At 34.3% G+C, this 61,172-nt stretch overlaps 2 protein-coding genes across 2 annotated transcripts in view; both read left to right on the top strand.

The window, feature by feature from the left end:
• Positions 1 to 20,837: 20,837 nt before the first annotated feature.
• On the top strand, positions 20,838 to 55,768 carry fuss (fussel). The gene is made up of 9 exons (XM_068766683.1): positions 20,838 to 20,930; positions 22,092 to 22,317; positions 22,997 to 23,138; positions 24,186 to 24,440; positions 25,576 to 25,742; positions 26,708 to 26,831; positions 27,296 to 27,467; positions 53,102 to 53,258; positions 55,698 to 55,768. The coding sequence occupies exons 1-9, from the start codon at positions 20,838 to 20,840 to the stop codon at positions 55,766 to 55,768; spliced, it is 1,407 nt and encodes a 468-aa protein (XP_068622784.1).
• A 2,039-nt stretch (positions 55,769 to 57,807) lies between these two features.
• Positions 57,808 to 61,172, top strand: part of RpL17 (ribosomal protein L17) — a 3,571-nt gene continuing 206 nt past the window's right edge. The window contains exons 1-4 of the mRNA XM_068766466.1: positions 57,808 to 57,907; positions 58,109 to 58,197; positions 58,944 to 59,216; positions 61,134 to 61,172. The exon at positions 61,134 to 61,172 is cut by the window's right edge and continues 206 nt beyond it. Of these exons, the coding sequence (XP_068622567.1) occupies positions 58,117 to 58,197; positions 58,944 to 59,216; positions 61,134 to 61,172 (393 nt within the window). The 5' untranslated portion in view covers positions 57,808 to 57,907; positions 58,109 to 58,116. The remainder of the gene's footprint in view (positions 57,908 to 58,108; positions 58,198 to 58,943; positions 59,217 to 61,133) is intronic.

Raw genomic sequence — 61,172 nt, forward strand, 5'->3', positions numbered from 1 at the left:
CTCGCCCCAGTCTGCCCTACGGGTAGTGTACTGCCGTGTGGTCCGCTTGACGTCCGTGCCTTGGGACCTCTCAAACTTCAGATTGAACACAATTGCCCTGTGGTCCGACGAGGATATGTCGTCCACGAGGCTCCAGCCCACCGCTCGGTCGAGCAGGGTGGTCGAGCAAGCAGTAATGTCGACGCGACTGGAGTAATGCTTACCGCCCCGATACGTATCAAACGTCGGCTCAGACCCCTGGTTCAACACGTGCACTCCCAGTTGGTCGAGGGCGGCTGCGACCTCCTCCCCCCTTCGGTCCGTGGACCGGCTACCCCACCAGGTGTTATGCGCATTGACGTCGCCACCCAGTACCACGTTGGCAGTCCCCAAGCCCTCCACGGCCGAGTCGATCCGGTCCAGGTATGGTCCGACGGGCGTATTAGGCTCCAGGTAGACGGACACCACCCCTATCTCCCAAGCCCCAGTCCTCAGCCTGGCCACAGCAACGTTGCCAGACGTGAGTTGGGGACATTGAGTGATATCGATAGTGTCGTCGAATAGCACAATGGCCGCCTTGACAACCTCCCCGTTGCCTCGCGCGACACATTGTACCACCCTTGTCCCTGGGTAGTGCCTCATCTCGCCAATAGCGCCGATATACGGCTCCTGGACCAATGCGAACGCCCAGCCTCTCTTCGGCGCTTCGCATATCAGCTCGGCAGTAGCGAGCTTGGACCTTTGCAGGTTTAGCTGCGCCACGCGGTACTGGTGGTGCCCTGCGCGGAGAGTGCGGTGGGTCACCTGGGCGCCCTTAGCAATAGGCTACGGACGCCCGTGCTATGGTGTCCCACTTTCTCCGCACAGGACAGTCTTCGTCAAATGCGCCGTGGTCCCACCGGTCTGCCTTAGCTAGTCGGCAGTTCCGGCAGGCGGGAGGTTTCCCGGCTTGCCGATCCGGACACTCGGCGCGTAGGTGCCGGCCACCACAATGGCTGCAGCGGTCTTCGCTCTCCGCGCAATGCCGTTTGGTGTGGCCGTAACCTAGGCACCGAGTGCACTGGACTAGCGGGGAGTGATCATGCACCCGCACTCGCTGGAGGTCCACGTGCATGTAGCCCGCAGCCGTCAGCCGTCCCCAGAGCGCAGGCGACACGCGCATGACCACATGGATCGTCTGCACATTTCGCGCCCTCCTCCTGAACCTTACCTCCGCCCTCTGATCCTCCTCAGAGACGTCGACCAGCAGGTGTTTATTTTGGGTCTTAATGGCCTTTACTATTTCTTCGTTAGTATTATAGGCCATTACGTCTCTGAGCAGCACCAGTGGGTCAACGTTATGGTTTAAAGTAATTATTACTCGCTTAATTTGAGGTATTTTAACATTACAGATTTTTATGCGTATTATTGTAAAGTTTATACATGGGGTTAAATAAATAAAATTATGTTTATTTTAATAGTCTATCGATATATAGCTGCACATCACTATCGGTTGAACCGTCGCAACGGGCGCCCGTAACCCTTCGACGCGGCTTAATTTTATAATTGAAGGCTAAACCTCGCAAGCAGACGGTACGGCTATTTATTATGACACTAGCATTCTTGTTAACTATTGCGATAACGCAGTCGGGGCTCCGATCTATTGCGATAATATTTTTATATTTATTGCTTTTTTAATGTATATCTTTTGATATGGCAACCAAAAATAATCTTTTGTCTATTAGATAATTCTTATTGTTTGTTTACCGTGTTCTTTTTTTCGTTATTATTATCTTATTATCTTCATGTTTATATTAGGATGGTAGGTAACAAATTAAGGTGAAGATCTTATGCACTTTTGTTATTAACGTAACAACTAATTTTTACGTTGTAGACGCGTCTTGAATATAAAATTAAAAAATATCCAGATTCTCGGCGCTAATTTCATTTGTCAATCACTGTAAAATTGCTTTTAAATTTGAAATTAGAATACAGATAATCATAAGTTTTATCATGACATAGGATATTAATTTTTTTTTGACTAAAATATTTTAATTAAAATTTATTTACACGAAAAGATATACCGCTCGAGCTATTATAAAAATAGGAGTTCTAATAAAAGAGCGCAATGTATTGTTTTTTTTTCTAATAATCATATATCTATATAATTCAGTTGTAACGTGTATATTGCAAAGTGCAAAATTAACCTATTATCAGAATGTAACGGTGTATGTTTATTATTATTACATTCAAATTAAAAAAAAATACAATAAATATAGACGAGTTGTAATCCATATGCTCACCCGTGCAAATGAAACAGTTCGTCCGATGCGACATCGGTTAATCTGTGACCGCATTAAAACAAACATGGCGACAATACACAAAACATCCCATCGACCGCACAATCGCCGCTCGTTTTAATCGAATGATTCGGGCGCGAACAACTTAATACAATAATGCTTGTAATTTCAATCACAAAATTAATTCAGCAGCTCGCCCGGTTTAAATAAGTCCCCGGGTTCGTCCAATCGATAAGTTGGGAGGAAGAGGGAGGGCGGTTGTTACCGGTAAATAAGGTTTTGGCGGGAATACGATTGGGTGCATACGGTTTTCGTAGGCGGGTGCACGGAGTTAGGGCGTGGCTGCGATTGGCGGACGGATATAACCGGTTTATAGACTTCAGTGACGATCCGACTTTCGAGGGAGTGCTTCGTTACCGGTTTAAGCATGTCCCCATTGCTATTTTGATTTCGTTGTGATTAATTTGTTGGTGAATAGAAAATACAAAAGGTAAATATTACATTTTATCCGTGTTCTTAAATAACTACGTAAACATATTTTTTATATTGAAAATAAAATTACGATATCGGTTTATAGAAAATCATATTTAACAATTACGTAAATAAAAAAATCTGTGATTGTACATTTTTTTAAATAATAATAATAATAAATATAAATCAAATAGTATATGTAATAAATTTCTTTTCATAATGGTTTAAAAATAAAAGAAATAGTGTCAGTGTATTTAAAAAAAAAACAACGTTTTCTGGTAAATAGAAAACAATAATGTGTGCTTTTTTTTTAAAAAATTACATTGTAAGTAGCAATAAAACTACCGCTACACCGCTAAAATAATGCGAAAATCATTTTCAATAAAAGAATAAACGTGAAACACGTTTATTCTTATAGGTTTCATAATCAGAAATTTATTAATGATAAATAACAAGATTAAAAACAAGTTTGCAGCAGAACAAGTAAAAATCATTGGCTCAACTGTCACATGGTCTACGTTTTTCTTTATTTTCAGTAATATTCTTAATTTAAACATGGATTTAAAATAGAATATATTTCTTTCGACTATTCCGTTTCTATATATGACATACATTTGAACAGAAAAAAATATATGCTAACGAACTTAACTTTAACTATCATTTTGATAATTTCATGTTTATACCGATTTTCAAATTTTAATAAATGTAATCCTTGTCAAATAGGTTTTAATAAAAACATTGAACGATATAACATGAATGCGGATTTAATTTTTTAAAGAGTAAGTCATCTAAATGTTTTTTGTCGAATTTTACATACAGTTCAAAGCGAAGTCTTGTGTTCTGCGTCGCTCGCTGCAATAAACTTATTATTTTTTTTTAGTCGCCATACATACTCTAAAAAGGCAAAGACCTTGTTCTATCTCATTTACAGTATTTTTTTTTATTTTTAATTTTCTATCCAACATTCCATTTTCCAACTTACTATGTTAAATCAATTAACACTAGTTCTTATCATTGTTTTATGTGAATCTATTTAATTCATTTAAGATTATTTTTCGGAAATAATTTTCTTCTAAATTTGCACGAGTTCAGATTTTGTTGTTGTAAATTCTATTTTCGAGATAGCCCCATAAATAAACATTGGAGTTAAATTGGGTGACTTCAATGGTCAGATCATATTCCCAACGCGACTGATCGGTTTTTAGAGAAATGCTCCCCGAAAGAAATTCATCGAAGCTTTGGTGTGTGCAATAGCACCGCCCTATTGGAACCACGTGTGTAGAGTACGATGGATAAGCTTGTCGATTGGGCAAAAAGAAATCTGTTAACATGTGTCGATAATTCTCACTACTTACGTTCGTCGCTTGGTCACAAGAATTTTCAAACAAAGTGGTCCAATTACCTCTCTCATAGATAAAAGCACTTCCCTTGATCAATTCAAAGGTTTCGGATATATTTCGGGTTCTTGAAGATACCGGTGACAGTTTTGCTAGTTTACGTGGTTCTTTAAGTGATAACGAGACTCAAAAAGTGTGATTTTCCGTGCGAAAACACTCCATCATCGGTTGATAAAATTTTCTACGTGAAACAAAATCATTATTTTTTAGTTTTTGAACAATTTTAATTTAATAGGATAAAACTTCAGACCCTTTTTTAAAATTTCACCAATAATCGCTCTTGAAGGTCCCAGCGAGGCAGTACTTTCCGTATTGAAAGTCATGGATTTTCACGTAAACTGCTTTTAATCAGTTCAATAATTTTCGTAGTTCCTGAAGATCGATTGAGGCCTAGCCGTAGTGTGTTCATAGTCGAAGCAATTGTACAGATCTATGCGACGAGGAAGAAATTTTGCCGCAACATTTGTGAAAATTTGAAATAGACCTCTTTGATACAAGTGTTAGTACGATACAACGAATGCAAAGCCACTCTTTCTTTACAAAGTAACTTAATTAGTTTACGATATGATAATAATAATACACTTACATATTAAATTTTAAATTAATATTACTTATAATTATTATATGGCATAAATTTGAAAAAATACAAATATTTGCTGGCGCTATAAGGCCACGTCTACACACACATAAGGTGGAAAGACGGCCTAGTTAAGGTGGTTGTAAGACACCGGATCTTTGTCGCTACCAACCGAGGTCCAATTGGAATTGGAAATGTATGGACAAGGCCTGTGTTCAATTGTGGACCTTCTACAACTATGATGGTAATGATGAATTATTAAGATGTGATTGATCATTGTACATTCAAAGCGAAGGTCCGATATCGGTTCCCTGACAAGCTGACGGAATCATCACGATAATTGGACTTTATAATTTATTAAATTTATGTAAATATTACATGTAAATATTGAAATATATGTATCATATCAACTGTGATCAAAAAGTAAGGTGAAATTGCCATTTAAAACAACCGGGCATTAGGAAGGCAGGTAATTTTTTTTCCTAGTACGACTGTCAAAGACATTTGCCATTTGCGTGTTTGTCAAAAGTTGAAATACAGTTTGCCTCATCCCAAACCATTTGGATGTTTTATGTCTCAAACGTTTCAAGTCTCGATAGGTCGATGTCATACTGCATTGCGACTTATTTGCCAAAAACTCGACTGTTACCGTTCCGCAACCACAGTATTCGCCTGATTTGACTCCGTGAGACTTCTGGCTATTCAGTAAACTCAAAAAGCTAGTGCGGAGACGCAGTTTTAACATGTTTGAGGAGATAATAACCTAATCGAAGAAAGACTTAAAGGCTATACCGTTAAAAGACTATTCCGACTGTTCCGAGGAGTAGAAAATGAGATGGCATAAGTGCGTTTTCGGACGGGGATCACTTTGAAGGGGATGAAACGAATTTACATTTTTGATAGTTAGATTATAGTATAATTTATGTAACATTATAGTTAGTAGTAGTTTTTAGTTTTATATTTAAATTGTTTTTTCTTATTATGGTTGTGTTTTATTTTTCTTTATTATGTTTCTTTATTTACTTACCTATACTAATTTATCTCTGCATCTACCACATTTAACTGGTAGAAAATGGCGCTTTACGTCACACTTTGAAAAAGAAATGTTTAAATAGATAAATAAAAATAGGTATATGCTAAATGCTGTTGTTTTTCCAATAGTTAATTAAATAAGTCGGAATCTGTAACAAATTTGGATTTTAAAGTGTTCAGATTACCACATCTCCACTTACAAAGTGCTATCACGAATAACACGCATCATTAATAGGAATTCTTTCAATTTAAAATCGAATGCAAAATTTGTTCACATTTAAATACTTCAGCTTAAGCCAAAACAGAAGAAAAGTTTGTAACTTGAAAACGTTTCGTTTTTAAGTATCCGACTTTGACATATCGACTCTGAATAAATATAGTGTAATCAAAACTGTTACTTATTTTTTTATTAATAAGTAGGGTGGACACATTAGGATACTGCCAAAGTTTAATATCAAACCTTTTTTTTAACAATTAATCAATGACAAATCTAGGATGATTCTGTCTACACAATCATAAAACATGTCGACATGAAGGCGAAAAAACACAACTTTATATTATTTAGTACATTATATTTCATTGGAATTGTTGGAGAGCGTGTGGACTGTCTAATCGGATTGAACTAGGTAACAGTAAAATAATAAGTAAGAATAGACTGACAGAACAAACGAACATTCACTACTGCTTCACAAACTGCCAATATGAAAATTAAAAGAGGTTCTAAATGTCCCAGTCAGTAGCCAACATTCCGGGCTCCTAGTGTAACACTATGCCCTGCTAGCAACTGGCTGGGGTTCAGCTACTAGCGGTAAGAGCTTACGGACTGGTCGACGCAAGTTCCCCTCATTCTCTTAGTCCTAAGTCTATATATATAGACCTAATTTAGAAATATGACCAACTATTAAATCTGTCATATATGCTGGCATATCAAATGCAGATTGGCATTTTCTTTGAGCCGTACGGTCCCTCAAAAGTCTGGCAGGATCCTGAGTAATCCTCCAAAGCACGTTGCAGGTATATCGCATATAATAGTCACGACGTCGGCAGCTTGATGAAACTCAATAGCTTGTTGCGGCTCAACTATATTATATGTTGCGTCCTATGGTGAGAAATGTTATAAAAAGGCTTTATTTTTATCGTCGTGCACTGCATTGTCAGTATTACATTAGACTAGTATCATAGTCTGATCTTATAATTAACATTTTATTATAAATGTATTATATTAGAAAATCTAGTGAAATATGTTGTAAAATTATTATCTCATACGTCTTTTAAAATCTTGACGCAATATTTACGATTTCCTTTAAACTCTACACGCACTATCTCAAAGGACATTACGTAACACTTAAATGTCATTGTGAATCTCCGTCAAATATAATGATTAAATGTAGATTATTGATAAATGTCGAGACACACAGATCAGCAAGAAGCTTTAAGGCTTCTTCTTTTCGAATTTCCAATCACCTTGAACACAGTGATCACTTTATAACTCTATTGGAATGAGACACATTGTACTTAAAAAGGTCGTCGGAAGACGCTAGATGCAGTCCGTTTCCAACCAGTCTTGTTAGATATGGAAGGCCCAGGTTAGGTGGACATCTTTTCTTTAAATTACGATCGCATCAATTTAAAATAATAATGTATCGTAGACATTAATGAATATAGTTATATTTCTCATTTATTTACTTAATTTAGGTGCTAAAATTGCGTCTTTTGTATTTTTAATGAAATTACCGGAGTATGTTTATTTTAATATTGAATATGTTAGATAAATCAAAGTTCAATTTGTAATACATTATAAGTGAAAGTCGTTACATTAATTCGTCTGTAAAGCATGATGTGAAAGTTGATTTCTTAAAAAACAAATGATTGCACCTGAAATTTAAATCCCCGGAGCATAGATGGCAAGATTTAATTTCTGTCCCTATTTAAATATAAATACGTCTTTTGTTAGGTTGTGTTTAAATAGGAGTGGGGCGTAGGGGGCCCGGAACCCCTAATTGAAAGACAAACAAGGGACGGACGATTCACAGCGAATTCATTATTTTCACATTAAGTTTATTCCGCTCTGAAGCTTTACGTTATCTGTCGTGTTTAAGTTAACAAGTCACTCTGGCATGACGTTTAAATATATACGCATTAAAAACTTCACGTGTATGTCTGGCCAGTTAAAAGACGCAGATGCATTCGGCTCCAGAAACGAAACTAGATGAGAAAATCTTTATTCATTACTTTATTCTTTTTCTCCATCATAATTTCCGCCATAGGATGTCAACTGCTGAACATATGCCATTTCCATAGATTTAAAATGGAACCGGGTGGCAGCGGCCTGCGTCTTCCAATGACCTTAACAAGGTCATCTGACCATCTCATAGGCGGACGTCTTACGATGCACTTGTCAGTCTGTACTGTCCTCTCTAGAATCTAAAAGCTCCAGTAGCTGTCGATTCTGCGCGCTATTTGACCTGTCCACCAATACAACTTGCCAATCCGCTGGTATATATCGGTTACTTATAGCGATCTTATTGTATTCTTCTATTCTTCTTCTTTTAAGCTGACAGACGACCACTACAAGGTATAAGCCTTCCACAAAGATGTCCATAGGGATACCTATATACCATAATCGCTACGCCTTAGCAGGCGGGTTGGCAATCGCATTGTATTTTGGTACGTAGAGGGCTCTGCTGTGCATCCTCTGGAAACTTCTTTGTGAGCAGTGGCAATACCATATAATTGAAGCACAAAGTGTGAATTATATAAGATTGTACCTTGGGAATCGAACCAACAGCCTACGATAAAACAGCAAGTCTTAGTTTTCTACCGCTGGGTTACCACGGCTCAATAACAAAAAAATATGAAATGTGTTATATTCCTGCGTTGCCCGCTTCTGTGACTTTAACTATATCGTCGCTCTAGCTAGTACTATTAATTACAGACAACCTTTGGATAGATTGGAAAAGTTTTGTATTTTAATAGAGGAAGGTTATTTTATACGAAAAAAGGAGGTAAGTAATACTCCATTTTCTTAAATTCACATATTTAGACTATCGTAGAGGTTGCCGCCTTCTTACATTTCTATTAACATCACAGTTTGTGATATATATGTGTTGATACAAACCTCTTACGTATCCTATATTTATTGTCTATCTAATAAAAATATTATAATATCATGCAACATTAACGTTTTAAATCGATGTTGATATGTATATTTAAAAATAGAATCGGTAACATATCAACACTTTATTTAGTAAAAAAATGTTACGTTTTGCACGAAAGTTTACTTTATCTTTAATTAACATTAGCTTGTTTTAAGTAAAATATAAATTATTGTAAAAATTGTTTCGTTAGTCTTTAATTTTATAGATGTTTGAGTGGTACTTACTTTGTTTTAAGCGTCCTCGAAATCGCCATTCCGTTCTCGAGAAATTATTTCGTAACAGTATATTTACTGACTCTCATTATAATTATTTAACGAAAGATAATTAATATTTTCTATCATTAACAGCAAAAATGTAACAGTAAATTATTTTATTATTTATCGACAAAAACGAAACTCCAAAAAAATAACAGATTAATAAGCGATGTGCTCTTTTCATCGAGTTCACCCCAAGTTAATTTTTGGAGGGAAAGTTAATAAAAGATGGCGCGCGTGCGAAGCAATTTTCATCGAATCAACATGGCAGATGTCATTTCGTAGATGCGGCCTATTCAATTACTTTTATAAGTAAATTCGGAGACAATTTGCATGTTTATGTTTATTTTTTATACGAAAAATCTCTTCATTTAGTTAAACTTCTTTGCGCTCAGATTCTGCTAAGAAATTGGTTTTTTCAAATACTTTTTTTTTAACTTTTTTAATTTTTTTTCTACTTTATTGTGATTATTACTATTAAATTATTGATGAACATAATGATTTACTCTTCCTTTAATAACATTTATTTATGTCAATTAGTACCTATTATAAAAAGACATTAAAAGTCAATTGTAAAGGTTTAAATTGATGGATTGTTTAAAATTCAAAGCGAATTAATTCTAAAACTAACAATAGGGAGGGATTAGTTACAAATTCAATTGTGCGAAAAGTCCATGAAGCGAGGCCGTGTGTCAACATGGCCGCCGCGACAAAGAACAGCCAGTTGAAGTTTTTTCTTTTTTTTTTATATTCGTTACCTAATTTCAATTTATAATATTGTATGAAATTTTTATTTCTTAACTGAAATAAATAAAGAAATAATATTGATAATAAATATATATAATATATAATAAATAATAAATGATAATTCACACATCTGAAAAAACAATTATTACGGGTGTGTGTGATCGGGTCCACGGGTCATAGTAAATATATACATAAGATCTACTTATCATGTACGAATATACATATACGTACACATTTCTAAGCACCATTTCGAAGTGCATTTTAATCGTATTTATAAAATGTATCTCAGAAAGACTAAAAGGCAGGTCTAGAAGAAGATAATAAAGTTGGTATATTGGATATACTGGTAGACGCGGCGTGGGTACGCCCAGCACTGGGTCGCGCAAACCCTTATAGTCTACTAGCTGTCGTTGCCCGATCATATTAGATAGAAGCGTTGCTGCAGTTACTTCCGCCACTTCTCCCAGTGCATTTTCCGAAGTGGTAGTAGTGATATTAGCCAGATAACAGCAACGGACCAAGCTGTAGTTCAGCCCTCATGGGCGCCTTTGTGTCGGAATTATAAGCGAGTATTAACGGCAAGTGACAGCCCATGTCAAGGTTCCGTCGTTGAGGCCCCTGAACCAAATCACTCCATCGTCCACTGAAACGATCTAGGAGCTCATCTAGGAGTGGCCCGATTCAAAGCTCTTCCGGAAACCCTCAATTTTTTTAAAAAATGTCTTGCCTAAGCATCTTCTGCGTCCTGCCACCTCAAACCAGTGGAATCTGCAAATGCTACTTGGGCAGCAGTGATAGTCCGGCCCAAAAGAAAAAGCTAACATTATGTTTTGATTATAGGATGAATATCTTACAATATTTATATTAATGCAAACCTAAGAAGGCTTAAAACAAGTGTTTAACCTATTTCTCTAGCTATGTCTTAATTGAAGAAGGTTAATAGTACAACGCCCTTAAAAACCTATTATAATTTTTGGATATTTTTTTATTTAGTTTGAAGGTCATGTCTGCCGTCTGGAATAATATAAATTTACAATATGAATTTATTTATATAATAGTTACATATTTATAATGCGTAAGTAAGTAATTCCGTCACTTGTATCACATATAGTTTTGTATTAATTGTTGTATTGATGAGTTAGAATCCACATAACTTTGTTTACATTTTCGAACACAAAAGAGTTTAAAACAATAAGTAATAACAACAAAAGGAATTAGATTAAAGGAAAACACGAAGAGGTGTTTATTCTAGAGAGTTCTACGCGAGCGCAGTGAGAGCGCTTTTCCCGCGCTCCGTCCGGGCATTCAAAATGGCGATTAAATATTAATCGACGAATTAACTCCATGTCTTCGCCCGTCGACACCAATTAAGCGCACAAAGTAACAAAGTAAATAACGGCTGACGTCGCAAATTAATTTTGTAGAGACGGGACCGCTTTAAGGATCATTTTGCTTAAAGGTCGCAGGCTTTGCTCGAGCTAAGCTGAATTAATTATTACCTTATTACGTTGCAGGTTTGTTTAAGTAATATTCTTTTAGATTATCAATTCTTTAAACTAAAAACGAATTGTTTATTCACAAATATGAATGTATTAAACGAAATAAATTGTTAAAGTATGTAAATGGGAATATAATTTTTGAACTTGAATTAAATTTTTTTATCGGTTAGTATATTAGAATGTATTATTTAATAATTTCGTATTTAAGAAGACAGACGCCACCGTCTGCAAACTGTTATAATTATTATAGCTGCCAATGACAATCTAGAATTAAATATCGTAAAATTTAAATAATTAAATATATTTTATTTCGATATCGTTTTTTAATCTATTCTCCTTGAGTTAATTTTTTGGTAAAAATGGTAGAACATATATATATAGAGATTTGCGATCGTAAATCGCAGCTTTGATTCCTAGCATACATAGTCTTCCACATAATTAACACTTTCTACAATAATTATATTGGAATGCTATAGCTCACCCACAAGTTTCCGGAGGATACTCAGCAGCATCCTCCGCGTACCATAATACCAACTCGCCAGTAAAGCGTGGCGATTATGGTATAACCTCCATAGATATCTTTGGGTGAGGTGGCCTGGCAGTGGACGTCTATGGACACGAACGAGTGGACGTCCATCAACGAGATGGACATTGGACATTGTTAAGATCAAAGACGCTGGATGCGCGGTGCTTCTGGAAAGCCTTTTTGAAAATTTATGGAACGTGGGGGGGAAGGGCTATGTCCAGCTGTGGTTCTACGGCTAAAATGATAACATTAAACAAATACTTTTACCTGAATAAAATAGTCTGCCTTGTTTCTATCGGCTTCTTCCGTGATTTGACTGTGATATTAGCATTCCTATGTGGTAACATTATTTTCTATCCCTGTAGTCTTGACTCTCAAATGCACTAGACAATTTTATAGGCAATATGTCAATTTACGTAGTAGAGTACACAATTCTTAATAAATTACCTTTACCTGTGCGTTTTTATGAGAAGCTACTCAAAAATATTGACCCTTGTGCGTCAACATCTCTAAAAAAAATATTGTCTGTTTATCTATCACTTGTAACATTCCTATTTTGCTATTAAAATGTCATCTATACTTCGATAAAATAATATTCTATAAGGTAAAAAAATAGGATATATAACACATAAAAAATCGAAAAAAAATCTAAATTTAAATGTAAAAATTGTGATTATAATACTAAATGTAAATTTATGACCACAGAATAAAAATGTTCCACCCCAAAACATTTTAAGATACAGCCAAGCATAACAATCGCATATAAGCGCCCGCCAACTGGTACCTTGCACAGATTAAATAGTATTCTATAACCCTGCGCGGTCCTCAAAGGAACACTTGGTATTGAATGCTCGAGAACGGATCAGATATAGTTGGGGCGACAACGTATTTATCGAGACAGTATTTTTTTTAAATCCATTTGTCCTGATAAAAGTAAACTAACCGAAATGCTTATGAATATTTCATTTACTGTAAATAGGGTGACAAACAATTAATCTAACTGGTGATATACAAGGAGGCAAATAAATCAAAGAAGATGAATAAACAGAATTGTTGTATGCACTCCCTTTTTAACCTTTTCTTTAATTTTGCTTTTGTTGAAGTTTAAGAAATGACTAAGATTATCCTAGCTTATAAAAACCTATGGTCACTCTATCCTACCCTAAGCTTGACCCAAACAGCTTCAAGTCCCCTCTAGTTACGGATTATCCGGTATAGTGCACAACATGCTGTCAATGCGATGTTATATTGGTGTTACAACGATTTAGAAAGTTGAAGAGACAAACCTTTTCGGATAATTCCGGTTCCGTATAATTTGATTTTATTGTGAATCCATTGTCTCCTTTAAAAATAAGAAAAGAAATATTGATATTTTTTTGTTTATTTATAGCATAGCGGTAGAGGACTGAGACTTGCGATCGTTTGTCGCGGGTTCGACCCTCGGGATACTATCTTGTATAATTAACACTTTGTGCATTAATTATATATGATTGCGTACTATAACACTACACCGCGATCACCAACCCGCCTGCCAATCGTGGTGATTATAGTATATTCCCCAGTTGACTTTTTTTTGGGGAGGACTATGCCCTGTAGTGGGTGTCTGTGCGCTGAAAAGACAAGACCAGACTATAGAATTATTTATAACAATCTTATGTATTAAATAAGATAAGAAATTAATTAAATCAGTGTACTTCTGCCACTGTCGACGCTGACGGCGGGCCGACGGAACGGAACTGCTAATACTCCCCTTCGACTCCCCACCCGTATACCCTGATCCGTTGCAGCGGCTTCAGTAGCACTATATTACATATATAGATATTTTTATTATAATTTATAATAATAAAAATAAGCTTTGATGATATTTTATGGTATAGATTAAAACTATTATAGGAGCAACGTTACGTTATTGTCAATGCATCAAAAACGGGAATTCCATAGAAAAATAACTCTTTATTAACAGCAGAATTATGGAAGCAACACTACGTGATCGTCATCGGCGCATCGAAAAGTGGAATTCCACAGAAATAAAATTGTTCATTAACGTCGGTATAGTACGGGCAACGTAACACTTCAACTTCGAACTTCATGCTGTTACTACCTCAAAACCTACCGGCCCAAGGAAGAATCCCACACTATAAAGGCTATGCTGTATTCAGCAAACATTTAATGCCATAACACGTTTTATCTTCCTGGTTAGCGATAGTGAGATAATATGTCAACTTGACTTGCTATAGACCACAAATCTTTACAAAAATTATGTAGAGTATTATGTGACAAAATTAAGTAGCACAATGATATAGCGGGGAATTCAGGTCGGCAAACGTTTTTATATTTCGCCGGCTAATGAGACGCTATGATATAATTACGAATTGTTGACACTTTTGTGTTTTATAAATTTCGTTAAGTTTTCTATTCAATTTCTCCAAAGTTTTTCTATCTATTTGATTCTTTTAATAATTGTTAAAAAGCCCGGCGGTTTTTTCATGAAAACAAGTGATCCTATGCCTGGCACGAGCTTATGGTTCATTGATATCTTTTCGATTAATAAAGAAAACACGAACAACGAAAAAGCCCTTGACTTACTGAGAGAAATAAATATTAATAAACGTATTTAAATATAACTATTATTATAATTTCTGCCGTAGAAGGTTCGCCGCTAGATATATACCTTCACCATAGATTTTCAGTAGAACTTGTCGGAAACTGCCTGCATCCAGCTTTTGGGACGACCGTAACAAGATCATATATCATGTATATATCTATATGTATGCATATGAAGTAGAGGAAAACCCTGCCTTTCATAAACAATGCAGTAAGATCTTGAATAAAATTGATATAAAAATATGATGTTTAGTACGCCTTTATAAATCAAGTTTGACATTTTGAATGCCAAACTCGATGGTTGAAAGTATATTGTGAAGTAAAAGACTTGTTTTTTGTGCAACTTTTTTTGTGTGTATAAATTTTATTGAAATTGGAACATATTGATTAACATATCAATAAATGAAATAGAAAGTTAAATCGATTATTTAGTTTTTCCGTTATAAATATGAACATTATTAATAATATTGCTTACGCGGGTCTTGTAACTTCCTCAAGATGTTTTTTTTTTAATTTAAGTTCACGGACCCTTCCGCTCCGTGAACTCAGTTCCAATGAAGTTGTAAATGCTCCCGGACTTACAGCACCAACTTCAACCGAAACCAAGTAGTAAGTAGTAAGATGGTTTTTAGCTAATGATATTATTGCGTACTAATTTCGTATCTGTTGTTAGTTTTTTAAAGGTAGAAGAAGAAGTTAACTTGAAATGAGCAATGAGTTGTTTTTTATTATCCGATTCTGATCTCCGCAATTGACAAGTCGATAAGATTTTGAGCTATTTTCTATACGAGTTATTTTCCTTCTACATTTTTTATATCCAATCGAAAAGTTTTCTTGCAATATTTTTATGTTTTTTGTTTTACGCGGTACATATCAACCGTACAAAAACAGGTTTAAATATTTACATATTTTTGATCAAGTAAAAATGATGTTTGTTATTAGGAAAGCGTTCGTGTATCGTACAGACAGCGTCCAAAAACGATTAGTTCCATAACAAGTGCCGCATATGCGCCCATGCGTCCCTGTGGAGCATCCCGCCCGGCTACACCATATGGCACTTGTAAGGGACTTATAATTACCAGTGAACACTGTATCATACGCAAAATTCAACTGATAGCAGACGGACCGTGAAATCAATTATTAATTGCAAAATATGATAGTTTTTTTCTTTACATAAAGGATTATAGCATCGCAGCCATAGATATCGGCTTTTAAATATTAATTGCTGCTTTTTTGTTATTGAAGTTATACTTCTTTAGGCGCCGGTTTAAAAAAATGATGAAACTTGAATTTTAGCACTCTCGCGCATCTCTGTAATACAAAAGTAAAAGGTCACGTATTTTAATTTCATATAAACGCGAATTTTATATATGGCAATAAGTTATATTACTCTCTCTATTCGTAAAAAATAGTAATAAAAATTATCTATACACGTTTTCAAGCTATTATATCCTCTATCTATTGTATCTTCCTATTTATTGATATAAATAGTTATATTATTATTTAACATAATTAATATATTATTGGTTATTTAATATTTACAATATAATAAAATAAATTTATTAAACATTGAATAAAAATATTACTCTTTAATATTTATTCATAAATGAAATAGATAATAAATATAAAAACTAATGTACAAATTTAATCACAGTTTTTTAATTAAAATAAAAAAATTGTTATTAAATAGAGAAAATAATAAATATGTAAAAACTTAAATTATTTTTTTATTTATTTCTTTACTTTTAAATGTTAAATAATCAACGATGAATATTTAATATTATTTTTTAAACACGCCACTTGTTCGATTCAGTCATTACTGAAAGATGCTATGGTAGTGGAAATAATTTAAAAATAACATTCGAATAGTTAGAGAAGTATTTATTCCTTCATTTTTTTAAAAAAAAAACAACTTTATTGCCTGTGCTGACTATCCTTTTTCAGTTTAGTATTATTTTATTTTAATTAATTAATTACATGCAATTAAAAACTATTTTTAATTACGCCAAAGAAATATAACTTCTCACGCGCGTAAAAAAATACGCATATTTATTTTTAAATGACACAGGCGTAGTGTATTATGGTTTTTTAACAAAATTATTTGTGGTTAAAACGAGATGAAATTAGAAATTAGATCCACTGCTAATTTAAGGTCACCGGTACCTCGAAGAATTGCTCGTGTCAAGTGACAATGAGCGGAGCACATCGCTCCGGCACTGACAGCTATTGTGGTCGGAAGATCCTTGAATGGCGGCCGCGTGCCGATAGACGCAGCGTGGGTAGGCGTAAGACTAATGATGATGATTTTACATCAACTAAGTTCAATAATTCACTGATGATGCTTTAAGTAGTAAAAAACTAACTGATGATTATATTCCCCATTACTGTCACTGGTAGTCAACTTAGACCGGCTTAAGTAGACTCATATACTTCGAGACACTTACGCGATGATTATTCCGAATGATGTCTTTTAAGAAAACTTGTCAAATCGTACTGTATGGTTGATTCCTAGGACCGGAAGTATTTTGCATCGATTATAAGCATCGCAGAGAGAAATCTGTTAATTGGGAATATATGATTGCACGGTGCAAAATGCGTGTAAACGCATTTTTACCTCATTATTACTACAATGAGATATCGAGTAGTCTGTATGGCAAATGTAAATGGGTTTCTTCTGGGCAAGCATGTACTATTGCAGGCTTCGTCATCACTTAAAATCACGTGAGACAGAAGTTAAATATTTCGCCTATAAAAAGATATGTTCACCATTTTGTGGCCAATTATTTAGCTCTGTCCTGCGAATGTGTGCATTAATATTAACATAAAACTTGTCACCATTCACAACTCAGTGATAAATAAGCCAAAAGACAACCCTAAGAGACGTGACATATGCAATCATTACGATAATGTTACATCATTTAACGTAATCAATTTGAAGGCGCGCCCCGCTTGGGGTCGGTTTGACCGATCGCGCCCTTAGCTAATCGCTAGTGACGTACCATAGCTAACGAATTTAGATACGGTTATTCAAAAAAATAATGTATTTAAATTTATGCATGAATATTAAGAAAAATTTGAGATCAGTGTCTTTCCTATTATCTGGTACAGTGTTTATTATTTGGTATATTTAAGCGATTATCTAAATGTAAAAAATATCAAATATTGTAGGAAACGTAGACGGTAAAAGTCCACGTGGACGATCACCTACCCGTTAGTCTGATCATTTTATTAATAACGAGATCATCTTTTACCCTGAGAAAAGCAGAAGACAGAAAGGCATGAAAATAGTTAGTCCTCGAATCCAACAAGGCGTTTAAAGAAGAAACATAACCTTCAATACCTTCAGTATAACTTGAATATGAGAGTCGTTTTACAAAGATGGCTTGATTCATTATATGTGAGTGATAGTGGGGCGGGTTCGATACCCAGGATACAGTCTTATTTAATTCACATTTCGTGCATTTATTATAATGATACCACTCACAAATAAATTTCCAGAGGATGGGAAACAGCGTCCTCGTATAAAGATTTCAGAGTAGCAGCTACGTTGACAGTTTGATTGTCAATAATATATTAGATAATAAGTCACTAGCTTAGTGGTTCCACTAGCAGCCGCGCAATATGAATGAAATATTGTGATGCTAAAGAAAAATATCGATAATATCCATAAGGTACATCACTAATGATCTGAATGAAATGTCACCGCGAATTTAGTGGAGACCCTATGTTGTTTTTAAACATTATAGGCTATGACTTTTCAAGTGTTGATTTATTAGTTAAATGTACTTTTGACTACGTTTACCAGTTTAAGAATTTTAAAATATATCTCGATGTCGTTTTTCATTGTACGTTTTCCGTTAAAAACTCTAGTAAACTTAGTTGTTATTGATATCAAATTAAGATCAAGGTCACGTGTTCTTCATAGAAGAAAGCATACCTAGTGTAAATTATACATTTGATTAGCTGTAGGTGTAAAAGCTTTAAAGGGGTAAATTTAAAGCTCGTTTTCTGTTAATAAATGGTAAACATCCTATCTAAATCAATGGTTCCAGAAATAATAAATAATTAAATAATAATACAGCTAGAGAAGGTGTTTTTAATGTGTGTTAAATAGTTAATTATTTATTACCTGCCTGACCTTGCAGGCTTAAAAATTATTATATGATGTGTATTTGCCTGACGCATTCAAAGTGATTACGATATACAGGTGATTGTTATACATTTAAACTTTTACAGCTTTTACACGTATAACCTAAAACTGTATTATTTTTCACAAAATATGCAATCTTTTGTGAAAGGACTCGTGACTTTAACCGTAATTTGCAATAATAATAATTATCGTTTTTAACAGAAACCATATATTAAAAAAAACGATATCGTCTTATATCGATAACATTGCTAAAAAAAAGACAACTCCAGGAAACTAGTATGTTTTACAATGTACCAAAAATTAAGATATGGAGACATGTGTCATTATAAGCAAGTCGATAAAGCTATGAAACTAAATAAGTTCTGTTTTGCAGTCATATAAAAACGAAAAATTGCGAAAAAACATTTATGTTCTTTGGAAGTATGTTTTTGCCTTCAGGGCATTTCATTCTAAATATATAATGTTAATATCCCGCCGAGTTTCTTACGCTGGTGAGTTTTACACCTGTAGTGCTAGACTGATGTCGATGTCTATAAGAGATTATTATTGGTCTTATGTTGAATAAAGAATTTATTTACAATACGAATTCTGAAAATACCTCTTTCATTTATTCATATATTATCGTAGGAACATTTACAGTAACTAAAAATGCCAGAGGAGTTCAAATTGATAGAAATTACAATCAGATTGAACTACCTTATAACGGACACCCTAGATTAGTAGAGCATTTTCATCAATATTATTAAAAAAATTCTATTTAAAATTTTACGGTCTTCATCACACAAGGCTACATAGAGCAGCCGATAGATGCAGCGTGGGTAGCCCCCCACCGGGTGGAGTAGCGACTTAGTTAAGGTCGCGGAAAGTCGCTAGATGAGGGCAGAGCAGGACCGGTCAGGGTGGCAATCTTTGAGTTAGGCTTATGCCTTGTAGTGAGCGTCCATCGGCTCAAAAAGAGAAGAAGATGGACCGAGAACATAGTGAAGGGCAAGGGATGATGAAGCGCAAGACCAAGTCTTATATCGTGACGACGCCGGTCAAACAAAACTGATGAAAAATATTAAGCGACTTATATATACGTGTATATTTCTCGACCCTTCTTGATACTTGTCGAATAGCTTATAAGAAAATATAGTGCACATCTCTTTTTAGTGTTGTCGATGTAATACGTCGCCAACCTGCCATCCCTAACAGGGGTCCATACGAACACCCTTCATTCCCAATTCGCCCAATTGATATTCGATACACCAAATTCACACGCAACGCCATTTGTACACAAATTTTCGCTTTGTTCTCTCTCGCTTCGTGATTTTATTGCCACAAGGCAATGATGCTGTTTTATTATAATTGCCTATTTTATTCACTTATTACATAATTCAATGAATTGGCAAATGTGTGGCGTGTGGTTTATTATCGTAATGTGATAATTCGAAATATAAATATAACAAAAATTATTTTTGCTGCAAAAGAATACGTGTATTTTGACTTCCATAATTTGAATAATATAAATTAATATAACAGAAAAGTACTTAACTGTATGCGCTGCATATTTTATAAGCCAAGTAGATTTAATATTCGAAAATGCAGAATTTATTTCATTGTTTAGTAGAAACTAATGACAATGGGTTTATACTAGAATAAAGTCAATATCTGTCTTTTGAAATAGAGGGATAAGGATTAGATTCTTTAATTTAATCTGAAGAACGAGTAGGTTACAAGTTACCTGATAAAAACTTTCCACATCTTTATCAGGTCAGATACGCATTGAACTCTATAGTTTTTTTAGACAAATTTCAACAGGCTTTTCAGAAAATTTTCCCAATGTTATATAAGAAATTAGGCTCTGTCCTCGTCCATGGCTTTCCATAAATGGCGGCCTTGAGCAATGAAGATAAACGACCAAGAAGAACTTAACCCTTAGTAGCCTGATTTACGAAAGTGATTTTTTTTAATATTACTGTATTTGCTTGAGGGTCTAGATGAAGCGAAAAATATTTTTTTTTATTTCGTTGGAAAGAATATACAACAGTAAAATACGTACAGCCAACCTATAAAAAAAACTAATAGTAATGTGAACATTTGGCTTAAAAGATTGGTATCAAAATTGAAACTCTAGGTTATTAAGGGTTAAGAAAATGACAGTATGTTTTTTTTTTGTTACAGCATGGAGGCCACAAATCTAGCACTTCCGCCGCGTGACTCCATGAAATCTCGTTCAGAAAATAAAACTCTCCAATTAAACGCTAAACCTAATCAAGTATGTATAAATTCATTTAAGATCAAACGTAAGGCAAACTTTTTAAACATAAATGAAGAGAATATTATGTAATAACATTCTCAGTTCAGTAATTATGTACAGTTTATTCGAAGACTTAAAAATTAAAATGTGTTAAAAGACACTTAGTTCTAATATATTACCGCAATGGCATAAACTGTCTAATACATATGATCAAATGAAAATAATTAAATTGAACTGGATGCTTGAGATTTATTTACGTATATTTATTGTCTTTTCTTTGCTTTAATGCTGGGTAGGTTACATTATCTATCTATTATACAGTTAAGATCATTCACACTAGTGTGTCTTGACGCGTGGTCCACGCTCAGGAGGGCAATATGATTGTTAAAGAGGACAATTCTAAAGTTAACGTCACACGAGTTTAACTCTATCGTTTTAATATGAAAATTTTGTACGTTACATTGGGGGGGATAAAATTTTACAAAAGCTAAGATGGGGCATGGTACAAAAAAAATAGGAAATAGAGATTTACATTAATTACTTGTACATGAGACGTATTTCAAAAGTGATCACTTTGATTCAAACTATAATCAGATTGAGCTCCCGTATACATACTCCCGTAGACATCCTTCAATTTAAAGCTACGAGGTATACAAACGCGCCCTGATCTGAAAAGCTCTTGCAATCAAATTCAGATTTGTTTGTTGTGTAGTCACTTTCATAATTAACCTAACACTAAAGATAAGCAATTCATGCCATCACTTAAAAATCTTTTATACTATAATATGATATTTTTACAAGTTTAAATAATAAACTTCTTATATTTATTACAAAATAATTTACAGACATTAAGAGAGAGTCGGTGTTACAACGTAACACCGTTTACAGTGGCTATTTTTTAACCCTAGAGAAAGGTATACGCATCTAATAACGACACATTTCCAAGCTTTATTATTACTTAAAAATACTTCATAATATAATAGTATTTTTATATAATAAACTTTTTAAATTAATTTCACGAAATACGTAAGATAACGTAATTAACAAATATTAAGATATATATAAACCAATGTGCTAGCCGAGTGAATTACGGCCAGTTGAAAGCTTACCGTAAATAAGTTACATTTTTACATGTTGTTTCGATAGATCGATGTTCTGACACAGACGGTGTTCCAACAGGTAGGCACAGTGTTACTATACGGCGTACCGATCGTGTCTCTGGTCATCGAGAGTGTGGAGCGGCTGTGCCTTGCGCAGATCTCGAACACTCTGCTCAAGCAGTTCTCTTATAACGAGATCCATAACCGACGGGTGGCGCTGGGCATCACGTGTGTGCAGTGCACTCCTGTACAGCTGGAGATACTGCGGCGGGCGGGCGCCATGCCTGTGTCATCGCGGCGCTGCGGTATGATCAGACATTACCATCTACCCACTTACTTCCACTATTTGATACACATCTTCCTTCATCCTCTTGCAGCTATCCTCATACTTCTAATAAATTACACAGCTAGTAACTTAAACTCTGATACGATTAAAGCTTGAGGTTTGATAGAGCCATATTTACATGTATATTTACTTTTACATGTAAACACGGTACAGATATATCTTTACAAGTGCATTTCATCTTTATCACTTCAGCTTCTGGACGTCCACGGCTGGATCTATGTCCTATAATAGAAAGATGTGAGGCATAGGAACACTGTACTCGTATTTATAATAAAAATAATATTTGAAATTGATCATAAGTTCAACTTACTCCTTTATTTAAGTATTTCGAATCCATGAGCTTTGTGTTTAAACCCAGCGAATTGGCAGGTTTAGTGACCGTGTGGGGCCTTAAGGTTTTGGAGTGGAGACCATGCAACTTATCAAAAAATTCTGAGAAAGTCCTATATCCTGTAACTTACGGCTGAAATGTTGATAACAAAGCGAATCTCTATCCATCATATGAATACTTCGTATATACAATTACAATTATACTATAAATGCCTACCTATATTTCATTGATTCAACCGTCTTATATTTTTATACCTAAACGAAACGTCTTGTACAAGGGTTATTTAGTAGAGTCAATTTGATAATAGGTATGATAACGAGACGAGAGGCAGAGCGGTTGTGCAAGTCGTTTCTAGGAGACAACGCACCGCCAAGACTTCCTGATGACTTCGCGTTCGCTGTACACCACGAGTGCGCTTGGGGCTGTCGTGGCGCATTCCTACCAGCCAGGTTTGTTTTGTTTCTTTCGCAAATAATTACTATTATAGTATATATCATGTAATCCAGTGTTTTTATATAAATCTCTGGGTTTATGAGCATTATTTCGAGAAAAAAAGCCTTAAAATGACTTTTTACCTCTTGTAGGTTACAAACTTAACATACGGACGTTTATATATCTATGAATATGTATAAAAATAATCAAAAAAATCGAGTGTAAAAATAATAAATTATATTACCTAAAATTAAAAATAAAATATAATATTGTTAAATATACAAATAAAAGTTTATTATTAAATAAATAAATCTTATTTTTGCATTCAGTTGATCGAAATATTTGGAACTTAGTTTGCTGATTTATACGGTGTAATATTGATATAAATGTATACATCAGATTGTTAAATTTCATTTAAAGAGATCAACTTTTGAGTTTGAGGCCTGCTCATTTCAGCATATCACTATTCCGAGCTGGCGGTGACTTAACTTATAATGTTAAAATAATTAACTAATAAGGAGCAATCGTAAATATATATTTAAGAGAATCTGAGTACAAAGTATGTTCTGGCCAAAGGTATTATACATTCGGAAGTGCTATCCACCTCTTAAGGTACTTTAGAGGTGTGACAAAACGCACATGAGGTATTTAAGAAAAGACGGTTTGACGTTTGTACTACTTCCCCCGTCTTACCACTCGCATACATCTGGAGGTAAATAGCACTTGCATACACACTACAGTAAAGCGTCTGGTATAATGAAACAAATCAATTTATGTGTCAAGGTTTTTTAATAATACGACACGAGATATTTTCTTTTGCTCCTGACACGTTTTTTTTTGCTTTGAATGACGTCAGATATGTGTCAGCCAGTGACAGGTTATTTCATTTTAACTATACGTATTTTAATTTATTAACTTTCCACATACCTTAACATATAAATAGCCGAATTGGTTAAGCCGTTCTTGAACTTTTAGCAACACATTTGGCGATTAATTTATATTTATATACATAACGTTTTACGTTTTATGTGAGGCTATTTGTTTTCTGATTCATATTCTACCAGGTACAACTCATCGCGAGCAAAGTGCATCAAGTGCGCCTACTGTGGTCTGTTCTTCTCGCCCAACAAGTTCATCTTCCACTCGCACCGAGTGGGCCCTGGCGACAAGTACGTTCAGCCTGATGCCGCCAACTTCAACTCTTGGCGACGGCACATGAAGCTGAGCGGCAGCCCTCCGGATGAAGTCGTTCATGCGTGGGAAGATGTTAAAGCCATGTTTAATGGAGGGACTAGGAAAAGAATGCTCTCAGCTGCTAGGTAATATAAACACGGATTTTGTTATATATTTTGAAAATAGAAAAACTCGTTCAAAATTAAAAAAATGTGTATACCAAACGTTGGAAGAAGTAAATCTCTTCGTTGGTCATTGTAATCCACCACAAAAGATACTAGAAACTCGACCACGAGTCGATAAGCGCGACGAGGGTATGTCTTCCACTAAGTGAACTGACAACAAAGTAAAGGTTGCGAAAGGTTGGTAGATGCGGGTAGCATAAAACCGGTCATCCATCTTTGGTGGAAGCCTATACCTTGCGGTTTGCGTCTATGTGTTGACATGATGTTAACGAATTAATTTTATACCACGAGGAAGATGTCAAATTAAACATGTAACGGAACATAGTGTGACACTATGTTCCCCTACATGACATAAAATAGAAGCTATTACGGATAAGTTTCTTTTGCAATCAGACCTCTTTGTAGGATTACCACTAACGCTCTTAATTTTACCCCTAAACCGAAGTACTCTGTTAGGATATTGTTCATTGGTTCATGTACAAATTTATGTGTAATGTTATAAATTGTGCCTGCTTGATTTTTTTTTCTCTAAGACGTTTTTTCTAAAAAAAGGAGCCTTAGTTACTCCTTATTACATCAGCTACCTGCCGGTATACGTCCTGTCAAAATCGTTACAACCATTTCAGAGGTGAGCCGGAACAAACAGGCAGACGAAAATTGAAAAAAAAAATTTTTCGGTACACATTCCAATTTTATTTATATATATGGATAAAACCCTTAAAGAAAATCAATGGAGAATGTTACGTGATAAAATTAAGCAGCATGTAGTACAGTGGTGAATTGAGGTCGACAATTTTTTTTTTATATTTCGTTGACTAATCAAAACGCATTAAATCTTTTCGCGTAATTTTTTTACCTAGATGATTCTTTTCCTTTTTAAGCATTTGAAGTATAGGAAGGATTTTGTTAAGGTTATTCTTCTAGACAACGGAATTAGTATCAATAGCAGGCATCTAATTATAAAGAATTTATGTTGTTAAAAAACTCGCCTCGAAGTAAAACATTAGTTTTAATGTCATTAAAATGTTTATAAAAGTTTCAACATATGAAAAAATGTACAATCGCATCAAAAAGTTCAGCTTTAATCGTGCTTCAGAAGGGTTCCACTTCGCAGACCGGAACCAGAAGTTGCTGAAGTGAAGCGGTCGGCAGCTAGCCCGCCAGACGCGCACACGCCAGTGCCAAGACTGGCAGACTATGTATGGGGAGCACGGCTGCCGCTACCTTATATACCTTGGCTAAAACCTACCTTATGGACTTCCGGTAAGCTTCTAACTTATTTGATTTTACAGGAAAGTGGCTATTTGTAATGTGTTCAAAGTAAAACCCTAGTGCAGAGAAAAGACTGAATTTTATTTGCGAAAACCCTATATTTATATCTAAACTTACATACAACCAATCGCAATCCTTACTTTACAACCAATCACACGTGTCGTTCGTGTGAGAGCGACGGAAGATATATGCGACAGAGAAGGGTGTTTTCTACGCAGCCAGTTGTAGTCGCTACAAAATTAATCCTTATCCTTCAGAATCACTTCGTAACAAAGTAACTATTATTTTATCTGTAAAGTTATGACTTAAGCCGTTGCTACTAAAGGTTTTTTTAATCATCAGCTAGACATAGACCAGCGTCATAGATTTCCTATGCATCCGGCATCAATGATCTTAAAAAGATTATTTATCCACCTTGTGGGAAGTCGTCCTAGGCTACTCTTGCCGAGTTGTGGTTTCCGCTTCATAACTTTAAGGTCCCAGCGACCATCTGTGCTATGTGGTCTGCCCACTATCACTTTTGAATCCGCTCGGCTGTCGGTTGCTTTCGTTACTCTACGGATCTTCTCATTCCTGATGGAGTCCTATGTTCAATAGTCGATGTCCTATAGCTGAAATGATGATAATGAAACACATTTTTTATCCTCCTAATTGCTGAAAGTTAGTAGTGGCTGACTGTACACGAATATTCTTGCCTTGGTGGGTTTAAACAAGGACACACCGATGACATATAAAAGGAAAGAACTTATAAGCTATGGCAGTCTATTTTACTAGCTATGTGGCCTTCCCACTCCAACTTCAATGTACCAATCCGTTGAGTTATATCAGTTACTTTGATTCCTTTATGGAACTCCACATACCTGATTCGATCGCGTAGAAATGGTTCATTGAGCGACGGAGAGGTCTGTGCTGCAGAAAGTATAATATAAGTCTAATGCAATATATTGTGAAATCAGGTGCGTTGACAGCTTTAAGTGGTGTGAGTGCCTTAGAGGAGCCGCGTGCGTTTCGGCCCGTGCGCTCGCATCGCCTGGAGTCACCGCAGCTGTCGCCTGCTTCGCCCCAGCATTCGCCTGCACGGTATTACTGGCTGTTTTCTTTTAATTACGGAAACTTCTTTATATTCTACTAATTGGATAAACATATAAATTGACAAATTAGCTATGCATTTGTATTATATTATAGCGTTTATCATGGCCTCGGGATCTGCAAATGCCATTTGGGCTGCAGGGAGAGTCCGTTAAAAAAAATATATAGCCTGTAAAGATTTTACACCTATAATCAATCACCCTGTATACGCCTAGCAGTAGTGGACGATTTTCAACTTACCATAATTACAAAACTTTGGTCTTTCTAATACAAAAAAATGACGGTTTTTCATAAAAATATTGTTAGTTTTATTGTTATAATTTGACTCGTAAAACAACATTCTTGATGAAAAACCACTTAACATACCCTTCTAATTATTGCCTGAATCAAACTTTGTGTAACTATACCGATCAGTATCCTACTTCACGTAATCTAGATTAATTTAACTTGTATAGATCCCCATTAACGTCGTCGCCGAGACGAAGCCGCTCCCCGCTCCGCTCACCGCTCCGCTCACCGCTCCGCTCGCCACTGCGCCCATCGCCCGCTTGCTCGCCTAAGAGCGACCGAGACAGCGACGAAAGTGTAGACATCGAGACTACCGAAGAGGACCAAACGAAAGACGCGGTAAGTAGCGACTGTCTTCCTCTCGCATTTAGATATTACGCAGGGAGGTACTTAAGCATTGATAGGGTTGTGAAATATCTCGTAGGTAAAATTTTAATATGATAAGAATGCAATAAAAATATATTCAATGAATACTCTCTCAATACTTAATTAGGTCATATAGGAGGTGCTCAGATAATCTGAAGAAGCTAATGGTTTTACTTTACTCGCTCGACCGACGCAATTTTACAAGCATGTACAATACCCGACGATAATATTGCACATCGAACTTTGGAAAGAGATAATCGGCTAAATTCGGCTTCGCAGAGCGATATCTTTGTCGCACGACTGACAAAACATTACATAGGTAGTGTGGGACGGGGTTAATGCTCTACATAGAAATTAGCCAATTGTCTCTTTCCAAAGGTCGATGTGCAATATTTATCGCTGGGTTCTGTAACACCACTATGCACGGCTCCGTTAAACTTTCACAAAACAGTCTTGAAAAAATAGCAACGGAGACTAACGTGACGTAACTAACTTAAAAGTAGTTGGTTCGCTTTATTAACATATAGGTATAACCTAGCTTAATTACAACCAAGAATATGTACGCTTACAAACAAACAAACCTATTTAAATTATAGTACATATACGGAACTATGTTATGTTTTTCTGTCGCAGTGTCTATTTAAAGTAAATAAATATAACTATGTAGTTAGAATACATAACATATTTAAAAAAAAACTTTTCCGAAAATACGTAATTTAAGGTGATTAAAAAAATTAGGGGTTATATTGTTGTCTTTATACATGGCATGGTTATTTGCAAATAGTTTCGAAAGCGTTTAACCTTTTTGCTGACCAATCGCCCCGTGTTTTAAAATCACTTTGTTCAGTACAGAACATAAAATAATTAAATTATTTAGGTTTTAATTGTAATTTATTCGGATAAATATTATGTAATTCTGGCAACATATAAATTAGTAGCAACACTGACAACTGTCACTTCTTTAATTTTGCTTGTTAGGTTACCAACAGGTTTATTAAACATACTTTGTTCACAATACTCATGGTGTACGTCATAAAGAGAATTCTTTGGTTATTTAATGTTTTTGTAATATTTTTGTGTCATAAAATAAAAAAAATTATACAATCAACCGACAACAATCATAAGAAATTTATTCCTAAAATTAAATTAAAAACAAATTGAAAGAAATCCGTCTCAATAATTACGTAAACGATTTCCAAATGCAACTTAAAACGTTAGTATTGAATCGATCGCATTATCTACTGGCGGTGTTGAGTCCGCATTCGGAGCAAACGATGCTCACTTCAATCCAATTTAAAAAGTTGGAAGCGGAAAAATTTTCCAATCACAATCCCCGTAGAGCGTAAACGTCGGTCCTTTTTTTACTATTACTCATTTTTAAATGACGCTCAATCATGATTTAATTTGCAGTAGTAATACTGACATATTTTCTCATCCTATACGTGGCTTTCGAATAATGCAAGTATTCTAAATAATATTAAAAAAAAATTAAAATCAAGATTCTTAGTCGTATATTTTCTTTGCTTAAGATCGTGCACTTCCTGGAAAATCTGGTGGAGACGAATTGCCTCCCCAGGTTTCTTTGATCCGCTTTTATGAGCGCTTTCATTACTGTGAGACCCGTCCGGACAGAGTTCACCCACCGGATCGGTGATCGTCTTTACTTTACTTTATTGGAGATAACATTAACAAGACGCAGTAAGAAAGTACTAACTTAGAAACTTAGAAACTTAGAAATATAAAATTAGTTACAATTGTTACTTTATAACTATCTCACTAAGAACTATTAATGATTTAAAGTCAAACAATGACAAAACAAAGAAAAACATTACTAAACAGGGATCAAAGATCCAGCGCATTCTGTAAGAGTCACAGCAAGCCGTCACGTTTCAATGAGGTTAAAATTGTATTGTATGTATTCAATAATTTCGAAGGAAATTGTCTTTTAAAAAATACGAGAGAGCACGAGAATATATCAATATCACTAATATATGAATTGTCGAGGTCGCACATCCTGTATAAGGATGCACGATTACCGATATTTGTCTTAGCCGTTGATAAAAAGAAGAGAGATCTAGAACGTGTTCTTGCTGCAGGAATTCGAAAGTTTACCTCGGACAACAGTTCCGAACAATTAACATGGCCACCACAAATATTTTTAAGTGTAGTGGCGTCCATTAGAGTAGGTCGATCCTTTGATGATAACATTCGGTATCTGTTTTATCTTGTATCTTGGTCCAAAGTAGTCCAGAATCCACTTGTATCAGAAGTTGAAGAGCCTGATCTTTATATGGAGTTGATCGACATCTGTTGATTCTCCTAGCTGTTCTCGGTATGCGTAACATCCTTCGCCAACACCACATTTTAAAAGCGTCGATTTACCTTTGGTCTACCGTGCGAATTGCCCAGGATTAAAAACAAGACATCTTTATTCAAGTAGGTTCAGAATGCTGATTTGCTTAGAAGAGCCGGTCAGAACATCAAAACTTGCTTTAAAACTTTTAAAGTGAATCAACGGAACCAAGCTCTACACCTTTCAATCAATTAAAAATTCTTCATTCTTAATATTCCGCTATGCTTTTGAGAATATACTTTAAATTTTACATTTAAACAAACAAAAGAGGGATCTAAGATATCTTGTGGAAGTGAGTGTGGAAGTGAATGTGAGACCCGAGAACGATTTAGTACTTCAACAATATATGCATTTCAGTATTTCATTTAAAAATAAGTTAATAATTGTCGTTAAAATGCCGGACTGCTTCCTGCACTCCCGCGGTCATCTTTTGCATCTGTTATCAAAACTACAGAAACGCTTTCGCATACAACCTTAAAAGTATAATCAAAGGTGATCTATATAAATGTTTTCGCTACTTATCTCCATTTTATAATACATTACTGCTACAAAAACTACACTTGACATAAGTTCTGATAAAATGTCAGTGATGTAAACGTAACAAAAATATATTCGCTAAAAAGATCAATCCACTTGTTTGTCGTATGTTATTTCCATGACTTATTCGGCGACCAAATGTCCATCGGCTAAATGACTTTCAATACTATGTCCTGATGCAACAACCATGATCACGGATGGTTTCATTTTCCAGAAAATGCTGTTATCCTTTTAAACCAAAACAGAGCAAAGCCTGACGTGCAAACTTGTTCATGACACGGTTGCTTTATCGTGACGAGACAATAGCTAAGTGCCGTTAAGTTAGGATTTTCCTGCGCTAAGCTACAAACATGTTCACCCATATAAGAAAAAGATTATTTTACATACTAGGTATATATAAAACTAAAAAACAAAGAAAAAAAAAAGACTCGAACCGTCGCAGCATAATCCGAGCCTCCACCACCAGTTATTTTAACAAACTTTCACAATAATCCATACAATATTGGTAACCGCGTATGGGCCACCTTTTTGCGGCAAAAACACTTGAGTCTACAATAAGCCTGATGCTGATTGAGAGATACCACTGTAGTATCCAAGTAGACCACCTCTGACTGAACAGATCATAAAATAGTTTATCTTCGATTTTACTAATACAAAAAATAATAATGATATCACGATGGTACAGGCTTTCCACAAAGATTCACGATGATCGACTTAACGCTGCCAGCATTCAGTATAATTTATTATTGTGGTAATAACAGGTTGTCAAATATCTCCCTTCCGCTTTTTTGCTCTTTATTCAATGCTTTATAAAAAGTGTTACAGTGATCGGATTTAGTTCAAATATACGCCGTTTTGTTCGATAATCTGTTTCCATCTAGACGGCAACTTCATAATACCTCCCTCGTAGAAGCCCCCCTCCTTATTTGCGAAGAACTCGGACAGCCACTTTTCACAAACCTCTTTTGAGTTTAACTTTACACCACCAAGGGCGTTCGCCATGGACAGGAACAGGTGGTAATCACTTGGCGCTATGTCCGGGCTATATGGTGGATGTGATAAAACCTCCCATCCGAGCTCCCGTAGCTTCTGACGAGTCATCAACGAAGTGTGTGGTCTGGCGTTGTCCTGGTGGAACACTACACCCTTCCTGTTGGCCAATTCTGGACGCTTCTGGTCGATCGCCTGCTTCAAGCGGTCCAGTTGTTCGCAGTAGATGGTAGAATTAAGCGTCTGGCCATATGGGAGCAGCTCATAGTGGATGATTCCCTTCCAATCCCACCAAACACACAGCAAAACCTTTCTGGCCGTCAATCCCGGCTTGGCCACTGTTTGGGACGATTCACCGGCCTTCGACCACGACCGTTTTCGCTTGATATTGTCGTATGTGATCCATTTTTCGTCGCCAGTCACCATCCGCTTCAAGAATGAGTCGAGTTCGTTCCGTTTCAGCAGCATATCGCAGGCGTTGATTCGGTCCAGAAGGTTTTTTTGTGACAAATCATGCCGCACCCAAACATCAAGCTTTTTTTTGTATCCAGCCTTCTGCAGATGGTTTAAAATGGTTTGGTGACTAACTCCCATCTCCTGGGCGATGTCACGAGATGCCACATGCCGGTCTAACTCGATGTAGTCCATGATTTGATCGGTATTTGTCGTCACAAGTCTTCCGCCGGCTGGCTTATCCATAGTGTCGTTTTCGCCGGCTCTGAATCGTCGAAACCATTCCTCCGCGGTACGAAGTGATAGAGTACCATCCCCCAAAATACCATTAATTCCACGGAACGTTTCTCTAGCGGATTTGGCTTTAACGAAGGAAAACTTTAAAATAGCGCGAATTTCGGCGTTAGTGAACTCCATGTTTACACGTCTATAACTGTTGAACGCAATATCCAAACTAATCATGCATAGCGTCGTTTTGTAGGTTATGTCAAGACCTTTCAAATTATGAATAGTATTGCCAGATACGAGCTCTGTAGCGCTTTGTACATAGCCGCGAAATTCAAAAGACAAAAAGGCGGAAGGGAGATATTTGACAACCTTTTATTTGCTATACGAACTATTTAATTACATATAAAAGAAAGTTTGTAACATTCTTAATAGAGAAACAAATTAGTTTTAAAAAAAAGTTTATATTTAACTTCCTCTGTTGTGAGCATGAAGATATCCTCTGGAGACTAGGCGACGCCATTTTGTGAGCAACATTTGGCGAACGCTTCGTCACGTCGTAAACTCTGTAATTACTACCGGGCGAATTCAAATGGACTTTATTCCGATTTTAAATAAGAGATAATGTTTAATTTACTACCGATCCGATTTCTGGGGACCAATTAATTGGGGATTTTCAATTCGTATACGTATCGGGTACAGTCGCGTCGAATTTTGTTTGTGACCATTCGTACGTGAATATTTTTCTTTGCATGGTATTAAATTCTCTTTTGACGTGGCATTAAGCTGTTCTTATGTATCGTTAGATATTATTAACGAAATAAAATCGTCAAAAAGTAATTCTATGAGAGTTACCGTAGCAATTTTTTCTTAGATCTCTGTACTGTGCTGTACTATCTGGAAGAAATCAATTCTGCTAGGCTTTTACAGCTTCATCTGACATGAGTTTACGGAGCGGAAGAGTCCATGAACTATATAGATCTCCGTTAAATTAATATTTCGATAGAGATAATAAAATAACAAATGAAAATGACAAAAATTTTAAAATTAATGCTAGTTTGATTCTTTTGTCTTATTTTATTTACATTTGTCGGAAAAAAATAGTTATACAGAGTGATTGAGTATATGTGTAAATACTTTAAAATGGTAAATTCATTTGCTGTCAATAAATATATTCCCATCCAAAAATAAAAAAATTGTTAAAGTTAAAACTTGGGTTTAATACATATTACAATTAATTAAAATAAATCAAACTTTCTATCTGTTCCTGCAAGCAGAAGTTATTAAGCCGTCGCAGCCGTCATTCATTTGACACGGATAAAATAATAAAAGAATCGTTACAACATAGTGTATTCGTTATATAAATAATAACTTCAACGTATTTGTCGATATGATTTCAGCTTAGTATTTCTTTATTAATTAATTTTCATATTTGATATTCTTTATCGTACACATAACAGAAATAAATACATAGAGATATAAGAACTAAAAAGGTACGATAGACGGTCTTATCACTACGGGTTATTTCTTATACAACTATAATATGAAAACACGTGTATATTTCACTTACACACATAAATGTACATATATTTATTTATAAGTTATTTATTAATTGAGCAGTGGTAGCCTAGTGATAGAGGTCTGAGATTTGTGATCGAAGGTTGCAAGTTCGATTCCGGGGAAACATTAGTATATAATTCACACTTTATGCATTAATTTCATAGGATTGCTACTGCACGTAAATAAGTTTCCAGAGGATTAACATTATTTTCTCTGTATAGTAATACCACATTGCGATCGCCAACCCGCCTACCAATCGTGGCAATTATGGTATATACTCTCATAGATATCTTTGGGGTGGCCTTTGCCTTGCAGTGGACGTCTATAGGCTAAAACGACGATTTTACTTATTTCGACGCTTTATAGCACACCAAAACTATATTAAATATACAATTAAAAAGAAATGTAAAAATAAAATGGATTTTAACTAAAAATTAAACAATTTATGCATAATTGGTTCAACAGACGTTTAAATCGCTTCTAGAAAACCTTTTGAAGTAGATAATACATGAAGGGAAGGTCAATTTAGAGTGTACATAATAAAAAAATGAAATATACACATTTCAAAGTATTACACACTTGTACAAATGCATACAAACAAACATACATAAAAATACATTACAATTAGCACACATTTAACGAGTCTCATTGCTTCTCGCAATACATTTCTTGAAACTGAAAGCGACAACAGTGAAAGATTTTCAAGTACTCCGATGATTTGAGCAACTTATCAAGTAAATCTTACAAAAGATATCCAGATATAAGATAAGAGTTAGTGGTTTAAACAAAATATTATACAGAAGATAAAGAATGCGGACAATCTGGAAAAGTCGAATCCGCAACCACTTGAGGTTATTAGGAAACTCAGAAAAACTACTTACATAAATATGCATACATTTATTTAGATATACTAATAATAAATATAACAATAAATTAAATTGCTTTGTTATTATAAATCTCATCTGAAAATAAGAAGAAATATATAAAATTATATTGCATAATAATCAATTATGTTCAGAGTAAATACTTCAAAAATACAAGGACTACGTACAACAGCAAATCATTAGTTGCAAGCATTTTCACAATGTGCCACTTGAACTAATGAGCTCATAGAGAAAACATATATACGTTCGTAAAGATGTTTTTACTCAGATTAAAACATATTTAAAAGGGTTTTTTAGAGAGAAGAGATATTAAGAGATATTTATTTTAAAAAGGAGCGCCGTGGCGCTCCTATCGCTAATTGTGAAAAAAGCGTCGCGATAGCGCTTCTTTTGACAGATCACTTTTGGCACGCGCAGGTGTGTAAAAAAGAACTTCACGGTTTTTGCATAGGAAAGCACTTTTGTCAATAAATCTTTTTCATTTTCAATATACTTTTTTATTATTTTCTTGTTAATAAATACGTAGTAATATTCACTTTTTGTGTTTTTGTTATCATTGTATAAAATCTTCCAAAGAGAACGTTAAAAAAATTATAAATATTGAGTATTGTAACGGAAATTGTAATTATTTTTCTTCTTCATATAAATGATCTATAAAAATGCACTTTTTATTGATAATTTTATATATAATAATAAAACATGTTTGACACTAAAAGGGCTAAGGAGTATTAAAAGTTTATGCATTTGACAGTTCGCAATGAACTTAGCGCGTTTACTTCACGCTTTTAAATTTAAAATATCGTTCAAAGCTGCATCGGTCAACATTTATAATTGACTAAATTAATTTATAAATTTCACATTTATTTAATAAATTAAGTCATCTTTACATTAATTTATGTTTTCTATTGGACTGCGATGGACAAAGAATTTCTGTCAGTACGAGGTCAACCTGGACAGCGAGTAGTAAAACAGATGAAAAGCCGCACAATTAACTTTTGAGAAGAAACGAAAGTGGATTGATATGTAAAATTTTAAGGACAGAAAAGGATAACAGAAACGTTAGTTATAGCGCTACCAAAACCGCTGTACCACGTCATAGGTATGCGCGAGTCGAGACGGGGAGGGGGGCAGTATCGGCTGGTCCGTTGTATCTGTTCGCCAACGCTCGAAGCAGCGACGGTCATGAACTTTTTTCCTCTTCCCCCACCGCACCGTGCTTTACTAAGACGCGGTATAGCAGTTTCAGTAACAATATTAAGATAAAATATGACAATTGTAAATCATTGTAGAAATAAAAACAATTTCCCTTGAGAAATGATTGTAAAAGAATTGAGACAATATGTTCTTTAAAATAATAGTTTGTAACAAAGAGGACATTTCTGGCATTCTTATGATAACTTACGGATAAGTCATCATCATCATAAATGCCGACTACAAGGCATATGCCTCCCCCAAACACCGCCACGATGACAGATCTTACGTTGCCCGCATCCAGAAACTTTCCTCGACCTTGACTTTGTTTTCGGTCCATCTAATGGCTTGACCACAAAAATACCCCCACGTACAAAAAATGGTCATTGTAAATGATCGTTTTTCGATAAGAATATATATTAAGAAATATATCGTAATGGTATATTGAAACAATGAGATACGTAATATAACACCATCTCTGTTATTCGCACTATATATTGTTGCGACGTCATGTCTGATGTAGTCTAAAGCTATTTAAACTTGCCTTTATGAGGCAATACTAAAGGGGTATTAGGCTGTAAATACAGAGGTGGCAGAGCCTCTCTAATGATTGACGCAGCCGGTAGTAATTAACGCGCCTCTAGGGTTTTCCGTTTAATCCCTTCAAAGGAACCAGCTAGGGTTGTCACTATTGCTTTTAATTTAACTTCGAAAAACTGTAAACAATATTTTTTATCAGTTTGTTTCAATGTTTAATTTGAATTTTAAAATACATTCCTATTGAAAACCATTTTTTTTATTGGAATATAAGCCAGCATCTCTTGAACGTAAACTAACAATAATATTTTGTAAATATTCAACGAATAAATTTATTTTAAATACATATGGCGACATGTAGTAAATCCTTCCAAGAAAGCCAGCAACGAACATTTAGTAAAAAAAACCTCCTGTAAAATATATTTAAAACGAAGGTTCGAAAGCTGTTGCCTGAAAATCTGACGGAATTTATGTGAATAGTATTTGAAAATATTTAAATATATGTATATACCATATATTTATATGAAATTATAGTAAGTAGTATCTATTAATATATTTATAAAGGGTATTTTTTATCTTAGTGATTATTTTCCTTCTCCATTTGGTTTACTTTTTTATTTTATTTTTTGTCTTTTATAGTATTATCTTATTCCACCTACCTTCATTAATTTATCTCTGCACTGCCTTAACGGTAACTTGAAGAGAAAGCTTTCGGCATTAAGTTCGTCTTTGTACATAAATTGTATATGAAGTAATAATAAATAAATAACATTTATGAAGATAAAACTAAAATGCGATATAGTCCAAGAGTCTTAATTTTGTTTGAGCCATATACATTTCTCTTCTACATGTGTTTAAATATTTTGTAGTCATTTACATTTTGTGTCTTGTAAGTATTCCTCTGTTTTATCTATTTCATTATAAAAAAGAAATAAAGAGATCAGAAATATAATATTAGAGAAGAAGCCGAGTTATTGAAACCGCGTTTAGATCAGATGACATCGCATGTTTTATGCTAAAAGTATTTAAATAGGTTATATTCTCAATTTTAGTCTTTTGTTATTTAAACTAGATATATCACGCGAAGGACTTTCTTTTATTGTCATCACTTCAGCTGCGGGACCTTCACATAGGACATAGGCCTTTCCCGTATATTTCCAAAAAGACCTACCTGTATACTGCGTTTCCATCTAGGCTTCTCGGTCTCTGGTCTCCGGTCTAGATCATTGGATCATTGGCCCGACGGTCATCACTTCTGTGTTCTATGTGGCCGGCCCACTGGCACTACAACTTACCAATCTGCTGGACTATGTCATTTACTTTCGTACGTTTGACTTGCTTGGTTTCGGTTGAAGTTGATGCTGTTAGCACGGGGATTTTTACTGCTTCATCGGAACTGATTTCACGGAGCAGAAGGGTCCGTGAACTTAAAAATAAAACAGAAACTGGACAGACGCATTCCAGTTATACGACGACTTTCGACACATAGTAAACCGCTCTACCCGAGTAGAGCTGTGTAGTGTTGATGTTGTATATATGTGACTTGGGATGGCAGCGTGGACCACTGGCGAGCCAAGGATGAATCCAGATCCAACCTCTGTTCGCCCACGCCGCCCGCGGTTAAAGAGCGGGCGGCCGCTCCCTAAGAACAGGTGTTGTGGTGAGTTTGAAAACCTCCACATTCTCAATTCGATCTCAAGGAAACTCCGAACAAAGTCCCAAATGTAATTAGATATTTATAGTGATAAAAAAAATCATTTAAATCGCAAGCAAATTTCGTTTAGTTTAAAAAACACCACAATTTGCAAATCGATTCGATAAGACCATTTTGACTTTGTAAAATTTAATTTAATTATTCTGTACGTCCAGTCTAAATCGATCACAAGAGCTTAGACTTAATTCGGAACAATATTGAATCGGAGATTAAAATTGCATTCTACAAATCGGATAGAGTAGCGTCACCGGCCTACGCGGAAAGCCGCTTAGCACGCCCGAGGCTCCATCACGAAATTGTATCGGAGCTTTGTTTTTGTCGCCTCATTAGGTATATTTGATAAGCGAGCAAGGCTTATGTTTTATCTTAATTCTTTTTAATTACATCTATACTAGAATTATCACATACGTAGTACATAGAAATCAACGTGTTTCTATTTGACGCTACGAGTACTTAGTTTTATTATTATAAAAGTTGGCATCGAAGTTTAGTCAGTCCCGTTGTAATATTCATTGTTGAGGGTCGTGATCTCCTTTACGGATCCCTTTCTGCTTGACAAACCAGCGCAATCGGATACAATTATCAGCTATGTGTATAACATTGTTAACTTATCTGTCTGTGGATTTGATCAGTCCCACATATTTGGCTTCTTCCGCGTGGTTTTTTACCTGTGATCTTACATGTAACGATAGGCTTCTCGAGGATACCACTATCATTGAGATGATGTGATCAAAATGCTTAAGGAGGCTTTATAGGTAAATAGATGAGTGTAGATCACTTTGAGTGACATCAAAGTGTCGCGGAGGATACGCAGTAATTTCCTTCAGCGCCACATTTCAATTAATAATAGATATAGTAGTCTATTAGTATAATACAATTTATTTTATATGAATAAAAGGTTAATAATTAACAGACAAAATAAAACAAATTACAATTTAACTTTGTGATTACTACCTCTATAGGTTCTGGAAAGAACGAACCATGCTTTGTTTTTTTTTAATAAGCCTTTGTTCTTATATCGCCAAGAAAAGTGATCGCACACTTTTTATAATTATTAATTTTAACGCCCTAATTAAGAGGTACAATTTACTAGATGTTAAATAACACATTATATATGTCTATGATATTAATTATCTATAACGGGTCAAAGGTTATAGATGTAACAAGTTGGTGGCGAAAATCCAAATGGTCAAGTAAATATTATTTAATATTTATAGCGGCAACATTTAATTAAGTTAGGAAGTGGGTGTGGCAACCCAAAGAGAGAAGGCAATGACAGATGATTATGAAACAATGTCTAACGTGTAAAACTATACAACAAAACATGAAATAAATAACGATAATAAAATAAAATTAATGTATGGTACACTTGATCCAAAAATCAATTGTTTTAGAAATAATAAATAACGAAATGATAATATAGTAAGGAAAAACTAATGATTGTTAGCTGTCTGTCGCATTGTTATATAACAGATAGAATTATATTAAAATTTGTTACAATTCCAGAATGAACACTCTAATTAATCACCTTATGTTAAGGTCACGTCTATTTTATTGTTTATAATATAGTATAAATTATTCTTGAAACAGCCTTCAGCCGGTGTCATTTTTCACTAAACTTTTTAAATGATTACGTGGATGCACTCAACAAGCACGTGTCAACCGGCACGCTTGTTGACCCGACACTCGATCCTTTACCGCCGCAAAGTAAATCTTATTTACTAAATTAAAACTTCGCTTCAATATTGTACGGTCAACATGACGTGCCTATTTTTAATCTGTATTATATCCGTCAATAAAAACTAGTAAGTGGGTAGCGGAAAGAGTAAATAGATATTAAAATAACTAGGAACCGTAGCACATTCAATGTGGAGGTTCGAATATTGTTGCGTTACAAGCTAACGCAAATGTATGTGTGTATATATATAAAATTCTCGTATAAACATATATGTGTGTGTGTGTGTGTGTATGTGGGAGAAAATGGCAACATTGAAGTAGAAAGATTGATGGATTGGCTCATGATTGTTGTCGTATTGTTAAGAGAAGAACTTTTAAGAAGTTGTATTAATTAAAATTTTGAAGTAAATTCGAGTGTTTTTCCTTTGAGCATCCCACTTTAATGATTATAATTATAGGGGCTCGTCCGGGATTTGAAACCAGGACCTCTCGCAGAATTAAGAATGCTATGTCCTCTGTCCCACACTACCTGTGTGACGTTTTGTCAATCGTTGTATTTCGTGCGACAGTGATAACGCTCTACGAATTTGAAATTAGCCGATTGTCTCTTTCAAAAGGTCGATGTGCAATAATTATCGCCGGGTATAGTAAATTATTTGTACAATCGTATAAAAATAAGCGCAGCGAAAACCAAAATTCCATTATATTTAACATAAAAACGATTTTTTATATTTCGTAGAACTTGTCGATGATGCAATATATAGCTCATTTATTGATAATGAAGAAAAAAAAATTAAATTCGAAATACTACATATTAAAATTAATTATTGTATTATATCTGTACTTACAGACATTGTACGGCAAGAAGTTATTGGCCAATCGCATGCCAATAGAGTATAAGAGTGATCACTTTATAAAGAGTGAATGGAAAAGGGTTTAAAAACTTTAAAGCTTTTTGCTACACACACACTCCATCAAAACTTTTACACCTATAATCAATAATTCTGTATATGTATAAAAAATATTTTAACTATCACATATACGTTGTCTTTTATATATGATTTTTCTTTTGTATTAGCCGAAAAATTAAAAATGTTGAAATCTTTTCTGCACTAAGATAGCCTAATTGATATACAAACATTTTTGTAATACAAAATTACCCTAATACGTATAAAAAAACCAAGTAGCGGCTTCTGTAAACACAGCGTGCGACAAAAGCTCAGAGGAATTTCGGAATGGCTTAGCGCCTGCCCAATCACTAAGACGAATCGGTGTAATCCTCTGCACGAACATTAAAGAAATACACGCCGCAACGACACGTCGTAAATACTTCTCTACTCTTACGAAGCTACAGTGACAACGCTTCTGCAAAATACCGGACAAAAATTTTATCTCGTTTTTAATTTAATTAATTATTAAAATGTTAACCAGATTAATAAATTTTATCATATACTAGTATATAATTCTTCAGTTGTTTGTGATGTTTGAATAAAATGTTTAAGATGAGTAAATTATATTTTAAATATCCGTTCCCTGCTATCTAGTTAGTTGGAGTACGAAATAGAATACAATGAATACATGAATCGTATTTGATACGTTTTGTTGTTTTATAGACAACGTTATTCTAAATTCAAAAAAAAAATTCTAATATTTTCATTCTAAATATTTATATATCTTATATATCTTATTATATCTTGATGTTAAGTGATCACGAGTTCTACAATTGTACATGCATCCTAGAATATACATATATATATATATGTATATATTCTAGGATATATATATATACATATATATATAAATATATTTGTGTGTGTGTGTGTTTTTTTTTTTTTATAGAGGTTTAAAAATACGTTTACGTATCATAGGGCCTGATGTTGGTGCCCCGTATGTCGGACTCGATCTAGATCAATACCGACTAAAAACAATCCTCTCTCTTCGGTATCCCTGGTCCCCACGGCATGGCCGTTAGGCATTACTTCGCGGGGGGGATTTAGCCGCAGCTTTCTCTGATAGAGTGGCTGTTCAGGCCAACTTCCTCCGCTCTTGCTCTATTTTACGCAACTCCTTTAGCACCGTCGTACAGTACGCGCTCGTAAGTTCCCAGGCCGAAGGCGAGGATAGCATTGTAGCTATCAGAGTTTCAGGATAGATTTTGCATCCTACACCTTCTTCCCAAGACCTCCTGGCTTCGTTAAATCGGGGGCAGACGAAAAAGACATGCTCTGCATCTTCAATCATTCCGACACAATTAGGACAGTCAGGGGAATCTTCGTATTTGAACCTATGGAGATACGCTCGATAACAGCCGTGGCCGGATATCATCTGAGTCAGGTAGTAGTTCAACTCTCCATGATCTCGGTTCACCCATGACTCTAGGTTTGGTATAAGCTTACGCGTCCATTTTCCTTTCGTCGACTTATCCCAGGACGATTGCCACTGTTGCAAGCTTTTCAGTCTTCCCCGAATTCTAAGTTCAGCTGAAGTTGGGTCTGATTTGCTTTTTTTGCTACGGTACAGATCAGTTCTTTCGTTTGAAGAAGCGCAACAGGAACCATACCTGCTATCACGCATGCTGCATCCTCCGATACTGTACGAAAGGCGCTAGCTACCCGTAGAGTGCTGACTCTATAAACAGAGGCGATTTTCCGTCGGGACTCCTGTTTGCTCAGTGCGTCGGACCATATGGGTACTCCGTACATAAGCACTGACGTAGTCACCGACGATAATAACTTCCTTCTGTTTTGCTTGGGACCTCCGACATTAGGCATGAGTCGGCAGAGTTTAGCTGTCACCAGAGACGCTTTCGCTGCTGCTCTCTCAGCCTGATCTTTAAAGTTTAGCCTATGGTCGATCATTACTCCTAGGTACCGTATAGCTGGTTGAGTTGCGATTTCACAGCTGCCGACATTGAGTGTGATGGTCTCCGCAACTCTCCTGCCAGTAATGAGCACTGCTTCCGTCTTCTGCTCAGCCAGTTCTAGTCCGACTGACCTCATCCACAGGGTGATTACTTGGAAGGATCTTTCAAATGCCCACTTCACTTCCTCCACGTGTTTCGCTACTATAACGACTGCTAGATCATCAGCGAATGCGACGAGTTTAGTTTCGCTGGGTAGATGTTTCTTTAGGAGTCCATCGTACATAGCGTTCCACAAAAGTGGCCCCAGTACTGACCCCTGTGGGACGCCTCCGGTGACTTTGTACTCCTCCGTCCCGATTTCCGTAGTGTATATGAGGACCCTATCAGAGAAGTAACTAGCGACTATTTTACGTAGGTATAGAGGTACATTCAGTGAGCTAAGTGCCCCCATGATGACCTCCCATTTTGCTGAGTTAAAGGCGTTTTTAATGTCCAAGGTGGCAACCAGGCAGTATTTTATCGAGCCTCTCTTCCATCTTTTCCCAGACACTGCTAGTTTTGCTATATTGACTACTTGCTCTATAGCGTCCAGCGTAGACCGGCCTTTTCTGAACCCATACTGTGAGTTAGCTAGGTGGGGTTCAACTGCTGCTTCGATCCTGCTGTGGATAATACGTTCTAGTATTTTCCCCGCAGTATCCAGCATACAGAGGGGCCGGTATGACGATGGCTCGTCTGGTGGCTTCTTACCTTTAGGGAGAAGTACCAGTCTCTGTCGTTTCCACGCGGTAGGAAAGGTGCCTTCCAGTAAGCAGCTATTGTAGGCCTCCAAGAAGACTCCTGGTGTTGCTACAATAGCTTGCTTAAGAGCTACGTTGGGGATCCCATCCGGTCCCGGAGCTTTGTTGTTTCCAACCCTACCGCATGCTACCATTAGCTCCTTCTCGGTAATAGGGGGGATTTCATTCGGATCCACAATCCCTAGTTGAAAGGAGGATTTTGGTTGCGTGGGGAACAGAGCTCTGACAATTCTTCCTAGTAGAATAGGACAAGTGGGCGTTGTATTCTCATGTCTCAGTTGTTTAACTACAACCTGGTACGGCTTGCCCCATGGATTCTTTTCAACCTCTTCCAACAATATTTTCCACGCGTTTCTCTTGCTCTCTTTAATGGATTTATTTAATTTTAATCGCGCTTCCTTATATTTGTCGTAGAGCTGCTCGAATTGTGGTGTTTTCCGAGCCCGTTGGGAGGTTCTACGCGCCTTAACACATATTTTCCTAAGCTCAGCAATGTTATCATTCCACCAGTACACCGGTGGGGTTCGGTTGTTGTTGCGTCGCCTTGACATTGTTGCATCGCAGGCCTCGGTCAGCCTCCTTATGATTTCAGCCGCCTTTTCACTGGCACTTTTGGAAAGCAGTGGTCGATCCTCGAGTGTTATCTTGAACAGGCCGGGATCATACATGCTAGTCCTCCAACCCACTGAGCCAGTTCTTGTGTGTGGTACTCTATTTGTATTTGGCTTACATGATATGTAAGCCAAATACAAATAGAGTGTGTGTGTGTGTGTGTGTGTGTGTGTGTGTGTGTGTGTATATATTTACTCTTGACTTGAAGACTCCCTAGTTATAGCTAGGGAGAAACAACGACACCGGTAGGTGGTTTCATTACTTGACTATTCGCACAATAAAAGTATTAGCAAAAGTGCTTAGTGCAAGTAGAAGTTTTAACGATTATGGATGTCGTGAATCCATGCGTCTTGATATCCGATGGAAGAAAGGAGATGGGGGAATTAATTCACGTAACTCCGGCGCACACTTTTCAAAATACAGTCTATAGAACACCAATAAATAGGCAACTTTTTGCCAATATTTAAAACTATGAAGTTTAGGGCTTACTAAAGCATCTTTACCAATTAGCCTCATGGTTTGTCTCTGTATCGAGTCCAAAGCTTCGAGCTGGTATTTCTACAGTACTCTACATATGACCGGACTTGTGCAACATACAGACTCTGGACTCCTACGAGGCGAAAGCTACAGTATCTCATTTCAATAAAACTACATATTTAGTTGTTTTGTAGGTCCGTAAAGCGCGACATTGATTTTCCCACTTGCAGTAACACGGTGTCAATATTCCAGATAACGTTTTGGTATTCTTAATTATATGGACAATACATAGACGCGGCGTAATTATTAAATTTACTTCATAAAATTAAAGTAGGATAAATAAATTATTAAATATAGTCAAAGGTCCAACTAGTCAAGTTAAAAGCAAAACGTACTAAAAACATAACCAATAATTTTTTTTTACTAACACATCAACACTATTATATTCAACTTGTAGTTTTATTTGGATGGAATAGAGAAAGGTAAAAATATCGGTACAGTTAGTATCATAGGTGGTATTGTACAAACGACATGTTTTTTGTTAATAAAAATGTTCATTTCAAGTTTATTAGAAATCTTCTAGGGTAGGCTATATCTGGCAGTAGAATCCTTACGGCTAAAATGATGAAATCGATGACGATGATGACCTATGTGGAAAACTTTATCCATGCACTTAGAAGAGGATAAAAAAATTATAAAATATTGAAAAGGAGAGTCTAGTTCATTCCCAGTAATTTATATGAAAACGTAAGCTTGTAGCTATATTTTGTTTATCTATAGATAACATTATTTATTTATGTACATAGAGATACTTTTATTAGCATTTTAAGTAAAAAATATAAACAATATAGGATTGTCCGTATCAATAAAACTCACCTAGTCACCCTGGCTCCGAGCTAACTGCGAACCCACGTCACGTACTTAATAGATACTTTCGGCGTATCCCAAGCAAGCGATTCAATTGTACGTCTTGATGTTGGTATAAATCAGTGGCCATTGCTTTGAGCTTCCAGTGTTCTTTAGTCACGTAACAGATTACCGTTTATGGGGCTTGTTTAAAAAGTTTACAGTTTCTATTGCTATTAGGCGACATGTAATCGATCCATTTGTTCTTTTTGAGTACAGTCAATAACAGTAGCTGTTCAGGAAAAAAAATATTGTAATATAAATACAATGGTTTGAAGTTTTAAATATGTTTTTTATATTTCATTTTATATATTGTGTGGTTCACAGGTTGTTTGGTTACTGGTGTAAAGATTTTGAACGAGGAATGTATATTTGATTTTTTACATTAGCTTTTATGCTTTACACCCATTTCCAATAACTCTGTATATACGTATTTAATGGATTCAGGCGTTACATTGCGGAAGTCCATCCTAAATAATAAAGGACCAATATCTAGCCACCTCCGCACATGCAGTGGTTGTCGTGCATGAAAGTGCACCGCCCGCCAGCCCGCTCGTAAATGCGCATGCGACAGACAATGCAAACTACACAACCGCCACCGTAAATTCACTCAACACGTGTTTCACCCCTACACGGGGCATCTTCAGAAGAATTTTTTTTAAAAATATCATTAGTATAACGAATATATATTTGAATTTCGAATAACCATTTTAAAAATTAATTAATAATTCTTTATGGCCTATTCTTCATTTATATAACGAACTATTCGCATAAATGACATGTGGATGCACTTCGCCCCCGGGATTTTAGTCTCCTGGGGTTAGTTTCGCCGCGCAGTTAATTACACGCTCCACATACGGACAATACAACAAATTGTATCTTAATGTTAAACATTCTATATATATAATAATATCAGGCTACTAATTATAATTCTTGAACATAATTGATTGCTTCCAAAGCAAGTGATTTGGGTCAAAAATACGACGAAACTCAGCATTATTATAACTTTTTATCTTATCTGCGACGAAAGTCTACAACCGATATGTGTTGCCAATAATGACTACAGTCACTCATTTCCAACCTCATTAGCAAGTCTACACATGTAATTTACAATATATACAATATACTTTTGTATAAAGCGTGAACTTTCTTTTTTAATTATATGATATAAATTGTATTAATATAATTGAAATTTCGATGTCTATTATTTAAATGTATATTATAAATTTTATTTCAGAACGCTGAGTCTGTTGATTATTTATTAGGGTCTTAAAATTTTTACTCAGAGGCTGCGTAAAGAATGAGTTAAATGTAATTTAGATATAAAACATAAAACTAATTATTAATTTATTATAAAAAGTTCATAAGTTTGTATTGTTTAGATCATTTTAAAATCGGAAAAAGTAAAATGTTTTCCCCATTTAGCTGTCCGGTGACCATATGGCAACACTGTATTTTTTCCGTATTGTGCTGTTGAACGTTCGTTATGAATTACACAAAAGAATAAAAAATTCAAAACTCTATTGCGTTTTGTTTTCAGTTAGCCGCCATGTTTCTGGATACATTTTTTTTTAATAAACAATTGACGAATGAATGCGATTGTATTTTTTTCCAAATCATTAAATTTTATACAAATTGTCTATTGCAGATGTTGCAATACAACGTCTTAACGTAATTTTATTACAGTGAAACAATGAAACATACAGATGAAAATTTTTTAATCGTTTCAAATACACTTTTCTTCCGAAATGTCGAAACATTGACAAGCCATACATTGAAAAATGTATTTGTACGTAGACTACAAGGTTATGTTGATTTTGCGAGAAGATCGTAACAAGAAACTTCTAGATAAATACTCTTATAAATCATTAATATGTATTTTTATATGTAATAAATATTGACGAATATCATATTTTAATACTATATTTATATTACAATACATACCCATCCCTTTAATGTCTCAAATTTATCTTGGTATAAATTAAAAAAGGTTTCCTAACCAAACAAGCTTTTAATAACTTTCTATTATAATTAAAAGGATTTTCATGTGATAATAGTGAATTTAAATGAATTTCTCTACTACTCTATTCATATATTGCAAAGGTGACCACGAAAAACTACGACTGTTTGTTATGGGCTCTTCTGAGATTAGGGTGCGTTTGGTACCCACGTAGCTGTAACAACACCCGCTTTTAACCTGAACCGCCTGAACCCCAAACAGCGTGGGCGAACCGAGATCCGTTGGATCCGGATCCCTCTTTGGCTCGCCCTTGGACCACTCTGCTGCTCCAAGCCGCATACACAGCATAAACACTACACAGCTCTAGTTGGGTAGAGCGCTTTACTACTTGACTTCATGCAACTAGCCCGTCCAGCCTTTTTTTTAAGTTCACGGACCCTTCTGCTCCATGAACTCAGCTCCGATGAAGCTGTAAAAGCCTTCGGGCTACCAGCAACAACATCAACCGAGAATAAGTACTTAGTTACTCATAGAGGAGTTCAAATTAATTGTATTTTCTGATTAATAGGACTATACTGGCAATCTTGTCATGACGTACAAAAGTGGTACTTTTTATGATTCTATGTGGATGATTATATAAATATATGTTACATATTATCTTATTTCGGACTTGGACAAATTAAAAAACACAAAAATTATTAAAACTGGTCCTTAAATGACTGTCATTTTTATAGGTTATTTGTGGCCAGTAGATGCTCTATGAAACGTGTGTTCATTTGCAATCTTAATTCAAAATAAAAAAATTACGTGAAAATTTTTATGAAAAACAAACAAAGTCAAACAAATTACACTATTCCGTCACTAGTAAGCATTATAAAAAAGAAACAATTGTTATACCCTTCTCATTGATTATTCATTCACTTTCAAACAAAACTTCAATCGAATTATCAACAGTGGGGTATTAGTAAATACGAAGATGTTATCGTCAAATATTAAATGTACAGAACGTAATAAAACAGTGTCCAAATAAATGTAATCAATTTTAATAGCATTATATTTTTGTTTATCGTAATGTTACGGATATAACAAAATTATGAATGATTTTGTAGGAACATTTAATAATAACATTTTTAATTGTAAATTATGGTATATTATTCATTTTTGTATGTATGTTTTGTCCATACGTACACATTAATTACCCATTATTTATCCCTCTGCAGTCTCCATGCTGTGGTTGTCTTGGAGAAATTACTTAATATTAATAGTGTAATTTTTTCTAAACTTTTATGCAACTATGTATAAATATTCTAGCGTGCACAATAAAGAATATTACCACGTTTACTGCTGCATGCGGTCATATTGACCTACGCATAGCTTGCATCGTGCATGGAGAGAAAATTAGCGTTCTCTTCCTCACTCTGGCAGCGATATCTCAGTGATTACTTTAAACTATTTAGAAAGAGATGACTATTCCCTTTAATTATGAATTAAAAATAGTAATCTTTAAATTCGTTATTGGTTCATAGTTAATATAAAACAACAGTGCCTGTGGGCAAATATGACCTAACGTCGCACTATTATTTATATTATTATCTACATAGTATTATTTATAACTCAATTCTACAGAAATTAGAATCAGACATAGCTCTTATATAAATTGATTCGGATTTTTACTTTTATGACATCCTTAAAACAGTAGAATAATACACAATTGCTAAGTTTTATTATTACTTTATTGTTACAAAATAATGTACACTGTAATAGTATTTATTAACAAGTGTTCAATGAAATTCTTAAATTTACAAGATCGTTTAGACATTTCATAGGAATGTATTGTACTATCACAGTTGCCTAGAAAAGTGTTACTAATTTAATGAAGCCTAGAAAGACAGAGAAAGGTATAACAAGATTATTATTTTATTATTATTAATAAATAATAATCATAAATAAAATAAGTTTATGTTACCAGTTAAGACAAAAGTATAAAATATTAAATGAAATCTTTATTCCTTATTTCTATACTTACAAATGTGATTTACATCGGCCCATAGAGAAACTTTGGTTACTCAAATGTCATAGTGACATTTACTTTTTTTTTATTTACCTCATTTGGGAGATGGCATTTCGGCCGGCGTTTTTATTGGGAGCAGCGTGTGCGGAACATTAATTTTGCTATTCGAAATAATGGTGTCGCTTCGTAACAATAGACGTTATGTTACTTGCATTGTTAGAATAATATTTACGATTGGTATCGTCCCTACACTATACACAGTGGTGAAACCTTAATAATGTTCTTGAAAGTAAGGATAGATTAATGATTTAGTTTTTGTGTCTTATATTCAAATATAATTTCTCATTGCATGAATAAATTACATAAAAAATATATAGATATAATTTTAAGAAAAAAGACAAAGTTCTTTAATAAGTGTGTATTGCCGGTGATGGTTTATGGATCCAAGACGTGGTAGTTTATGGCGGACCTTGTGAAAAGACTAGATCGTCCAGAGAACAATGGAGATAGCTATATGCTGGATTCGCTGCGAGTTTTAATCAGAAATGAGATCTTCAAAAGAACCAACCACCAGGTGACCATACGTCGCTAGGCGCTCCACTTTTTTTATGGCTCCGTTTTAAGATCTCTTGTACTTCCATACCAAGTGTGAGCAGGTATCTTTTTCTAAATATTTTTTCACGTCTTATCTCTTCATCTTTTATTTTCTTTCTCATCTTACATCCTTCTTAATAAGGAGCTTTACTAGGTGGAGTAATAACATAAGCAAGCGTTGCGGTATTTGGATGCCGGCAGCTTAAAACTGGCTAACTTTGGCGAAGATCTATGCCTAACAGTGGGCGTCTAGCAGGTGATACGATGATAAATAAATCTTAATTACATCTGTTTTCATTCACGCGTGAAATTTTAAAAAAATATAACTAAAAATTAGAAATTATCTGTTATCACAAACATTCGATTTGGAGTTGTGAAATGATTTGTTAATCGTACAACACGAACCATTTGTGGTTGAATAGATGATGGCTGGCATTATGTGTCCGACCATGTCGCGTTACGAAAATAATTATTATTCGCCGTGAACGCGACGGTAAATTGTTTATGACCGCTGCGGAATCGCATGAAACCGCATTTCAGAGGGCAAAAGTGTCGGACCAACTGATAAACATCTTTGATTATTCCGTAAACGTTTTTTTTTTTACTATTTATGTAATATTATTATACGATATAGTATTTTTGTTTGTTTTAAAATATTTCTTAATGAAAATCTTATATTTAAAATTTACTTCGTGAATGTATGCAAGGTAGACTAGACTATAAAAGCTTTAAAGGAGTCAATACTTAATGCTTAAAACCTTTTACACCTATAACAAATCAATCTGTATAATAATCTTAAAGTACTCCACAAACAATTAATCTTTATATGTATCTAATAAAAATAATTGATAATTTAATGTGTTAACATATAGAAATATAATTAAGTTTGTTCGAGAACCAAATAAATAAAACTAGCTTTATTAAAATTTCTATAACTAAAATCATAAATTAGTCCCTTGCATTTATTCAGTCAATTTGAAAAAGAAATCTTATTACATGAATTTTTTTTTTGTAATTTAATGGATAATATTGGTCTCATAAAATTTTATAATTATTATTATAATATATTGAGGTACTCACGAAAGCTAATTAATGTTCATTATTAGAACAATAACAAAATATTACATCACGAAACTACTGTACATTGTAACAACAAATAAACTCTTTTATAAATTTTATAAATACCAAAAATGCACTAAAATATTTATCAAATTAGTTAATGTCTAGAATTTTGCATGTTAATCTTAATATAACCTTTATAATGAAAAAACATACTAAAATGTGTGCTAGGTGTGTAGTGCTGGGCGCTTTAAGCTTTTTATAGCTATTTTGCAAGCTATATATATAATACCATGTGAATATATACAAAACGATGTCTGTTGTTTTTGATTATAATAGACTTATGTACTAGGACCATGAAGTGAAGGTATATATATGGTTTGTAACTACGAAATATTTTTTGTAATAAAGACGATAGCTTTAAAGACAATGTTACTAAAAAGCTATATGCTAAATCAAAATACTATATTCTAAATCAAAATGCTACACGTTAAATCAAAATTCTACATACTTAATCAAAATGCTACATGCTTAATCAAAATGCTACATGCTAAATCAAAATGTTACATGCTAAATTAAAATGATACATGCTAACTCAAAATACTACATGCTAAATCAAAATGCTACATACTAAATCAAAATGCTACATGCTAAATCAAAACGCTACATGCTAAATCAAAACACTTTACGCTAAATCAAAATGCTACATGCTAAATCAAATATCTACTTATTCAATAAAAATGCTACATGCGAAATAAAAATGCAACATGCTAAATCAAAAAGCTTACGTGCTAAAAGTTTGACAAGCGCATGTAAATCGCAGTTATAGCATTAAGGTTGTTATTAGTTAAGTGATAGCGTTGTAGGGCGTTATTTAAGTAATTGTAGTTGCGCGTGCCACATCAGATAGCTCGCTGTAGATAAAGCCTCTCGTGTCGACAATCGAATACATTATAATCGTTGCAGTAAACATTGTTTTGTGTTTCAAATAAAACTTCTCTAGCTCATCATTAATTCAGTCACTTTGGTTACGTTGTATTAGACTTTATTGTTCTTATAGACGATTAATCGAATAATTATATGGACGATTTTAATATCGATTACGCTACTGATGGATGACATAACTAATAAATGTTTTAAACCTATGCTGTCTTCATCGAAATTTTCCGTAGGAGATATAAGGACTTCTAAAGTACAACCACTAAGAGTTATACAGGGTGGGCCAAAAATTTTTGCAAATAGTTTTGCAACGAGTTTTCCAAAGTTTACGTAGTCGATTACAGGAGTGCCAACGGCGAGATGGAGCACATCTCGTCGATGTAATTTTTAAAAAATAAATTTTAATAAATGATAATTACGGTAAATAAATCATAAACAAAATAGCATTTGTACTTTTATTTCTACACATGTTTCAAAAGTGCAAAAATTTATGGCCCATCCTATATATTGTAGAGTACCATTTCCCAAAGTGGTCCTGGACCAGGGTATACGCTTGACAAAAAAACGGAAGCTCACATTTAAGCTGCGTTCTACGAAATTTATCTGCTTTTTCAGAAACTAAAATATTGGCTTGACTTCACCTAACAATGTAGGCAGATAATATTTTCAGAGACTCCACTGTTACATGTAAAGCTTGCATATATTGAATACAATGTTACAAGACTTGCAAAGCTCCGCCTCTGTCCACGACTTGTGATGTGTTGCAATCTTGCATGAACTTGTTTAGTTCACAAATGTAAATTTGAATACCAAGCATAAAGTAGCAACGTAAATATCCATAGTTATATCCAATCTTTGCAATATTTCAATTTAGGAATATAGTGGAAAACTACAAGGTATACCGGAACCAGTTGAAATTTGAAATTGGAATGTGAGAAAACGGTCTAGGAACTGTAAACTGTAACGGTGCGAAATAGCCCGGTCCATGGCTCACGAAAACGCTTTCAAGTTCAGTTAAAGTAAGTAAAAAGTTTTGATCAAGCACTCTTAGCCTTCTACCACATTCTAACCACATAAATTACTAACGCCACCAGGGAGAACAGTGACCTTCCATCTTGAAGGTACAGACTTTGAAGTAATTTTTGTAAGACGCATTTTTAAATTCAAACTCTCTCTCTCTCTCTCTTTCTTTGAGGTCTCTTATGTTTAGTGGGGATATTACAAGGCTAGCGACCTAAATAAAGACTATAGTTGTTACGTTTCAGGCTTGCCCCTGGCCGTGTCGCGGGATACCCACTCCGCGCTCTGATGACTCTTGCTGGAGCACTGTGGTGCCGAAGCAGGAGAGAGATGAAGAGGTCCGGATCGAACCGTGGCGTCTTCCAGACCTACGGCCGCCAATCCATTATTTACACGACAGGGGTAAGAACACGCTTTCCTCTCTTCTCTTCTTTCTCTTCTATATCATCTATAACTTGCTTTGTATAAAGTTTCCTCTCAAGGGTTTGTAGATCAAACTGTTTTAAAAAACTACTGCCTATATCAGAAGAAAAACGTAAAGCCTACTGTATATAAAACATGAGACGATGTCGTTCATTCAGACCTGTACTCTATATGACTATATCATATATAGCAGGGGTGGCCAAACTACGGCGAGCCACATGCGGCTCTTTGAACTATTATTTTTGGCTCCGATTGATTGTCCAATTATTTCAATATTTATATCTATATTGCCTATAGCAGCTCCCGGAAAATCGAAACAAATTACTGGTGTGAAATGTATTTATTATTATTTGACCTTAAAATTTGAAAAATCCGAACACCGATCATAATTAATTAACCGGCATTTTAAGTATAATGAGGAACGCTGTCACATACGTGTGCCAATATATCTAACTTCAATACAAATATTTTAATAAATATTATTAAATTAATAAAATATGTTTAATAAATATTTTTTTACTTTTGCTTAACTAATTTAAATAAATATTATTTTTGTAAAAAAAATATTCTCTTACATGTTTTAAATGCGTATTCGATTGTGGCTCGCAAAAAATTAAAAAGTTCAAAAAATGGTTCGCGCTATCAAGAACTTGGCCACCTCTGATATATAGTATCTCAAAATAAAATTTATATTCCCGCGTTATTACAACTATTATCACACCTTCATTGCTGAGAATCAATATCCCCTGCACACGGAATAAATTTCATTCTTGTAATGCCTAAATACCGCCTACAAAAAGATAATAAAACCTCCACGGGATGTATACGTATATATAATGTTCCACAAGATATCTAAGTTTTTTGCTTTTCTTAATTTTAAATCTGTTATTAAACATTATTAAATATAACTTATTATATAATTTAAGAGTTTTTTTATAGAAATGCGTGGATCTTTTGTTGACTCATTTACATAAATATTATACTAGAGCAAATGTTAAGTTTCTAGCCGGCGTTTATGTCTTATTGTTGTAAATTCTTCTTTGTAAATGCCTAGATTCAACCGAGAGATGCTTTATAATAATGCGAATAAATAACTAACGCCATCTATCGACTCCGTCCGAAGTTATAGAGATCCGAATAAGTCCGTAATCGCAAAATCAAATTTCACAAGAGAAACAATAAACCGAATTTCTTGAATAACTTCCATTATAGTCCACCAACTAAATAATCTTTTATTTGTATATTAAATCAAAGCTCATTTTCTCTGCATCCATGTGTTTAATTTCTCTTTATAAAGAATTCAATTTATACGTTTTCCAGAGTAATGTCCTTTAAGATTTTATTCGTACGTAATTTTATATTGCCCGACATCAGAAAGATTGCAAATATGATATTATTCATGTGTACATGTCTGCCAAATCTTTAACCGCAATTGTTTTTTTTTTCGAGTCACATTAGCTTTATTTTTGATCGGTTCTTTAAAATAGATTATGACAATCAGACGTTTCCGTAAATATATTCATAAACATGTACAAAAGTACTAAGTAATACCAATTATTCTAACATTTACTCGTTCTTACGATTCTATTTGCGAGAATTTTGTTCCCGAATTATATCGTAATAGACCACTATTAGTAATGAAAACATTAATGGTAGAATAAAATGGTATAAAAATCTCCTTTATTTTACATTAGAAAGAATTCCCAAAAAAATGACGTATGATACTATATATAGATCCGAATTTAACAGAAACGGAAAAAAACCCGCAATAGCATAATATGGGTTTTCTCGGTGGGCGCGACAGTACAAGATAAATATTTTACAATTTTTAAAACACTTCACAATCCATGTATCATTTTTAAAATATTTTTATATAAACAGTAAACACAAATAGGTCAAAATAAAGTCCAAAAAATTTCCTGGCACCGGTTATCGTTTGAAATGCATTGTCATAAATAGTTAAGCCAATATTAATAATAGTTCCAATGCGGTTGACGTAAATAATTTTAATTTTTTTTAAATTAACACTTCACAACATTATACAACTTCATAGCAATGTTAAAAAAAAAAAACAAGAACGATCATTCCTAAAACGCATTAATAACGATTGCAAGAATACAAACAGTACTAACAAAAAAATAAACTAAAAGTTAAAATGAAGTAAAAACGAACTATAGTACTACTTAAAAGTCAAATTAGAAGTATGCACGGTAACAAAAATTAATTAAAAAAAGTAAAGTAAAAAAACTAGCTTCTTTTAAACCTAAATCATGTAATCCTTACTTAATCTTACCGTACCAATTTAAGACACAAAAGTTAAGAAAAACAATATAGTTTTGGTCGAACAAAGAATCCTATTTGGTATTTCGTTTTTTCCATAAGTTACATTTATATAAATATTTTTTTATACCTTTACAGATGGCGACAGCTGCGCGGCTTGCGTTGGCCCATTACCACTGCTTGCCCCACCACCACCAGCGCCACATTAGTTACAAATAGTGTCCGGCTATCAAAAGCAAACTTCGAATTACAAGCACAAAGCAATAACGTAAATTTACTTACGATAGATGGCGCACATAATCCTTTTAGAAAGTTAATAAGTATTTAGTGTTGCCTGTACTAAACTATACTGATAAACTTTAGTCACTGTAGAAAAATTTCAAGATTCAAAGCTTCATTGATGTTTAATTGTTCTCATTTTATAATATTTATTTTAAATTAATTATGTTTTAAAAGTTAAAAAGTGTTTATTACAAAACTGTATCGATAGAATAATGTATTTAAAAGTCGATCAAAAAAATATTATACATTAAAAATATTACTTGTTTTTGTATACTGATTCACCTAGAAAGTAAATTCAGTGTTTCATATTTAAACATATTTCGTTTTTTATGACACATTAGCAAAAACAATCAGATATAAAATACTTCACGATAAATAAGTTAATCTCCTTGTATAGTAGGTGATTATAAATACATTTACTTAGTAAAAAAATTAATAAAAATCATAAAAGAATGTAGCATGTTAGGTAGTATGTATTCTTCAAAAAAATATTACAAAAAGCAATGTATCAAAATGAATTTGATTCACTTAATATATTTTATAACCTTCAAAATATTTATGTTCTAAGTTATTGTAAAGGTGCAATTACTTAAATATATTTTCTAGTCCGCTATTTTAGTCAGCATAAAAAGTAAATATTAGGTTAGAATTTGTTACAACTTGTAATTTTGTAAATATTAATGTAAAAGTTATAAACATAGTGTGTACTTAATTATAGAAATTTAACTTTTAGAATGATCATTTAGTTTTAACTTAGATTGCCATGTTAAAAGTTTTACGATGACAATGTTAATCATAAGTGTGTAATACATATCATGAGCTCTTCTAGTGAAACAAATTGTACGTATATATAAAACATGATAAATATGTAGTGGCATTATCACTTAAATAAAAGTAATGATTCACCAAAATTTTTAAGTTTTTTTTTTTAATAATTTAATCCTGACAAACCTACAAAGAGAATACCCGCAATTTTTGTACCCTTGATGTATACTTCTGCTGTTTCAATACTATGTTATTGATTCTTTAGACACACGTTATTAGTGTACAGTAAGGTGACCGAGATGCCCAGAAGTCACCTTTGCATTTAAGGCAATTAATGATCTTCTCTGGTAACTTTTACCTTTTGAACATTATAGCATTGTAAGTTCATAGAGTGATTTACGTATTTCTAGAAATTTGCTTATCCTTAAGTTACCTTTAAGTATGTTCCCAACCAATCCTTTTTACTACGATCTTATTGTTCATATTTTTCTTACATGTTTCATCGCAAATTATTTAGTTACGCAGTATAAAAATTGTTAAATTAAACATATAAAAGGCTCACAACAATTTGCACTTTAAGATGTTTGAAAGTAAAGATTGGTTCTGGTGAAGATAATTGACAGAATATTCGATTTTTAATAATACATTTTTATTAATTAGTTAAACCAGACAATAAACGCAAACTGTTTGAAGTTTAATAACAATTAGTTGATTGACATTATTTTTAAATCGTTTTTTGTTATTTTTCACATACAGTACGGAGAAATTATTTTATTGATATAGTAGAATTATCATAAATTACATAAAGTATAGTGTAAGAACCAAGTACATAGACCTTTTTTTTGTATAATTTAATTTCAGAGAAGACAATTCAGAGACTACACAAAATATTAAAAAAAAATTAAATACTATTAGTACACGAATTCTTAATTCTTCGAATTCTTCTTAATAATTTTTCCTTATGTGAAAACAACTTCGTGATGTACATTTAATACTCTACTATACTATATTACTATGACCTAAAAGTTTTATGTCAAAAGCATAAATCATACCATAAACTAAAGTCGAAAAACGTTAATCAAAACTTAAAAATATTTTAATGATTAAACTATAATTATATAAAATATAAAAATGTTTATAGAAATTACTTTATAATATAGTTTTTTTTTCTAATAGATGTAATTTACGCCTCTAAAGTATTGTTTTCCTTATGCTGGCAATATTAATGGTGTAATGTCAGTGCTCATAAATGTCAGAGGTTTTGTCTATGTTCTTTTCCTGTTAAAATATTCTCTTGAGAGGTTGGTTTCGTGTTTTTAAAATCCGTTTTAATCATAAAAAGTAATTAATTTTATTGCAAAACCCACCATGAGAATCGTTAAAACAGTGATCTCTTGCATTTGGCAACTATATTTAATAGTATTCTTAAGATTTGCATGTAAAATGTATGATAACCCCTGTTTGTGTATGCCACTAGTGACAAAAAGCCGCTCTGTTTTCAGTAACAAATATGGGTCGTTATTCTCGGGAGCCTGATAATCCAGCCAAGTCATGCAAGGCGCGTGGCTCGAACCTGCGTGTTCATTTCAAGGTACCATATAAAACTTGTTATAATTAATGTATGAACACATCACCCACATGGAACTCTAACAACTAATTCCATTATCTCTTAAAATGCATGGGTCAAAAATTAATTTCTAAAAGATATATGCGTGTATATAACTTTGTCATGTAATTTTAAGGTTACAGTATTGTTTTTAATGCCTATCCCAGTTAGTCACAATTATTTTTTGAATCCGGTTCTCTATAATCCTACCGATCTTAGATTAAACAAAATTTCCAGGTTTTGTATACTTTTATTCTATTTTGAAGATTAATTTTTGTTTGTGTGAAACCTCAATTCATCATATACGAAAGTGGCGTGATTTTCTTGTCTTTATAAATATTGTAAATGGAGGGAATTTTGAGGCTTCATTTCAATGTCCCCATATAAAAGAGTAGTTTATTTTTTATTTACATAGCACATTTTTAATTTACCATTATGCAGTATTTAGTTTTGTCTGTGACTTGTCCATAGAAACCTTAATACATAGTAAATATTTTATGTATTTTGTATTTTATTAAATGAAATTTAGTAATAATAATTGATACTGGATTTTCGAGGTGACCATTATTCATCATATATTTATTATACCATCCTGGTATTATGATTGCCTTCTTTCTTTCGTATCTTCTCTGAATAACATGCATAATAATACACTTACATACTAATAAGTAAGATTTTGGGGATATTGTTCTAATGAAGTGTTTTTCTAAACTGTTGACAAAAAATTCCAGAACACTTATGAGACAGCAATGGCAATCAGAAAACTTAACCTCCGCCGTGCAGTCCGATACCTGAAGAATGTCATTGACAAGAAAGAGTGCATTCCTTTCCGTCGCTTCAATGGTGGAGTTGGCCGTTGTGCTCAGGCCAAGCAGTTCGGCACCACACAGGGTCGCTGGCCCAAGAAGTCAGCCGAGTTCTTGCTGCAGCTTCTCAGAAATGCTGAATCAAATGCTGATTACAAAGGCTTGGATGTTGACAGACTGGTGATTGATCACATTCAGGTTAGTATACCATTATTTAAATAATTGTGTTTATCTATATATATAAATATAATTGTAACTTAATTCTGATATTTATATCAACTGAGAATTATTTAAAACTTATGTTATTAACCTTTTGCATGCAAGGATGTTTCTGTGAAGACCAACCAACAACATAAGATGTTTTAGCACACTCTTGGTGACTTTACTACCTCCAATAAATTAATTACACACAAAGTAACACACAAATCTTTTATATTCTATTTAATGCATCTTGATATCTTTGGGAACATAATTTCTTAAACATTAGTCTTTGTTGTTCTTGGTTGCATACTAGTTTCTGATAAACTCTTATCTGCTTTTATAAGGGGTATAGGTTTGCACCTCATAAGTTTGAACAGAGTATTGGACCCCCCCTGTAAGAACAAAATGTAAACAATTTAATTATATATATTGTATTTGGTGTAAAGTTATGTTTGTTATAATAAATCAATGAAATCATTAAACAACTATAATGCTGCCACTATAGCTACATTTTTGTTGATTTAGAACTATTCATATCAAATAAAGAATTTTACATGCACCAGTTTGACATTAATCACCTTGCCATTACTATTACTATGTTTCTCATTAATAATTTCATTGTCATGAATATTTTGATAGTGATTTATAGTTTGAAGGCTTTTGAGGTTTTAAAAATACTGAATATAATATTCATGATAATTATTTAAATCTTAATAACAAATTTGATAAAGGCAGTTATAGTTTTGTCTTTAGCTGTCATATGAATGGATGGAAGTGGGTTATCAAATTTGGAAAAAAATTAATTCAATAGAAATTGTTGAACTTCATATCTTTATAATGTTTAACTCTGTACTGTTTGGTATTAACTACAAGTTTATTCCCGGCATGCAAATAATAAACAATTTTTTATATGAAAATTTTGTCAAAAAAGTGACAAACATGCATTTGTATTATCCATAAGTGTATTGTTGTAGTGGTGTACTACCATTGTCAATTACAAAAGTGAGATATTCCAGTCATTTCTTGCTAAAACTACATTTATGTCATTAGGTTTGTGGAACATTGATAGCTATACAAGATACAACTTCAGATTAAAGTATCAATTATGTATGTACTTATAAAAAAGAATGCCTTTATGCTTGACAAGGTATAGTATGCATTGTACTTATGTTTTCTAAAGGCAAAAAGTAACATATAACATGATTATCATTTGGAACAACAAATAAATGTTATTCTGAGAGAATTGTTATGGACATGTATTTTAATTATTGATTTCATTAAAAAAACCCATTGATTCTTTTGTCTAATTTTTTTAATATACTGTGAAAACAAAAACATTATAATGAAATAAGGTTTTATTGTGATTTGGAACAGTCCACTGCTGGTTATAGGCCTTATCAATAGATTATCGATAAGAATAATTGGAAGAAGCCTGTATTTAACACCATCCAAAAATTTTAACAGTTGTCTGTGGATGTCCACTTAGATGGATGTGTTGTGCCATGTTAGCCCTAGCCTAAACCACAATACAGAAACAAAGATCTGATACATGTTTAGTCAGCCTTCATAATCTTCTTCATTTCAGCTTTGGGACATCCACTGTTGGACATAAGCCTCCTATATAAATTTCCTTTAGAACCAGGCTGCTTCGAAACCTGTATATGGCTTATTCCAACGAAATTTATGTAGACATTTGTCTATCTTGCAGGTGGACATTCTTTGCTAGCCTTGTCTCCAAGGAATGACGAAATGTAAAGACTAAATGTAGACTAATAAAATGTAGAAAGACTAAATTTGATATATGGTTGGCCAAAAGCAGGCAGCGACAGACCTGTCATTGTGGCGATATTTCAGCGTGCTCTTATCGGCCGATATAATGAATGAATGGTTGGCTTATGTAATCGTTACTTGCAGGTAAACCGCGCTCCGTGCCTGCGCAGGCGCACATACCGT

This window comes from Battus philenor, unplaced genomic scaffold (genome assembly GCF_028537555.1).
Source record: "Battus philenor isolate CCGP_79_NKW_IND1 unplaced genomic scaffold, ilBatPhil1.0.hap1 SCAF_21, whole genome shotgun sequence".
Taxonomy (NCBI): Eukaryota; Metazoa; Arthropoda; class Insecta; order Lepidoptera; family Papilionidae; genus Battus; species Battus philenor.

Excerpts from the sequence above, each read along its gene's own strand:
- fuss (XM_068766683.1), top strand. The coding sequence starts at position 20,838 with ATGGAGGCCACAAATCTAGCACTTCCGCCGCGTGACTCCATGAAATCT. Across the intron at positions 20,931-22,091 it reads TAAACGCTAAACCTAATCAA|GTAGGCACAGTGTTACTATA; the intron begins GTATGTATAAAT and ends GTGTTCCAACAG. Across the intron at positions 25,743-26,707 it reads ACCTACCTTATGGACTTCCG|GTGCGTTGACAGCTTTAAGT; the intron begins GTAAGCTTCTAA and ends TTGTGAAATCAG.